This window comes from Xyrauchen texanus, chromosome 49 (genome assembly GCF_025860055.1).
Source record: "Xyrauchen texanus isolate HMW12.3.18 chromosome 49, RBS_HiC_50CHRs, whole genome shotgun sequence".
NCBI lineage: Eukaryota > Metazoa > Chordata > Actinopteri > Cypriniformes > Catostomidae > Xyrauchen > Xyrauchen texanus.
Window position 1 is genome coordinate 21,870,307 of NC_068324.1, and position 62,558 is coordinate 21,932,864.

At 40.9% G+C, this 62,558-nt stretch overlaps 1 protein-coding gene and 1 long non-coding RNA gene across 2 annotated transcripts; one reads left to right on the plus strand and one right to left on the minus strand.

The window, feature by feature from the left end:
• Window positions 1-28,851: 28,851 nt before the first annotated feature.
• LOC127640756 (uncharacterized) lies at window positions 28,852-35,830 on the minus strand. The gene is made up of 4 exons (XR_007970127.1): window positions 35,735-35,830; window positions 34,784-34,857; window positions 32,237-32,443; window positions 28,852-28,928 (listed from the first exon to the last, which is right to left on the minus strand). It is a non-coding gene; the product is annotated as an uncharacterized LOC127640756 (long non-coding RNA).
• A 9,327-nt stretch (window positions 35,831-45,157) lies between these two features.
• Window positions 45,158-48,372, plus strand: urahb (urate (5-hydroxyiso-) hydrolase b). Its single transcript, XM_052123330.1, has 4 exons — window positions 45,158-45,297; window positions 45,575-45,718; window positions 45,967-46,102; window positions 46,229-48,372. Exons 2-4 carry the CDS (start codon window positions 45,582-45,584, stop codon window positions 46,316-46,318), a joined length of 363 nt encoding a protein of 120 aa, XP_051979290.1. The 5' UTR covers window positions 45,158-45,297; window positions 45,575-45,581; the 3' UTR covers window positions 46,319-48,372.
• Window positions 48,373-62,558: the final 14,186 nt, after the last annotated feature.

Here is a 62,558-nt window from a genome sequence, read left to right on the forward strand (position 1 = left end):
AGGACGGAATATGGCGACTGTATGTGACTAAGCAGTACACTATGGCTGCATAACACATGTGTGTGTTTAGTGTGTGTGCTTACTCATGGTTTATGAGGACATGATTTGGTATATGAGGACCGAATATGGTGACTGTATGTGACTAAGCAGTACACTATGGCTGCATAACACTTGTGTGTGTTTAGTGTGTGTGATTACTCATGGTTTATGAGGACATGATTTGGTATATGAGGACCGAATATGGCAACTGAATGTGACTAAGCAGTACACTATGTCTGCATAACACTTGTGTGTGTTTATTGTGTGTGCTTACTCATGGTTTATGAGGACATGATTTGGTATATGAGGACCGAATATGGCTACTGTATGTGGCTAAGCAGTACACTATGTCTGCATAACACTTGTGTGTGTTTAGTGTGTGTGCTTACTCATGGTTTATGAGGACGATTTGGTATATGAGGACTGAATATGGCGACTGTATGTGACTAAACAGTACACTGTCGCTGCATAACACTTGTGTGTGTTTAGTGTGTGTGCTTACTCATGTTCCCTTCCGAGGGAACTCGCACTGCGTCGTTGAAAACGACTCTTTGGGGAACGCTCCTTAGCGTGCGCCTCTGAAGTATGAATGAAACTATTCCAATCTTGATTGGTGTTGCGTCATGACGTAACATGTGACGGCATAACCGGATGCATAAAAGTGACGCCGGCACACATACACATTAGCTTTCGCTCTTCAGCAAGCGCTCTATGTTGAAATTGTTTGTCTTATTTGGTGTTGTTTGTCTGATTTAAAAATATTATGGCCACCGAACAGTTCAAGAAGTGCGTGCACCCCTGCCCTCGTTTCATTACGGGTAGGGACACGCACGCTTTATGTGTGAACTGTTTGGGAGCGCTAGCACGCACTGAGGCAGCTCTCGAGGGATCTGCCTGTGAAAGTTGTGAAGCACTACCCATGAGAGTGCTGCGCTCCGGTTGGCGTGCTTTGATGAGCACGGTCAGGCTCGCGTTCCCCACGGTTTTGGTCCAGCGTCTGTTGAGGCAGCGCGGCGATTGAGATCGCGGGGTTCGCAGCGGATTTTGCAGATGAGAATGAGACTGCTGCGGCACTTTCTCATTCTTCGTTTGAGGATCCCGAGCCTACTGTGTGTGGTGCAGAAGCCAGCGTCGCGGCTTCTTCTGCCCATGATCAGGTCCCGATGCTTGAGCTCACTGCTTCGAGGAAGTGGATATGCTCAGCATCGATCGCGGACTGACCGTGAGCCAAGCACGCCGGTTTTTGGCCAAGCTTATGAGGAGCTGATTGAGGTTATGACGCGTGCCGTGGCCAGACTGAATATCAGCTGGCCACAAAATGAGCAGGGAACGCAAGTTGAAAGCAAATTAGGCGTGCGTTTCCTGCGGCACAGATCACAACCTCAGCGCCCGGGGTTTGCCGTTTTTCCCGATCTCCACAGAACGAGATCGTGGGGTAAACCGCATTCGTCCCGTATCTCCAGCCCCAGTGTTTGATTACAGAACGATGTTTTGGGGGCACGGGATATGGGCTAAAACCCGGCGCTGCCTAGTAAGCCCTGCAGAGATACATCTGCTTTAATAAGTAGGGCTTACATGGCGGCACACAAGCGGTGTAGGTTTCCGCCGTCTCTGGCGCTTGGGCCACATCAATTTCCACCGAACGCACACTGTATGTTAGGTGTCAAAAAAAAAAAAAAAATATATATAAAAAAAAAAAACAACAAGCATCAATTGTGGTCACAAGAACCATATCGACTAAATCCTGCCGGTCTCTCGCTTCAGGAAGTCGAGAACAGTGCTTGAAAAACACCGGGAGGCTGGTTCCCTTAGTTGAAGCTTCGGAAAGAGGTCCTACCGAGGTGGTAGAACCTCGGAGGGCTGCCCCACTGCAGAGCAACCGAGGTTGCTCTGCAGCGGAGTCCTCAGGAAATCGGTGTCGGTTCCCGCCGTCTTTGACGCTTCGGGCCACATCAATTTCCAGCGAGCGCACACCGTGCCGTTAGTGTCAAAAAAAAAAAAACAAGCATTAATGGTGGTCACAAGAACCATATCGACTAAATCCTGCCGGTCTTTCAGCTTCAGGAAGTCGAGAACAGTGCTTGAAAAACACCGAGACCAGCCTCGAGAGGCTGGTTCCCTTAGTAGAAGCTCGGGAAAGAGGTTCTACCGAGGTGGTAGAACCTCGGAGGGCTGTCCCCAGCTGCAGAGCAACCGAGGTTGCTCTCGCAGCGGAGTCCTCAGGAAATCGGTGTCGGTTCCGCCGTCTCTGGCGCCGGGCCACATCAATTTCCAGCGAACGCACACCGTGCCGTTCGCGTCAAAAAATAAAAAACACACATCAATTGTGGTCACAAGAACTGTATCGACTAAACCCTGCCGGTATCTCGCTTCAGGAAGTCGAGAACAGTGCTCGAAAAACACCGAGATCAGCCTCGAGAGGCTGGTTCCCTTAGTAGATTTTGTTGAGGCATGGAATCATCTTCCCAACATATCTGCATGGGTCCTGCATATAATAAAATCAGGGTACAGACTGCAGTTCGGGCACCACCCCCCAAATTCTCTGGGGTGGTGCAGACTACAGTGGTTCGGAGCAGGCTCAGGTGATGGAACAAGAAGTGCAATCTCTGCTGCTGAAGGAGGCCATAGAGCGTGTTCCTCATTCAGACAAGGAGTCCGGTCTTTACAGCCGGTACTTTATAGTTCCAAAAAGGATGGGGGTTGAGGCCGATTTTAGATCTCAGAGTTTTGAACCGGCCTTTGAGGAGGTTCAGGTTCAAAATGCTTACCATTCCTGTCATCGTGAGTCAGATCAGATCCGAGGACTGATTTGTCACGATAGATCTAAAATACGCCTATTTTCATGTACCCATCCTTCCATGTCACAGGAGGTTCCTGAGGTTACGCTTTGGGTGAAGCTTACCAATATCGGGTTCTTCCGTTCGGCCTAGCACTCTCTCCCGCACATTCACCAAATGTATGGATGCAGCTCCTGCTCCTCTGAGACTTCAGGGCATCCGCATACTGAATTATATCGATGACTGGCTCATTCTGGCCCAGTCTCGAGAAATGGCGATTCGGCATCGAGATGTAGATCCTTGGCCATATTCGAAGTTTGGGGTTGAGACTCAACACAAAAAGAGTGTGTTACAACCATCCCAGTGCACAACATTTCTGGGTGTTGTGTGGGACTTCGATTACTGATGCAGGCACGCATGTCTCCTGCGCGTGTCGAGTCCCTTATGGCGATAGTGTCCGGGTTAGAGCTAGGCCAGGCCATCACTGTAAAGCAATTTCAAAGACTGCTGGGCCTCATGGCAGCGGCATCCAACATTGTACCGTTGGGCCTTCTACACATGAGGCCCCTCCAGTGGTGGCCGAAAGCCAAGGGGTTTTCCCCAGCGGGAATCCATTTCAGTATAATCAGAGTAGCAGCGCAGGTGCCTTCGTTCTCTGCTAATATGGAAGAAACCTTGGTTCCTGTCCCAAGGGCCAGTGTTGGGAGCGTCATGTCGCCGGAAAACCGTTTCGACAGGCGCCTCCCTCACTGGCTGAGGCGCTGATCATGGGCGGCAGCTTTGCCAGGGGTCTGTGGCAGGACCATCATCATTCTTGGCACATAAACTGTCTAGAGATGTTGGCTGTGTTCAGGGCTCTGAGGAGCTTCCTTCCAGACATCAAGGGTTACCATGTCCTAGATGCGTTCGGACAATACATCAGTGGTAGCTTATCTGAACCGACAAGGAGGACTCAGATCGCGCCCTCTGTGCAGACTGGCGCATCAGATAATTCTTTGGTCCCAAGGGAAAATACTGTCTATCAGAGCAATGTATATTCCGGGGTTCAGAATCAGGGAGCAGACATCCTGTCGAGGCAGGGGCTGAGGCCGGGGAATGGAGACTTCATCCAGAGGTGGTGAAGTTGATATGGGACAAATTTGGACCATCAGAAGTGGATCTGTTAGCGTCTCGAGAGCGTCCCACTGTCCACTTTGGTTCTCCCTCTCACATCCAGCCCCACTGGGGTTGGGCGCCATGGTACAGGCTTGGCGAGGCTTCGCCTGTACGCATTTCCCCGATCGCTCTGCTCGGGGAGTCCTGGAAAGGGTCCGCCAAGAGGGCATCAGTCTACTTCTGGTTGCCCCCATGTGGCCGGCCAGTATGGTTCTCAGACATAATTTCACTCCTGATAGCTCCGCCATGGCAGATTCCTCTGAGGAGGGATCTGTTGTCTCAGGCGGGGGCACAGTCTTCCACCCTCGTCCAGAGCTGTGGAAACTGTGGGTCTGGCCCCTGAGGGGGTTCAGTACCTAAATGCTGGTCTATCAGTGGGGGTGGTTGAAACCATACTTAGCTCTAGGGCTCCGTCTACTAGGAGATTATATGGCCTCAAGTGGAATGTGTTCTCCACTTGGTGTAGAGAACATGAAGTAGATCCAGTTAACTGCCCGGTGGCTTCAGTTCTGGAGTTTCTTCAAGATCGTTTCTCTGCGGGTCTCTCCCTTCCACACTCAAGGTGTGCGTGGCTGCCATTTCAGTTCCATGCACCACTGAGTGATGGGCCTCTGGGGAGGCACCAGCTGGTCATTCGTTTTCTCCGTGGTACATGGAGGATGAGACCGACAACCAGGTCCAGGGTTCCTGCCTGGGACCTGGTGGTGGTTCTCGAAGGGTTATCCCTGGCCCCTTCGAACCCCTTCAGTCGGCTTCAGCCCAAGGACCTGGCGTTCAAGATGGCTTTTCTCTTAGCTATTACCTCTCTAAAGAGGGTGGGTGATCTTCAAGCCCTGGCAGTGGCGCCAGCTTGCTTGGAGTTTGCCCCTGGCGGAGTTAAAGCCATTTTACACCGAGACCTGGCTATGTGCCTAAGGTGCCGTCTAACACGGCACGGTCTCACGATCCTGCAGGCTTTTCATCCTCCACCTTATGTGTCGGCAGAAGAAGAGAGGCTCCATTTGCTCTGCCCTGTCAGAGCTTTGAGCGTTACCTCGAGAGGTCCTCTTCTTGGAGGAGGTCGGAACCAACTGTTAGTGTGTTTTGGGTCACCTAAGAAGGGGCTCCCTGCCTCAAAACAAACCATTAGTAATTGTATTGTTCAGGCTATTATCTCGGCCTACAAGGTCGCTAATTTGCCTTCACCTTTGGCCGTGAGGGCTCATTCAACTAGAGGCATGGCGTCCTCTAGGGCTCTCTTATCGGGAGTACCCCTCCAGGAGATCTGTGAGGCAGCCGGTTGGGCTACCCCGCACACTTTCATCAGGTTTTTACAGTCTGCACCTCCCTAGTACGCCTGGCGCGCGTGTGCTCTCGTCCTAGCTGAGTGCCTGAGTTCAGTTTCACCCTAGGGCAGGCCTTTTTTAGGTCGCGTGGCCTAGTGGGCATTCGTTCCCCAAAGAGTCGTTTTCAACGGCGCAGTCGCGAGTTCCCTCGGAAGGAGCGTCTCGGGTTATGACTATAACCCTTGTTCCCTGAGAAGGAACGAGACACTGCGTCGTCCTGCCACGCCCCTCAAGGCCTGAGAGCGGCTTGCTTCATCGCTAGGCTAATGTGTATGTGTGCGGCGTCACTTTTATGCATCCGGTTATGCCGTCACATGTTACGTCATGACGCAACACCAATCAAGATTGGAATAGTTTCATTCATACTTCAGAGGCGCACGCTAAGGAGCGTTCCCCAAAGAGTCGTTTTCAACGACGCAGTGTCTCGTTCCCTTCTCAGGGAACAAGGGTTATAGTCATAACCCGAGACGGTTTATGAGGACATGATTTGGTATATGGGGACCGAATATGGCGACTGTATGTGACTAAACAGCACACTATGTCTGCATAACACTTGTGTGTGTTTAGTGTGTGCTTACTCATGGTTTATGAGGACATGATTTGGTATATGAGGACCGAATATGGCGACTGTGTGACTAAACAGCACACTGTCGCAGCATAACACATGTGTGTGTTTAGTGTGTGTGCTTACTCATGGTTTATGAGGACATGATTTGGTATATGAGGACCGAATATGGTGACTGTATGTGACTAAACAGTACACTATGTCTGTATAACACCTGTGTGTGTTTAGTGTGTGTGCTTACTCATGGTTTATGAGGACATGATTTGGTATAAGAGGACCGAATATGGCGACTGTATGTGACTTAACAGTCCACTGTCGCTGCATAACACTTGTGTGTGTTTAGTGTGTGTGCTTACTCATGGTTTATGAGGACATGATTTGGTATATGAGGACCGAATATGGCGACTGTATGTGACTAAGCAGTACACTATGGCTGCATAACACTTGTGTGTGTTTAGTGTGTGATTACTCATGGTTTATGAGGACATGATTTCGTATATGAGGACCGAATATGGCGACTGTATGTGACTAAGCAGTACACTATGGCTGCATAACACATGTGTGTGTTTAGTGTGTGTGCTTACTCATGGTTTATGAGGACATGATTTGGTATATGAGGACCGAATATGGTGACTGTATGTGACTAAGCAGTACACTATGGCTGCATAACACTTGTGTGTGTTTAGTGTGTGTGATTACTCATGGTTTATGAGGACATGATTTGGTATATGAGGACCGAATATGGCAACTGTATGTGACTAAGCAGTACACTATGTCTGCATAACACTTGTGTGTGTTTATTGTGTGTGCTTACTCATGGTTTATGAGGACATGATTTGGTATATGAGGACCGAATATGGCTACTGTATGTGGCTAAGCAGTACACTATGTCTGCATAACACTTGTGTGTGTTTCGTGTGTGTGCTTACTCATGGTTTATGAGGACGATTTGGTATATGAGGACTGAATATGGCAACTGTATGTGACTAAACAGTACACTGTCGCTGCACAACACTTGTGTGTGTTTAGTGTGTGTGCTTACTCATGGTTTATGAGGACATGATTTGGTATATGAGGACTGAATATGGCGACTGTATGTGACTAAACAGTACACTGTCGCTGCATAAAACTTGTGTGTGTTTAGTGTGTGTGCTTACTCATGGTTTATGAGGACATGCTTTGGTATATGAGGACCGAATATGGCGACTGTATGTGAGTAAACAGCACACTATGTCTGCATAACACTTGTGTGTGTTTAGTGTGTGCTTACTCATGGTTTATGAGGACATGATTTGGTATATGAGGACCGAATATGGCGACTGTGTGACTAAACAGCACACTGTCGCAGCATAACACATGTGCGTGTTTAGTGTGTGTGCTTACTCATGGTTTATGAGGACATGATTTGGTATAAGAGGACCGAATATGGCGACTGTATGTGACTAAGCAGTACACTATGTCTGCATAACACCTGTGTGTGTTTAGTGTGTGTGCTTACTCATGGTTTATGAGGACATGATTTGGTATATGAGGACCGAATATGGTGACTGTATGTGACTAAACAGTACACTATATCTGCATAACACCTGTGTGTGTTTAGTGTGTGTGCTTACTCATGGTTTATGAGGACATGATTTGGTATATGAGGACCGAATATTGCGACTGTGTGACTAAGCAGTACACTATGGCTGCATAACACTTGTGTGTGTTTAGTGTGTGATTACTCATGGTTTATGAGGACATGATTTCGTATATGAGGACCGAATATGGCGACTGTATGTGACTAAGCAGTACACTATGGCTGCATAACACTTGTGTGTGTTTAGTGTGTGTGCTTACTCATGGTTTATGAGGACATGATTTGGTATATGAGGACCGAATATGGCGACTGTGTGACTAAGCAGTACACTATGGCTGCATAACACTTGTGTGTGTTTAGTGTGTGATTACTCATGGTTTATGAGGACATGATTTCGTATATGAGGACCGAATATGGCGACTGTATGTGACTAAGCAGTACACTATGGCTGCATAACACTTGTGTGTGTTTAGTGTGTGTGCTTACTCATGGTTTGTGAGGACATGATTTGGTATATGAGGACCGAATATGGTGACTGTATGTGACTAAGCAGTACACTATGGCTGCATAACACTTGTGTGTGTTTAGTGTGTGTGCTTACTCATGGTTTGTGAGGACATGATTTGGTATATGAGGACCGAATATGGCAACTGTATGTGACTAAGCAGTACACTATGTCTGCATAACACTTGTGTGTGTTTAGTGTGTGTGCGCTTACTCGTGGTTTATGAGGACATGATTTGGTATATGAGGACCGAATATGGCTACTTTATGTGGCTAAGCAGTACACTATGTCTGCATAACACTTGTGTGTGTTTAGTGTGTGTGCTTACTCATGGTTTATGAGGACGATTTGGTATATGAGGACTGAATATGGCGAATGTATGTGACTAAACAGTACACTGTCGCTGCATAACACTTGTGTGTGTTTAGTGTGTGTGCTTACTCATGGTTTATGAGGACATGATTTGATATATGAGGACTGAATATGGCTGACTGTATGTGACTAAACAGTACACTGTCGCTGCATAACACTTGTGTGTGTTTAGTGTGTGTGCTTACTCATGGTTTATGAGGACATGATTTGGTATATGAGGACCGAATATGGTGACTGTATGTGACTAAACAGTACACTATGTCTGCATAACACCTGTGTGTGTTTAGTGTGTGTGCTTACTCATGGTTTATGAGGACATGATTTGGTATAAGAGGACCGAATATGGCGACTGTATGTGACTAAGCAGTACACTATGTCTGCATAACACCTGTGTGTGTTTAGTGTGTGTGCTTACTCATGGTTTATGAGGACATGATTTGGTATATGAGGACCGAATATGGTGACTGTATGTGACTAAACTGTACACTATGTCTGCATAACACCTGTGTGTGTTTAGTGTGTGTGCTTACTCATGGTTTATGAGGACATGATTTGGTATATGAGGACCGAATATGGCAACCGTATGTGACTAAGCAGTACACTATGTCTGCATAACACTTGTGTGTGTTTATTGTGTGTGCTTACTCATGGTTTATGAGGACATGATTTGGTATATGAGGACCGAATATGGCTACTGTATGTGGCTAAGCAGTACACTATGTCTGCATAACACTTGTGTGTGTTTAGTGTTTGTGCTTACTCATGGTTTATGAGGACATGATTTGGTATATGAGGACTGAATATGGCGACTGTATGTGACTAAACAGTACACTGTTGCTGCATAACACTTGTGTGTGTTTAGTGTGTGTGCTTACTCATGGTTTATGAGGACATGATTTGGTATATGGGGACCGAATATGGCGACTGTATGTGACTAAACAGCACACTATGTCTGCATAACACTTGTGTGTGTTTAGTGTGTGCTTACTCATGGTTTATGAGGACATGATTTGGTATATGAGGACCGAATATGGCGACTGTGTGACTAAACAGCACACTGTCGCAGCATAACACTTGTGTGTGTTTAGTGTGTGTGCTTACTCATGGTTTATGAGGACATGATTTGGTATATGAGGACCGAATATGGTGACTGTATGTGACTAAACAGTACACTATGTCTGCATAACACCTGTGTGTGTTTAGTGTGTGTGCTTACTCATGGTTTATGAGGACATGATTTGGTATAAGAGGACCGAATATGGCGACTGTATGTGACTTAACAGTCCACTGTCGCTGCATAACACTTGTGTGTGTTTAGTGTGTGTGCTTACTCATGGTTTATGAGGACATGATTTGGTATATGAGGACCGAATATGGCGACTGTGTGACTAAGCAGTACACTATGGCTGCATAACACTTGTGTGTGTTTAGTGTGTGATTACTCATGGTTTATGAGGACATGATTTCGTATATGAGGACGGAATATGGCGACTGTATGTGACTAAGCAGTACACTATGGCTGCATAACACATGTGTGTGTTTAGTGTGTGTGCTTACTCATGGTTTATGAGGACATGATTTGGTATATGAGGACCGAATATGGTGACTGTATGTGACTAAGCAGTACACTATGGCTGCATAACACTTGTGTGTGTTTAGTGTGTGTGATTACTCATGGTTTATGAGGACATGATTTGGTATATGAGGACCGAATATGGCAACTGAATGTGACTAAGCAGTACACTATGTCTGCATAACACTTGTGTGTGTTTATTGTGTGTGCTTACTCATGGTTTATGAGGACATGATTTGGTATATGAGGACCGAATATGGCTACTGTATGTGGCTAAGCAGTACACTATGTCTGCATAACACTTGTGTGTGTTTAGTGTGTGTGCTTACTCATGGTTTATGAGGACGATTTGGTATATGAGGACTGAATATGGCGACTGTATGTGACTAAACAGTACACTGTCGCTGCATAACACTTGTGTGTGTTTAGTGTGTGTGCTTACTCATGGTTTATGAGGACATGATTTGGTATATGGGGACCGAATATGGCTGACTGTATGTGACTAAACAGCACACTATGTCTGCATAACACTTGTGTGTGTTTAGTGTGTGCTTACTCATGGTTTATGAGGACATGATTTGGTATATGAGGACCGAATATGGCGACTGTGTGACTAAACAGCACACTGTCGCAGCATAACACATGTGTGTGTTTAGTGTGTGTGCTTACTCATGGTTTATGAGGACATGATTTGGTATATGAGGACCGAATATGGTGACTGTATGTGACTAAACAGTACACTATGTCTGCATAACACCTGTGTGTGTTTAGTGTGTGTGCTTACTCATGGTTTATGAGGACATGATTTGGTATAAGAGGACCGAATATGGCGACTGTATGTGACTTAACAGTCCACTGTCGCTGCATAACACTTGTGTGTGTTTAGTGTGTGTGCTTACTCATGGTTTATGAGGACATGATTTGGTATATGAGGACCGAATATGGCGACTGTATGTGACTAAGCAGTACACTATGGCTGCATAACACTTGTGTGTGTTTAGTGTGTGATTACTCATGGTTTATGAGGACATGATTTCGTATATGAGGACCGAATATGGCGACTGTATGTGACTAAGCAGTACACTATGGCTGCATAACACATGTGTGTGTTTAGTGTGTGTGCTTACTCATGGTTTATGAGGACATGATTTGGTATATGAGGACCGAATATGGTGACTGTATGTGACTAAGCAGTACACTATGGCTGCATAACACTTGTGTGTGTTTAGTGTGTGTGATTACTCATGGTTTATGAGGACATGATTTGGTATATGAGGACCGAATATGGCAACTGTATGTGACTAAGCAGTACACTATGTCTGCATAACACTTGTGTGTGTTTATTGTGTGTGCTTACTCATGGTTTATGAGGACATGATTTGGTATATGAGGACCGAATATGGCTACTGTATGTGGCTAAGCAGTACACTATGTCTGCATAACACTTGTGTGTGTTTCGTGTGTGTGCTTACTCATGGTTTATGAGGACGATTTGGTATATGAGGACTGAATATGGCGACTGTATGTGACTAAACAGTACACTGTCGCTGCACAACACTTGTGTGTGTTTAGTGTGTGTGCTTACTCATGGTTTATGAGGACATGATTTGGTATATGAGGACTGAATATGGCGACTGTATGTGACTAAACAGTACACTGTCGCTGCATAAAACTTGTGTGTGTTTAGTGTGTGTGCTTACTCATGGTTTATGAGGACATGATTTGGTATATGAGGACCGAATATGGCGACTGTATGTGAGTAAACAGCACACTATGTCTGCATAACACTTGTGTGTGTTTAGTGTGTGCTTACTCATGGTTTATGAGGACATGATTTGGTATATGAGGACCGAATATGGCGACTGTGTGACTAAACAGCACACTGTCGCAGCATAACACTTGTGCGTGTTTAGTGTGTGTGCTTACTCATGGTTTATGAGGACATGATTTGGTATAAGAGGACCGAATATGGCGACTGTATGTGACTAAGCAGTACACTATGTCTGCATAACACCTGTGTGTGTTTAGTGTGTGTGCTTACTCATGGTTTATGAGGACATGATTTGGTATATGAGGACCGAATATGGTGACTGTATGTGACTAAACAGTACACTATATCTGCATAACACCTGTGTGTGTTTAGTGTGTGTGCTTACTCATGGTTTATGAGGACATGATTTGGTATATGAGGACCGAATATTGCGACTGTGTGACTAAGCAGTACACTATGGCTGCATAACACTTGTGTGTGTTTAGTGTGTGATTACTCATGGTTTATGAGGACATGATTTCGTATATGAGGACCGAATATGGCGACTGTATGTGACTAAGCAGTACACTATGGCTGCATAACACTTGTGTGTGTTTATTGTGTGTGCTTACTCATGGTTTATGAGGACATGATTTGGTATATGAGGACCGAATATGGCTACTGTATGTGGCTAAGCAGTAAACTATGTCTGCATAACACTTGTGTGTGTTTAGTGTGTGTGCTTACTCATGGTTTATGAGGACATGATTTGGTATATGAGGACTGAATATGGTGACTGTATGTGACTAAACAGTACACTGTCGCTGCATAACACTTGTGTGTGTTTAGTGTGTGTGCTTACTCATGGTTTATGAGGACATGATTTGGTATATGAGGACCGAATATGGTGACTGTATGTGACTAAACAGTACACTATGTCTGCATAACACCTGTGTGTGTTTAGTGTGTGTGCTTACTCATGGTTTATGAGGACATGATTTGGTATAAGAGGACCGAATATGGCGACTGTATGTGACTTAACAGTCCACTGTCGCTGCATAACACTTGTGTGTGTTTAGTGTGTGTGCTTACTCATGGTTTATGAGGACATGATTTGGTATATGAGGACCGAATATGGCGACTGTGTGACTAAGCAGTACACTATGGCTGCATAACACTTGTATGTGTTTAGTGTGTGATTACTCATGGTTTATGAGGACATGATTTCAGTATATGAGGACGGAATATGGCGACTGTATGTGACTAAGCAGTACACTATGGCTGCATAACACATGTGTGTGTTTAGTGTGTGTGCTTACTCATGGTTTATGAGGACATGATTTGGTATATGAGGACCGAATATGGTGACTGTATGTGACTAAGCAGTACACTATGGCTGCATAACACTTGTGTGTGTTTAGTGTGTGTGATTACTCATGGTTTATGAGGACATGATTTGGTATATGAGGACCGAATATGGCAACTGAATGTGACTAAGCAGTACACTATGTCTGCATAACACTTGTGTGTGTTTATTGTGTGTGCTTACTCATGGTTTATGAGGACATGATTTGGTATATGAGGACCGAATATGGCTACTGTATGTGGCTAAGCAGTACACTATGTCTGCATAACACTTGTGTGTGTTTAGTGTGTGTGCTTACTCATGGTTTATGAGGACGATTTGGTATATGAGGACTGAATATGGCGACTGTATGTGACTAAACAGTACACTGTCGCTGCATAACACTTGTGTGTGTTTAGTGTGTGTGCTTACTCATGGTTTATGAGGACATGATTTGGTATATGAGGACCGAATATGGCGACTGTATGTGAGTAAACAGCACACTATGTCTGCATAACACTTGTGTGTGTTTAGTGTGTGCTTACTCATGGTTTATGAGGACATGATTTGGTATATGAGGACCGAATATGGCGACTGTGTGACTAAACAGCACACTGTCGCAGCATAACACTTGTGCGTGTTTAGTGTGTGTGCTTACTCATGGTTTATGAGGACATGATTTGGTATAAGAGGACCGAATATGGCGACTGTATGTGACTAAGCAGTACACTATGTCTGCATAACACCTGTGTGTGTTTAGTGTGTGTGCTTACTCATGGTTTATGAGGACATGATTTGGTATATGAGGACCGAATATGGTGACTGTATGTGACTAAACAGTACACTATATCTGCATAACACCTGTGTGTGTTTAGTGTGTGTGCTTACTCATGGTTTATGAGGACATGATTTGGTATATGAGGACCGAATATTGCGACTGTGTGACTAAGCAGTACACTATGGCTGCATAACACTTGTGTGTGTTTAGTGTGTGATTACTCATGGTTTATGAGGACATGATTTCGTATATGAGGACCGAATATGGCGACTGTATGTGACTAAGCAGTACACTATGGCTGCATAACACTTGTGTGTGTTTAGTGTGTGTGCTTACTCATGGTTTATGAGGACATGATTTGGTATATGAGGACCGAATATGGTGACTGTATGTGACTAAGCAGTACACTATGGCTGCATAACACTTGTATGTGTTTAGTGTGTGTGATTACTCATGGTTTATGAGGACATGATTTGATATATGAGGACCGAATATGGCAACTGTATGTGACTAAGCAGTACACTATGTCTGCATAACACTTGTGTGTGTTTATTGTGTGTGCTTACTCATGGTTTATGAGGACATGATTTGGTATATGAGGACCGAATATGGCTACTGTATGTGGCTAAGCAGTAAACTATGTCTGCATAACACTTGTGTGTGTTTAGTGTGTGTGCTTACTCATGGTTTATGAGGACATGATTTGGTATATGAGGACTGAATATGGTGACTGTATGTGACTAAACAGTACACTGTCGCTGCATAACACTTGTGTGTGTTTAGTGTGTGTGCTTACTCATGGTTTATGAGGACATGATTTGGTATATGAGGACCGAATATGGTGACTGTATGTGACTAAACAGTACACTATGTCTGCATAACACCTGTGTGTGTTTAGTGTGTGTGCTTACTCATGGTTTATGAGGACATGATTTGGTATAAGAGGACCGAATATGGCTGACTGTATGTGACTTAACAGTCCACTGTCGCTGCATAACACTTGTGTGTGTTTAGTGTGTGTGCTTACTCATGGTTTATGAGGACATGATTTGGTATATGAGGACCGAATATGGCGACTGTGTGACTAAGCAGTACACTATGGCTGCATAACACTTGTATGTGTTTAGTGTGTGATTACTCATGGTTTATGAGGACATGATTTCAGTATATGAGGACCGAATATGGCGACTGTATGTGACTAAGCAGTACACTATGGCTGCATAACACATGTGTGTGTTTAGTGTGTGTGCTTACTCATGGTTTATGAGGACATGATTTGGTATATGAGGACCGAATATGGTGACTGTATGTGACTAAGCAGTACACTATGGCTGCATAACACTTGTGTGTGTTTAGTGTGTGTGATTACTCATGGTTTATGAGGACATGATTTGGTATATGAGGACCGAATATGGCAACTGAATGTGACTAAGCAGTACACTATGTCTGCATAACACTTGTGTGTGTTTATTGTGTGTGCTTACTCATGGTTTATGAGGACATGATTTGGTATATGAGGACCGAATATGGCTACTGTATGTGGCTAAGCAGTACACTATGTCTGCATAACACTTGTGTGTGTTTAGTGTGTGTGCTTACTCATGGTTTATGAGGACGATTTGGTATATGAGGACTGAATATGGCGACTGTATGTGACTAAACAGTACACTGTCGCTGCATAACACTTGTGTGTGTTTAGTGTGTGTGCTTACTCATGGTTTATGAGGACATGATTTGGTATATGGGGACCGAATATGGCGACTGTATGTGACTAAACAGCACACTATGTCTGCATAACACTTGTGTGTGTTTAGTGTGTGCTTACTCATGGTTTATGAGGACATGATTTGGTATATGAGGACCGAATATGGCGACTGTGTGACTAAACAGCACACTGTCGCAGCATAACACTTGTGCGTGTTTAGTGTGTGTGCTTACTCATGGTTTATGAGGACATGATTTGGTATAAGAGGACCGAATATGGCGACTGTATGTGACTAAGCAGTACACTATGTCTGCATAACACCTGTGTGTGTTTAGTGTGTGTGCTTACTCATGGTTTATGAGGACATGATTTGGTATATGAGGACCGAATATGGTGACTGTATGTGACTAAACAGTACACTATGTCTGCATAACACCTGTGTGTGTTTAGTGTGTGTGCTTACTCATGGTTTATGAGGACATGATTTGGTATATGAGGACCGAATATTGCGACTGTGTGACTAAGCAGTACACTATGGCTGCATAACACTTGTGTGTGTTTAGTGTGTGATTACTCATGGTTTATGAGGACATGATTTGGTATATGAGGACCGAATATGGCGACTGTATGTGACTAAGCAGTACACTATGGCTGCATAACACTTGTGTGTGTTTAGTGTGTGTGCTTACTCATGGTTTATGAGGACATGATTTGGTATATGAGGACCGAATATGGTGACTGTATGTGACTAAGCAGTACACTATGGCTGCATAACACTTGTATGTGTTTAGTGTGTGTGATTACTCATGGTTTATGAGGACATGATTTGATATATGAGGACCGAATATGGCAACCGTATGTGACTAAGCAGTACACTATGTCTGCATAACACTTGTGTGTGTTTATTGTGTGTGCTTACTCATGGTTTATGAGGACATGATTTGGTATATGAGGACCGAATATGGCTACTGTATGTGGCTAAGCAGTAAACTATGTCTGCATAACACTTGTGTGTGTTTAGTGTGTGTGCTTACTCATGGTTTATGAGGACATGATTTGGTATATGAGGACTGAATATGGTGACTGTATGTGACTAAACAGTACACTGTCGCTGCATAACACTTGTGTGTGTTTAGTGTGTGTGCTTACTCATGGTTTATGAGGATATGATTTGGTATATGAGGACCGAATATGGTGACTGTATGTGACTAAACAGTACACTATGTCTGCATAACACCTGTGTGTGTTTAGTGTGTGTGCTTACTCATGGTTTATGAGGACATGATTTGGTATAAGAGGACCGAATATGGCGACTGTATGTGACTTAACAGTCCACTGTCGCTGCATAACACTTGTGTGTGTTTAGTGTGTGTGCTTACTCATGGTTTATGAGGACATGATTTGGTATATGAGGACCGAATATGGCGACTGTGTGACTAAGCAGTACACTATGGCTGCATAACACTTGTGTGTGTTTAGTGTGTGATTACTCATGGTTTATGAGGACATGATTTCGTATATGAGGACGGAATATGGCTGACTGTATGTGACTAAGCAGTACACTATGGCTGCATAACACATGTGTGTGTTTAGTGTGTGTGCTTACTCATGGTTTATGAGGACATGATTTGGTATATGAGGACCGAATATGGTGACTGTATGTGACTAAGCAGTACACTATGGCTGCATAACACTTGTGTGTGTTTAGTGTGTGTGATTACTCATGGTTTATGAGGACATGATTTGGTATATGAGGACCGAATATGGCAACTGAATGTGACTAAGCAGTACACTATGTCTGCATAACACTTGTGTGTGTTTATTGTGTGTGCTTACTCATGGTTTATGAGGACATGATTTGGTATATGAGGACCGAATATGGCTACTGTATGTGGCTAAGCAGTACACTATGTCTGCATAACACTTGTGTGTGTTTAGTGTGTGTGCTTACTCATGGTTTATGAGGACGATTTGGTATATGAGGACTGAATATGGCGACTGTATGTGACTAAACAGTACACTGTCGCTGCATAACACTTGTGTGTGTTTAGTGTGTGTGCTTACTCATGGTTTATGAGGACATGATTTGGTATATGGGGACCGAATATGGCGACTGTATGTGACTAAACAGCACACTATGTCTGCATAACACTTGTGTGTGTTTAGTGTGTGCTTACTCATGGTTTATGAGGACATGATTTGGTATATGAGGACCGAATATGGCGACTGTGTGACTAAACAGCACACTGTCGCAGCATAACACATGTGTGTGTTTAGTGTATGTGCTTACTCATGGTTTATGAGGACATGATTTGGTATATGAGGACCGAATATGGTGACTGTATGTGACTAAACAGTACACTATGTCTGCATAACACCTGTGTGTGTTTAGTGTGTGTGCTTACTCATGGTTTATGAGGACATGATTTGGTATAAGAGGACCGAATATGGCGACTGTATGTGACTTAACAGTCCACTGTCGCTGCATAACACTTGTGCGTGTTTAGTGTGTGTGCTTACTCATGGTTTATGAGGACATGATTTGGTATAAGAGGACCGAATATGGCGACTGTATGTGACTAAGCAGTACACTATGTCTGCATAACACCTGTGTGTGTTTAGTGTGTGTGCTTACTCATGGTTTATGAGGACATGATTTGGTATATGAGGACCGAATATGGTGACTGTATGTGACTAAACAGTACACTATATCTGCATAACACCTGTGTGTGTTTAGTGTGTGTGCTTACTCATGGTTTATGAGGACATGATTTGGTATATGAGGACCGAATATTGCGACTGTGTGACTAAGCAGTACACTATGGCTGCATAACACTTGTGTGTGTTTAGTGTGTGATTACTCATGGTTTATGAGGACATGATTTCGTATATGAGGACCGAATATGGCGACTGTATGTGACTAAGCAGTACACTATGGCTGCATAACACTTGTGTGTGTTTAGTGTGTGTGCTTACTCATGGTTTATGAGGACATGATTTGGTATATGAGGACCGAATATGGTGACTGTATGTGACTAAGCAGTACACTATGGCTGCATAACACTTGTATGTGTTTAGTGTGTGTGATTACTCATGGTTTATGAGGACATGATTTGATATATGAGGACCGAATATGGCAACCGTATGTGACTAAGCAGTACACTATGTCTGCATAACACTTGTGTGTGTTTATTGTGTGTGCTTACTCATGGTTTATGAGGACATGATTTGGTATATGAGGACCGAATATGGCTACTGTATGTGGCTAAGCAGTAAACTATGTCTGCATAACACTTGTGTGTGTTTAGTGTGTGTGCTTACTCATGGTTTATGAGGACATGATTTGGTATATGAGGACTGAATATGGTGACTGTATGTGACTAAACAGTACACTGTCGCTGCATAACACTTGTGTGTGTTTAGAGTGTGTGCTTACTCATGGTTTATGAGGACATGATTTGGTACATGAGGACCGAATATGGTGACTGTATGTGACTAAACAGTACACTATATCTGCATAACACCTGTGTGTGTTTAGTGTGTGTGCTTACTCATGGTTTATGAGGACATGATTTGGTATATGAGGACCGAATATGGCTGACTGTGTGACTAAGCAGTACACTATGGCTGCATAACACTTGTGTGTGTTTAGTGTGTGATGACTCATGGTTTATGAGGACATGATTTGGTATATGAGGACCGAATATGGCAACTGAATGTGACTAAGCAGTACACTATGTCTGCATAACACTTGTGTGTGTTTATTGTGTGTGCTTACTCATGGTTTATGAGGACATGATTTGGTATATGAGGACCGAATATGGCTACTGTATGTGGCTAAGCAGTACACTATGTCTGCATAACACTTGTGTGTGTTTAGTGTGTGTGCTTACTCATGGTTTATGAGGACGATTTGGTATATGAGGACTGAATATGGCGACTGTATGTGACTAAACAGTACACTGTCGCTGCATAACACTTGTGTGTGTTTAGTGTGTGTGCTTACTCATGGTTTATGAGGACATGATTTGGTATATGGGGACCGAATATGGCGACTGTATGTGACTAAACAGCACACTATGTCTGCATAACACTTGTGTGTGTTTAGTGTGTGCTTACTCATGGTTTATGAGGACATGATTTGGTATATGAGGACCGAATATGGCGACTGTGTGACTAAACAGCACACTGTCGCAGCATAACACTTGTGTGTGTTTAGTGTGTGTGCTTACTCATGGTTTATGAGGACATGATTTGGTATATGAGGACCGAATATGGTGACTGTATGTGACTAAACAGTACACTATGTCTGCATAACACCTGTGTGTGTTTAGTGTGTGTGCTTACTCATGGTTTATGAGGACATGATTTGGTATAAGAGGACCGAATATGGCGACTGTATGTGACTTAACAGTCCACTGTCGCTGCATAACACTTGTGTGTGTTTAGTGTGTGTGCTTACTCATGGTTTATGAGGACATGATTTGGTATATGAGGACCGAATATGGCGACTGTATGTGACTAAGCAGTACACTATGGCTGCATAACACTTGTGTGTGTTTAGTGTGTGATTACTCATGGTTTATGAGGACATGATTTCGTATATGAGGACCGAATATGGCGACTGTATGTGACTAAGCAGTACACTATGGCTGCATAACACATGTGTGTGTTTAGTGTGTGTGCTTACTCATGGTTTATGAGGACATGATTTGGTATATGAGGACCGAATATGGTGACTGTATGTGACTAAGCAGTACACTATGGCTGCATAACACTTGTGTGTGTTTAGTGTGTGTGATTACTCATGGTTTATGAGGACATGATTTGGTATATGAGGACCGAATATGGCAACTGTATGTGACTAAGCAGTACACTATGTCTGCATAACACTTGTGTGTGTTTATTGTGTGTGCTTACTCATGGTTTATGAGGACATGATTTGGTATATGAGGACCGAATATGGCTACTGTATGTGGCTAAGCAGTACACTATGTCTGCATAACACTTGTGTGTGTTTCGTGTGTGTGCTTACTCATGGTTTATGAGGACGATTTGGTATATGAGGACTGAATATGGCGACTGTATGTGACTAAACAGTACACTGTCGCTGCACAACACTTGTGTGTGTTTAGTGTGTGTGCTTACTCATGGTTTATGAGGACATGATTTGGTATATGAGGACTGAATATGGCGACTGTATGTGACTAAACAGTACACTGTCGCTGCATAAAACTTGTGTGTGTTTAGTGTGTGTGCTTACTCATGGTTTATGAGGACATGATTTGGTATATGAGGACCGAATATGGCGACTGTATGTGAGTAAACAGCACACTATGTCTGCATAACACTTGTGTGTGTTTAGTGTGTGCTTACTCATGGTTTATGAGGACATGATTTGGTATATGAGGACCGAATATGGCGACTGTGTGACTAAACAGCACACTGTCGCAGCATAACACTTGTGCGTGTTTAGTGTGTGTGCTTACTCATGGTTTATGAGGACATGATTTGGTATAAGAGGACCGAATATGGCGACTGTATGTGACTAAGCAGTACACTATGTCTGCATAACACCTGTGTGTGTTTAGTGTGTGTGCTTACTCATGGTTTATGAGGACATGATTTGGTATATGAGGACCGAATATGGTGACTGTATGTGACTAAACAGTACACTATATCTGCATAACACCTGTGTGTGTTTAGTGTGTGTGCTTACTCATGGTTTATGAGGACATGATTTGGTATATGAGGACCGAATATTGCGACTGTGTGACTAAGCAGTACACTATGGCTGCATAACACTTGTGTGTGTTTAGTGTGTGATTACTCATGGTTTATGAGGACATGATTTCGTATATGAGGACCGAATATGGCGACTGTATGTGACTAAGCAGTACACTATGGCTGCATAACACTTGTGTGTGTTTAGTGTGTGTGCTTACTCATGGTTTATGAGGACATGATTTGGTATATGAGGACCGAATATGGTGACTGTATGTGACTAAGCAGTACACTATGGCTGCATAACACTTGTATGTGTTTAGTGTGTGTGATTACTCATGGTTTATGAGGACATGATTTGATATATGAGGACCGAATATGGCAACCGTATGTGACTAAGCAGTACACTATGTCTGCATAACACTTGTGTGTGTTTATTGTGTGTGCTTACTCATGGTTTATGAGGACATGATTTGGTATATGAGGACCGAATATGGCTACTGTATGTGGCTAAGCAGTAAACTATGTCTGCATAACACTTGTGTGTGTTTAGTGTGTGTGCTTACTCATGGTTTATGAGGACATGATTTGGTATATGAGGACTGAATATGGTGACTGTATGTGACTAAACAGTACACTGTCGCTGCATAACACTTGTGTGTGTTTAGTGTGTGTGCTTACTCATGGTTTATGAGGACATGATTTGGTACATGAGGACCGAATATGGTGACTGTATGTGACTAAACAGTACACTATATCTGCATAACACCTGTGTGTGTTTAGTGTGTGTGCTTACTCATGGTTTATGAGGACATGATTTGGTATATGAGGACCGAATATGGCGACTGTGTGACTAAGCAGTACACTATGGCTGCATAACACTTGTGTGTGTTTAGTGTGTGATGACTCATGGTTTATGAGGACATGATTTGGTATATGAGGACCGAATATGGCAACTGAATGTGACTAAGCAGTACACTATGTCTGCATAACACTTGTGTGTGTTTATTGTGTGTGCTTACTCATGGTTTATGAGGACATGATTTGGTATATGAGGACCGAATATGGCTACTGTATGTGGCTAAGCAGTACACTATGTCTGCATAACACTTGTGTGTGTTTAGTGTGTGTGTGCTTACTCATGGTTTATGAGGACGATTTGGTATATGAGGACTGAATATGGCGACTGTATGTGACTAAACAGTACACTGTCGCTGCATAACACTTGTGTGTGTTTAGTGTGTGTGCTTACTCATGGTTTATGAGGACATGATTTGGTATATGGGGACCGAATATGGCGACTGTATGTGACTAAACAGCACACTATGTCTGCATAACACTTGTGTGTGTTTAGTGTGTGCTTACTCATGGTTTATGAGGACATGATTTGGTATATGAGGACCGAATATGGCGACTGTGTGACTAAACAGCACACTGTCGCAGCATAACACTTGTGTGTGTTTAGTGTGTGTGCTTACTCATGGTTTATGAGGACATGATTTGGTATATGAGGACCGAATATGGTGACTGTATGTGACTAAACAGTACACTATGTCTGCATAACACCTGTGTGTGTTTAGTGTGTGTGCTTACTCATGGTTTATGAGGACATGATTTGGTATAAGAGGACCGAATATGGCGACTGTATGTGACTTAACAGTCCACTGTCGCTGCATAACACTTGTGTGTGTTTAGTGTGTGTGCTTACTCATGGTTTATGAGGACATGATTTGGTATATGAGGACCGAATATGGCGACTGTATGTGACTAAGCAGTACACTATGGCTGCATAACACTTGTGTGTGTTTAGTGTGTGATTACTCATGGTTTATGAGGACATGATTTCGTATATGAGGACCGAATATGGCGACTGTATGTGACTAAGCAGTACACTATGGCTGCATAACACATGTGTGTGTTTAGTGTGTGTGCTTACTCATGGTTTATGAGGACATGATTTGGTATATGAGGACCGAATATGGTGACTGTATGTGACTAAGCAGTACACTATGGCTGCATAACACTTGTGTGTGTTTAGTGTGTGTGATTACTCATGGTTTATGAGGACATGATTTGGTATATGAGGACCGAATATGGCAACTGTATGTGACTAAGCAGTACACTATGTCTGCATAACACTTGTGTGTGTTTATTGTGTGTGCTTACTCATGGTTTATGAGGACATGATTTGGTATATGAGGACCGAATATGGCGACTGTGTGACTAAACAGCACACTGTCGCAGCATAACACTTGTGCGTGTTTAGTGTGTGTGCTTACTCATGGTTTATGAGGACATGATTTGGTATAAGAGGACCGAATATGGCGACTGTATGTGACTAAGCAGTACACTATGTCTGCATAACACCTGTGTGTGTTTAGTGTGTGTGCTTACTCATGGTTTATGAGGACATGATTTGGTATATGAGGACCGAATATGGTGACTGTATGTGACTAAACAGTACACTATATCTGCATAACACCTGTGTGTGTTTAGTGTGTGTGCTTACTCATGGTTTATGAGGACATGATTTGGTATATGAGGACCGAATATTGCGACTGTGTGACTAAGCAGTACACTATGGCTGCATAACACTTGTGTGTGTTTAGTGTGTGATTACTCATGGTTTATGAGGACATGATTTCGTATATGAGGACCGAATATGGCGACTGTATGTGACTAAGCAGTACACTATGGCTGCATAACACTTGTGTGTGTTTAGTGTGTGTGCTTACTCATGGTTTATGAGGACATGATTTGGTATATGAGGACCGAATATGGTGACTGTATGTGACTAAGCAGTACACTATGGCTGCATAACACTTGTATGTGTTTAGTGTGTGTGATTACTCATGGTTTATGAGGACATGATTTGATATATGAGGACCGAATATGGCAACCGTATGTGACTAAGCAGTACACTATGTCTGCATAACACTTGTGTGTGTTTATTGTGTGTGCTTACTCATGGTTTATGAGGACATGATTTGGTATATGAGGACCGAATATGGCTACTGTATGTGGCTAAGCAGTAAACTATGTCTGCATAACACTTGTGTGTGTTTAGTGTGTGTGCTTACTCATGGTTTATGAGGACATGATTTGGTATATGAGGACTGAATATGGTGACTGTATGTGACTAAACAGTACACTGTCGCTGCATAACACTTGTGTGTGTTTAGTGTGTGTGCTTACTCATGGTTTATGAGGACATGATTTGGTACATGAGGACCGAATATGGTGACTGTATGTGACTAAACAGTACACTATATCTGCATAACACCTGTGTGTGTTTAGTGTGTGTGCTTACTCATGGTTTATGAGGACATGATTTGGTATATGAGGACCGAATATGGCGACTGTGTGACTAAGCAGTACACTATGGCTGCATAACACTTGTGTGTGTTTAGTGTGTGATGACTCATGGTTTATGAGGACATGATTTGGTATATGAGGACCGAATATGGCAACTGAATGTGACTAAGCAGTACACTATGTCTGCATAACACTTGTGTGTGTTTATTGTGTGTGCTTACTCATGGTTTATGAGGACATGATTTGGTATATGAGGACCGAATATGGCTACTGTATGTGGCTAAGCAGTACACTATGTCTGCATAACACTTGTGTGTGTTTAGTGTGTGTGTGCTTACTCATGGTTTATGAGGACGATTTGGTATATGAGGACTGAATATGGCGACTGTATGTGACTAAACAGTACACTGTCGCTGCATAACACTTGTGTGTGTTTAGTGTGTGTGCTTACTCATGGTTTATGAGGACATGATTTGGTATATGGGGACCGAATATGGCGACTGTATGTGACTAAACAGCACACTATGTCTGCATAACACTTGTGTGTGTTTAGTGTGTGCTTACTCATGGTTTATGAGGACATGATTTGGTATATGAGGACCGAATATGGCGACTGTGTGACTAAACAGCACACTGTCGCAGCATAACACTTGTGTGTGTTTAGTGTGTGTGCTTACTCATGGTTTATGAGGACATGATTTGGTATATGAGGACCGAATATGGTGACTGTATGTGACTAAACAGTACACTATGTCTGCATAACACCTGTGTGTGTTTAGTGTGTGTGCTTACTCATGGTTTATGAGGACATGATTTGGTATAAGAGGACCGAATATGGCGACTGTATGTGACTTAACAGTCCACTGTCGCTGCATAACACTTGTGTGTGTTTAGTGTGTGTGCTTACTCATGGTTTATGAGGACATGATTTGGTATATGAGGACCGAATATGGCTGACTGTATGTGACTAAGCAGTACACTATGGCTGCATAACACTTGTGTGTGTTTAGTGTGTGATTACTCATGGTTTATGAGGACATGATTTCGTATATGAGGACCGAATATGGCGACTGTATGTGACTAAGCAGTACACTATGGCTGCATAACACATGTGTGTGTTTAGTGTGTGTGCTTACTCATGGTTTATGAGGACATGATTTGGTATATGAGGACCGAATATGGTGACTGTATGTGACTAAGCAGTACACTATGGCTGCATAACACTTGTGTGTGTTTAGTGTGTGTGATTACTCATGGTTTATGAGGACATGATTTGGTATATGAGGACCGAATATGGCAACTGTATGTGACTAAGCAGTACACTATGTCTGCATAACACTTGTGTGTGTTTATTGTGTGTGCTTACTCATGGTTTATGAGGACATGATTTGGTATATGAGGACCGAATATGGCTACTGTATGTGGCTAAGCAGTACACTATGTCTGCATAACACTTGTGTGTGTTTCGTGTGTGTGCTTACTCATGGTTTATGAGGACGATTTGGTATATGAGGACTGAATATGGCGACTGTATGTGACTAAACAGTACACTGTCGCTGCACAACACTTTTGTGTGTTTAGTGTGTGTGCTTACTCATGGTTTATGAGGACATGATTTGGTATATGAGGACTGAATATGGCGACTGTATGTGACTAAACAGTACACTGTCGCTGCATAAAACTTGTGTGTGTTTAGTGTGTGCGCTTACTCATGGTTTATGAGGACATGATTTGGTATATGAGGACCGAATATGGCGACTGTATGTGAGTAAACAGCACACTATGTCTGCATAACACTTGTGTGTGTTTAGTGTGTGCTTACTCATGGTTTATGAGGACATGATTTGGTATATGAGGACCGAATATGGCGACTGTGTGACTAAACAGCACACTGTCGCAGCATAACACTTGTGCGTGTTTAGTGTGTGTGCTTACTCATGGTTTATGAGGACATGATTTGGTATAAGAGGACCGAATATGGCGACTGTATGTGACTAAGCAGTACACTATGTCTGCATAACACCTGTGTGTGTTTAGTGTGTGTGCTTACTCATGGTTTATGAGGACATGATTTGGTATATGAGGACCGAATATGGTGACTGTATGTGACTAAACAGTACACTATATCTGCATAACACCTGTGTGTGTTTAGTGTGTGTGCTTACTCATGGTTTATGAGGACATGATTTGGTATATGAGGACCGAATATGGCGACTGTGTGACTAAGCAGTACACTATGGCTGCATAACACTTGTGTGTGTTTAGTGTGTGATTACTCATGGTTTATGAGGACATGATTTCGTATATGAGGACCGAATATGGCGACTGTATGTGACTAAGCAGTACACTATGGCTGCATAACACCTGTGTGTGTTTAGTGTGTGTGCTTACTCATGGTTTATGAGGACATGATTTGGTATATGAGGACCGAATATGGCGACTGTGTGACTAAGCGGTACACTATGGCTGCATAACACTTGTGTGTGTTTAGTGTGTGATGACTCATGGTTTATGAGGACATGATTTCGTATATGAGGACCGAATATGGCGACTGTATGTGACTAAGCAGTACACTATGGCTGCATAACACTTGTGTGTGTTTAGTGTGTGTGCTTACTCATGGTTTATGAGGACATGATTTGGTATATGAGGACCGAATATGGTGACTGTATGTGACTAAGCAGTACACTATGGCTGCATAACACTTGTGTGTGTTTAGTGTGTGTGCTTACTCATGGTTTATGAGGACATGATTTGGTATATGAGGACTGAATATGGCGACTGTATGTGACTAAACAGTACACTGTCGCTGCATAACACTTGTGTGTGTGCTTACTCATGGTTTATGAGGACATGATTTGGTATATGAGGACCGAATATGGCGACTGTATGTGAGTAAACAGCACACTATGTCTGCATAACACTTGTGTGTGTTTAGTGTGTGCTTACTCATGGTTTATGAGGACATGATTTGGTATATGAGGACCGAATATGGCGACTGTGTGACTAAACAGCACACTGTCGCAGCATAACACTTGTGTGTGTTTACTCATGGTTTATGAGGACATGATTTGGTATATGAGGACCGAATATGGTGACTGTATGTGACTAAACAGTACACTATGTCTGCATAACACCTGTGTGTGTTTAGTGTGTGTGCTTACTCATGGTTTATGAGGACATGATTTGGTATATGAGGACCGAATATGGTGACTGTATGTGACTAAACAGTACACTATATCTGCATAACACCTGTGTGTGTTTAGTGTGTGTGCTTACTCATGGTTTATGAGGACATGATTTGGTATATGAGGACCGAATATGGCGACTGTGTGACTAAGCGGTACACTATGGCTGCATAACACTTGTGTGTGTTTAGTGTGTGATGACTCATGGTTTATGAGGACATGATTTCGTATATGAGGACCGAATATGGCGACTGTATGTGACTAAGCAGTACACTATGGCTGCATAACACTTGTGTGTGTTTAGTGTGTGTGCTTACTCATGGTTTATGAGGACATGATTTGGTATATGAGGACCGAATATGGTGACTGTATGTGACTAAGCAGTACACTATGGCTGCATAACACTTGTGTGTGTTTAGTGTGTGTGCTTACTCATGGTTTATGAGGACATGATTTGGTATATGAGGACTGAATATGGCGACTGTATGTGACTAAACAGTACACTGTCGCTGCATAACACTTGTGTGTGTTTAGTGTGTGTGCTTACTCATGGTTTATGAGGACATGATTTGGTATATGAGGACCGAATATGGCGACTGTATGTGAGTAAACAGCACACTATGTCTGCATAACACTTGTGTGTGTTTAGTGTGTGCTTACTCATGGTTTATGAGGACATGATTTGGTATATGAGGACCGAATATGGCGACTGTGTGACTAAACAGCACACTGTCGCAGCATAACACTTGTGTGTGTTTAGTGTGTGTGCTTACTCATGGTTTATGAGGACATGATTTGGTATATGAGGACCGAATATGGTGACTGTATGTGACTAAACAGTACACTATGTCTGCATAACACCTGTGTGTGTTTAGTGTGTGTGCTTACTCATGGTTTATGAGGACATGATTTGGTATAAGAGGACCGAATATGGCGACTGTATGTGACTAAGCAGTACACTATGGCTTCACAATGTTTCATCCCAAATTGGGTCCTCATATACCAAATGTATGGCTTCATTAACCATGAGTAAGCATACACAAACACACACAAGGGTTACAAAACCGCAGCGTACTGCTTAGTCACATACAGTAGCAATAAGATACTCTCATTTCAGATCATGTTAAAGCACTTCATGTGTGTCAAACTAAGTTGACAAATGTATTGCCAAACCTCTTCAGGAGGGGCAGTGGGAGAGACGACTTGGTTCTGGAATGTAGCTGGAGCCATGGTCTGATGGAGAGGCAGAAAGAGAGAAACAAAGAGAGAGGGGAACAAAAGAGAGACAACAAAGTTATCTCAATGGAATTATTTGCTACAGAAATACAGTTTTCTACAAACACAGAATTTGACACATTTGGTAGGAATGAATACAACTTTTAGAATTGATTGTCATTAATTTTGACAGCACCATAGTTTGAAGGGATGGTGTGGTCCTGGACAGTAGCTGGAGCCATGGGAGGCTGGGGGAGTGAGAGAGATTCTATGCATTCAACACTACTCACTAGTGTTATCAAAAATACCGGTACCCCGGTACCAAGTCGGTGCTCAAAGCAAAAATTATTTACGATACCAGAATTTCTGAAGGTACCGGGTCTACCCGGTACCAATGCAGAGGCGGGAACGCTCGCAACAAGCAAAAGATGACGACAAGCAAAGCTGCTGCGGAGTCTCAACTGAATCATGTCGAAATGAAAAGTGGAAAAAGCAGGTTTGGAAATTCTTTGGATTTGAGGCTGATGAAAAAGGGAAACATCATAAATCAGCAAAAACCTTTTTGTAAACACTGCTTTCGCAATTTTCTGACGAAAGGAGGAAACACATCAAACTTAATAAAGCACGTGAAAGACAGACAGACGAATTTATTCAAGCAACTAAAGCAGGTTAGTTTAAAAGCATATTATCATTTGCATTAGGGCTGAAACGTTTAGTCGACATTATCGACATTGTCGAAAATACAAAATTGACGAGAAAAATGTTCGTTGTTGAATAGTCGTTTGATCTCATTTAACGTAACATGAAATCACATTAAACTGTAACGATATCGCGTGAGAGCAACAATTCACGCCTGACGGAGGAAGAATTACACAGATCAGTCCAGATGCACTCGAAACTTTCACAGTTTATTTTATGTAGATCCCAAAATATTAGGGAATTATTAAAGTACATTCAGAAGCATGTACCGTTGTGGAATAAGCAGAGGCGGAACTCTTTAAAGGAAACATCCCGGCGTTACATCTTAAATGCAGTTATATTTAATGTGTTATTGCTTTATTAAAGTTCAAATAATACAGAAGCAGGTCATGTTAATAACCATAAACTCAGAAACTGGCATTTCTCTGTGTGGTCGGTGCCTCTTCTATGAGTTGCGCGAATGTCCCGATCTAAGGACACATATCCCTCGAGCGAGGACGCTTAATGCAGATAGATTAGAACTTATTTAATCATAATATCTATATATGTCACTGTGCATTTCTTATCATGAAGAAAATTGGCAATATGCAGCTTTATTAATAAGAGAGCACTTCTTTGGACATTAGTTTGGAAATTGTTTTTTATTCATTCTATTGTATGTTTGTTTATTTAGGCTTTGTTTTTTAGTACATGGTAAAAACAAATTAAAAGTTGCAAAAGTTGAAGCTTAAGCATACATTGTTCAGTTTTGTTATAATTAAAAAATAATATACAGTGGTACGGAAAGTATTCAGACCCCCTTACATTTTTCACTCTTTGTTATATTGCAGCCATTTGCTAAAATCATTTAAGTTCATTTTTTTCCCTCATTATTGTACACACACAGCACCCCATATTGACAGAAAAACACAGAATTGTTGACATTTTTGCACATTTATTAAAAAAGAAAAACTGAAATATCACATGGTCCTAAGTATCCAGACCCTTTGTTCAGTATTTAGTAGAAGCACCCTTTTGATCTAATACAGCCATGAGTCTTTTTGGGAAAGATGCAACAAGTTTTTCACATCTGGATTTGGGTATCCTCTGCCATTCCTCCTTGCAGATCCTCTCCAGTTCTGTCAGGTTGGATGGTAAACGTTGGTGGACAGCCATTTTCAGGTCTCTCCAGAGATGCTCAATAGGGTTTAAGTCAGGGCTCTGGCTGGGCCATTCAAGAACAGTCACGGAGTTGTTGTGAAGCCACTCCGTTATTGTCTTGTTGGAAGGTGAACCTTCGGCCCAGTCTGAGGTCCAGAGCACTCTGGAGAAGGTTTTCGTCCAGGATATCCCTGTACTTGGCCGCATTCATCTTTCCCTCGATTGCAACCAGTCGTCCTGTCCCTGCAGCTGAAAAACTTCCCCACAGCATGATGCTGCCACCACCATGCTTCACTGTTGAGACTGTATTGGACAGGTGATGAGCAGTGCCTGGTTTTCTCCACACATACCGCTTAGAATTAAGGCCAAAAAGTTCTATCTTGGTCTCATCAGACCAGAGAATCTTATTTATCACCATCTTGGAGTCCTTCAGGTGTTTTTTAGCAAACTCCATGCGGGCTTTCATTTGTCTTGCACTGAGGGGAGGCTTCCGTCGCGCCACTCTGCCATAAAGCCCCGACTGGTGGATGGCTGCAGTGATGGTTGACTTACTACAACTTTCTCCCATCTCCCGACTGCATCTCTGGAGCTCAGCCACAGTGATCTTTGGGTTCTTCTTTACCTCTCTCACCAAGGCTCTTCTCCCCCGATAGCTCAGTTTGGCCGGACGGCCAGCTCTAGGAAGGGTTCTGGTCGTCCCAAACGTCTTCCATTTAAGGATTATGGAGGCCACTGTGCTCTTATGAACCTTAAGGGCAGCAGACATTTTTTTGTAACCTTGGCCAGATCTGTGCCTTGCCACAATTCTGTCTCTGAGCTCCTCAGGCAGTTCCTTTGACCTCATGATTCTCATTTGCTCTGACATGCACTGTGAGCTGTAAGGTCTTATATAGACAGGTGTGTGGCCTTCCTAATCAAGTCCAATCAGTATAATCAAACACAGCTGGACTCAATTGAAGGTGTAGAACCATCTCAAGGATGATCAGAAGAAATGGACAGCACCTGAGTTAAATATATGAGTGTCACAGCAAAGGGTCTGAATACTTAGGACCATGTGATATTTCAGTTTTTCTTTTTTAATAAATGTGCAAAAATGTCAACAATTCTGTGTTTTTCTGTCAATATGGGGTGCTGTGTGTACAATAATGAGGAAAAAAAATGAACTTAAATGATTTTCGCAAATGGCTGCAATATAACAAAGAGTGAAAAATTGAAGGGGGTCTGAATACTTTCCGTACCCACTGTATTTAAATTAAAGTGTTGCTCAATGGCATATTTCTGTTCCTAGTTCTGCTGCTAATGTTTTGTAGACTTTGTTAATAAAAGAGTGTTGTTTATTAACATGTTTTTGTTTGGTACCGAAAATGGTATCAAGTACTGTGAAATTTCACTGGTATTGGTTCTGACTACTGAAATTTTGGTACCGTGACAACACTACTACTCACTATTAAAAATACTTTATTCAATAAAAGTCAGTGGTACTCTACCTTGGACATTTCCTGTGCATGGCAGGAATGTCATGGCAAGTCAACACCTCCATAGTCATAAGTAATCTCTCGAACTTCCCTTCCATCCATAATGGCCAATAAAAAAAGATGAGGCATACCATCCACTTCTTTTTCATCTTTGCATTGGGTTTCTGATCATCATTCACTAGTCTCCCAAGTGATCTGTCAATGCTTGAAGCATCAATGCTAAAGGGGTCATAAAAATCAACTGTTAAAATTGTTAACAAAAATTAAGCTCTAGAACAGAACACATCTTTAGGAAGCATGTCAGCCTGCCCCAGATATCTGCATGTGTTATTTGGCTTCATTTCAAAAGATGCACATGGGCTAACATACAGTACAATACAGGCTACTCACCAGGGCAGGGTTGCACCAGCTGTGCGTAAGTTCTCTCGTAAGTTGGGACGTAAATTTTACACTAAGGGCTTAGTAACTAGTAGGGTTGCAACGGTATGAGATTTTCATGGTATGATAACCTTCTCAGAAAATATCACGGTTTCACAGTATCACGGTATACGCTATTACACAATTACTATTATCAGTGAAAACAGAAGGGTTATTTTATGTATTTATTTATTTTTGAGCAAACACTTTATTATAATTGAAACTTGAAACCATTTATTTTATTGAAGTGTAAAAAAGTCTCCCTTTTAAAAATAAACAAATAGAAAAAATAAGAAAGCTAACAGAACTATAATGAACAGAATTATAAACATGAAAAAAATAGCATGTAACTATAACATGTTAGTTTGCATGTTAAATGAACTACTAAATGAAAAATAACATCAGCTGTGTGAGCTTTTAAAGTAATGTCCTCTGATTATTAACAGTTAATATATACTGTAGGTGCACGACAGTGAGGCCAGACTGCTCGTGTCTGTTCCTTTAACTCAGTGTTTCTCAACTGGTTTTGCTTCAGGACAGATTTTATATTGGAAATCAAGTGTCAACCTGCCATAGATTAAACATAACCTGTATTTAATGTATCTTGGGTTGCATTTCCTTTTATATTGTATAGTTTTGCTCATGGTTCTCCAGTATAAGGACACGCATCAAGTGACATTAATTCTGTTGTTGATGTCAAAATCTACAGGAAGTTTCTCTCCCCTCTCTCCGCAGAGCACAGTGTTACTCTTTTCCTCCTCAGTGCTGTTTGGCATGTCTGGGTTGCTAATGTTGAGAGGTTCAAATTGACAATCTCCATAACACTTTAAACTAGAAAACTCTCGCTAGAATTAAAATTGGTCACATCAGTTTTGATGTCTGTGCTCCGCAATATCGAGGGAAGCCCAGTTGTTGCACGCGCCTGCCAGAGAGAAGAGCAGATCATGATTGCGAGATCGTTACACTGGTGCGAAAGTGCAGATGAGAAGCCTTTAGCTTTTTGCGAGATCATCATTAAATGTGCCTCGGCAGTCTTAAATAGTCGATCACTTGGGAGAACCATGGCATTTTTCTTTCCCTGCTGTCCCAGTCCGAATAGACCAGTTGAGAAACACTGCTTTAACTCACACACTCATGTCAGACCCCTCGCCTCGCTTCTCTCTGACATCCGCTGCATGTGTGTGGCGCAAGTTGACGAGTCTGACAGACAGTCGAGAAGGAAAGAAGATGCGCACGCGCAGGTGAGACTCTCCGTCCGGTTGCATTTTTTTCTCAATACCGTAGATAAGCAAATCACATGGTATGATAACCGTCCATCTTCAAACCGTGGAATACCGTGAAACAGGTATACCGCTGCAACCCTAGTAACTACTAGTTAGTTTGTAACTAAGTCGGTGCTTAATTTGGTTGATCCACCTGTTCTTAAGGCAAGACTTCACTAGTAGGTTGTAAGCGCTCCGTAAAGTGATGCATAGCCGTTAACTTCAATTTGATCTTATTACGGTTGATGTTCACGTAACTGTCAGCTGTAATAAATTATATAACCATTAAAATACAATACATAATAATAGTAGATTTAATAAATAGTATATTTTCCCTGTGTAAATAACAATATATAGGAACTGTATAATAAATAAATACTATTACAACAGGCTGGAAACATTTGAATTTCTTATATATTTTGTATATTTTGAAACTTCACACCGGGTGATGCATCCTGAAAACTACACCGTTAGAATGGTTTCATGCTTAAGAGCTGTTTAAAAATACGATTTTTTCTCTCTCACGTAAATGAGTGTAAACACCATCATATATGTCGAAAGGGCTGATGCCTGTCAATCAAAACATGAGCTCATTGATGTCATTAAATGAGTCTGCTTTTTTATTTCATCCATTACTCCTGGTCAGAGTCTGCCGTAAATATTTAGTTTATATGTAGGGTTACGTCATACCTAAGATTAATGGTGCAATGCTCAAATATTTATTAGTGCATAAATTGTGACTAAGTGCCAATTTACACCACAACTAGGCTAAGTTTGAAGTTACGCACAGCTGGTGCAACCGGCCCCAGTAATCATTTCTCTGTATGAAGATGTTTGTGTATTCATTTAATGCTGTACCAAAATTATTGGATTCTGATACCTTATACAAGATTCCTCTGGATTCAAGAATGAATGAACCTTTCAAAATAAAGTCTTTTGCAAATACACCTCGCCCTATTAAAAAAAAACACAACTTTTAATGGCAGTAATGGTAAACAAGCAGTAAACAAACTCTGAAATTACATTGTGTGCCAAATTAATATGCAAAACTATGTATTTAAAATAAAACACATAAAGCAATGGGAATCGGTTAACCAAAACAGTTTGTCTAATAGTACTTTTTATTATTTGATACAGTTTTTACTTTTTATGATCACTAATTAAGAAATCATAAATGTTAGCATTTGAACTGTACCACTTAAATAATATAAACAACACATAAACATAGAAAAGTACATTTTCTAATGAGATTGGAAAAGTCCAAAAGAAAAATGAAATAACTAATCAAAAACATTAAGATAAAACGTCGAGATGTTTCCACCCATCACTGACACTAATATATCATTCATTTTTTTACATGTTATCAAAAAAATAAAATACATAAATAATCTGTTGTTTTCCATATGAACACGCAGTATGATGCAGTATAATACTAATAACGCATTGCTTTAGCTTTGGCCCAAAATAACACACACAGAAAACAGAGTAACAATATTATCGCTAGTTTCAGATAATTGGGAATCGTTTGGAGTTTTAAACGGAGTGCTTTTTTAACTTATAGTTGGTTTGCCCCTTTCGGCTCCATAACCAACGCCAACAGCAGAAAGTATTCTTGTTGACACGTTTATGATAAACTGATAAATCAACAAGTGTGTACAAGCAGGTGAAGTTAGAAGCTAACTCACTGCAGTGACACTCATGATAGTATTTCATTGGTTACGAGTAATCTTAACTGAGTAATGAAATAAGTCGTAAAGCTATTTAAACTCCACTGAGGCTATCAGACACAGTTTTCATTAAATGTACAAAATATAAAATACAAAGGGCTTACATTTCAGTTTTCGCTAAATTCCATGATGCTGAAGAACTGTTGCAGCTCCGATGTTAATATCCACACCTCTCCAAACGCGGCGAATCTTCTCGAATCATCCGTAAAATGCAATACCAATTCCCACCTACAGAGGCACTGTTCAAAGTTCACGCATACACATCATGGTTTAAAAGGTCCATATTTGTAAAGGTCATAAAAAGCGTGGGGATGTTTATCACATTCAAATAGCAATATGAATTAATAAAACCAGTAATGTAGTAATCATACATCTATTAATAATGCTTTAAATTATTATTATGCAATAATTATAACAATTTAAATTCCCCGAATTACGAGACCATCAAAAGTGGTCTCCTAAACCGAATGGCCTCGTAATGCTGGTGTGTAAACCTGAAAATTGGTCTCATAAACCACACACACACACACACACACACACACACACACACACACACACACACACACACACACACACACACACACACACAATTTTACCTGCATCATTTATTAAATTGTTCTGCAGTGGTCTATAATACAGAAAATAGGTAAAAAGCATGTATTTGCTCCATAGGGTATACATGAGAAAAATGGTGCCATCTGGTGGAAAATATAAAAGATTTACATTTTGAAGCCAGGGCTCAGAATGAAAGTATCATATCATAGAATTCATGATTTTATGCTTTAATGGCACCGGGATCAAATATTGCTGTTTTAATGGGGACATTTTTGTCCTGAAGGTCCTGAGCGTAACTATTTTGTATACACAGTGTGTTATAGATGTATTTTATGAACTGAGGCTGAAATATCAAAATTCCCCCAAAAATACACACCTTTGGCAAAATTTATGCCATTGGCATTAACAAAAAAACCCATTAAAAATACCAAAATGTCCCGAAGGTTGCTCAAGGGTTAAAGTGTCCGTCTGATTCATATGAACATGGAATGCAATACTGTCTACTGTGAAACTGATTGCAACTCCATTGCAAAAAGGATTGCTGTCGACTGTAGGCTTATGTTCAATGATATTTGACAAACACACAAAATAAACTAAAGCCACCTTTTATTTTGTGTAATCAATGCTTCACTCGTCAGCCACAATAATGCAATATATTTCAATCTGAATATCTGAATTATTATTTTTATTATAGGCCCTATATATTGCATTTTTAATTGTTATTTGAATTGTTATGTTTTGTTTATATTACATTACATTTATTTGAGGGCCTTTCCCATCAAATATTGATAAATGTGATTAATTGTAATTCATTTGATTAATTATTTTACATTGTATGTAATTAATATAATAAAAAGTTTTAATTGATTGACAAACCAAGTAATTAAATTGGAATAACTTACATTTTAGACAAAAAATGGCCAGTTAGACATTCCAAAAGAAGCCAAAGCATCAAGCACATCTGCCCACTCTGCACTGTTATCATACTGTCAAACTAGTGTTTGTTTGTAAATGAATCAGTTCTTTCAGTGGCATAACATGGAACTTATGGGCTTCAGTGCAACTTTATTTAGAATAATGTGCACACAACACAATCTGGAATGTGTGCTAATAAAATAAATATGGTAAATTTGGATTTCATGTTGACTTTGACCAAATTATTTTAGCTAAGCAATCTTGACTTCGTGAATCGTGTTCTGATTTGTGTGTTCTGAAATTTAAAGGTAACTCTATCGTCCCCTGAGGTCTGTGACTATGCAAAAATGCACGTAAAGTATATACAATGGCACCATGTATTTGCATTTCGTTGCATACTTGCTAAACGTATGTATTTGGCATTGGACACTCTTGCTATGTCAGTTTATGCATATGTATTTCTAATGATGTTTAGTACTCCACAGATGTGTGTTGGTGTTTATTGTGCTTTTTGCAAGTGCACCTCTGCTGTCAAACTCCAGATGGTTCCATCATTAAAATCCACTCTCTGCAATGGAACAGCTCCTCCGTAATCAAATCTAGTCCATCACCGAAAGCAATTATAGCAAATTAATAGTGCATAACCAATAAGAAGTGTTTATAGTCCTTTATTACAAGCCTTAATAGTTTTTAAAGCGAGCGGATAACAGTGCAACGAGTTTACCTTTTTAGCTGCGAGGTCAAACAGTTTTTTAATGGCTGCTGCAAAGCGGGAATGAGCTTTTTTACCCAGTTGGGATTGGAGGGTATTGTTTGGTTGGTCAAACACACTGTGGAAGAGGGGTTGAATTGAAGTCTCAATCATTAAAGACATTATTTTAGAAAAGCTGTTGGTGTAAGGGCTTACGAAGGGATTGGCCTGTGAAAGATGTCTCTTGAAAAGTGAAAACTTTGGCATTATTTACCTACCCTAATGTCGCTCCAAACCTGTAAGTCCCCTGTATAAACAAAAAAGTAATGTCATGTACTATAGTCCAAGTCTTCTGAAGCCACATGATCTCTCTGTGTGATGAACAGAACAAAATTTAAGTTGTTAATAACTCTGAAATCATATTAACAAAGTGATGAGAACCAATGAGGTTTGATGTTATCGACATTTCAAAGTATATTTGATTACATATCAGCTCCTTAAATTGAGTTAAACTGTAACACAATTGCTTTAGAAGACATAAAATATAGTGCATATAGTGAGTCGATTCAATTACTTATAATTAAAGGGAAAGTTCACTCAAAAATGAAAATTGTCTCATCATTTACTAACCCTCATACCATCCCAGATGTGAATGAATTTCTTTCTTCTGCAGAACACAAATAAAGATTTTTAGAAGAATATTTCAGCTCTATTGGTCCATACAATGCAAGTGAAAGGATGCCAAAATTTTGAAGCTCCAAAAAGGTTTGGGAGAGAAACAGATCAATATTTTAGTCCTTTTTTGCTAGTTATTCTTATCCTTGCCCAGTAGGGGTCGATATGCATGAAGAATGTGAATCACCAAAAACACAAGAAGAAGAATGTGAACGTGATCTGTTTCTCACACATCATATCACTTCTGAAGACATTGATTTAACCACTGGAGTCTTATGGATTACTTTTGTATTGACTTATTTGATTTGTGGAGCTTAAAATTTTGGCACCCATTCACTTGCATTGTATGGACCTACAGAGCTGAAATATTCTTCTAAAAATCTTAATTTGTGTTCAGCAGATGAAAAAAAGTCATACACATCTGGAATGGCATGAGAGTGAGTAAATGATGAGAGAATTTTCATTTTTGGGTGTACTTTCCCTTGGGTGTACTAACAAATCTTTAGTATTGGTAGCTTGTTGATAATGTTAAGTAAATGGTATTTCATTTTCCTTTAACATTTAAACAAGTAAAAATCTAAAGGAACTAAAGCTAGAATTATTGTTCCATAACTGTGACCTGTTCTTTCTCTCTCTACAGTAAGAATGGAGGAGTTGTTGTGCATTAAGAAAGAACTGACAATGATTAAATTACAAATAGATGAACTTCTGGACAGTCTAGAGCAGATGGACCCACAAAGCCAAGAGCCGTCTGGTACTACATTCAATCATTCATCATACTGGAACACAAAGCTTTCTGCCCTTCATCTCATGTCACATGTCATTTAACTGCATGTGTTTGTTTAATATCAGGAGGCTGTGCGGAATCCTCTCCGCTCCATGGCTCTGTTAGCAGTGTGGACGGGTCGTCCCGTAGCCCTCCTCCCCTGAGGACAGACCTAGAGACACATTGTCCACATAGCGCAGAGAGCTGTGATGTAGACAGACAGCATGTAAATACACACACACACAATGACTGATGCTCAACTCTCTTACTCAACAAATGAGGAATAATGTAATTAATCAAGTGATCATGAGCTGGGATTAAATCTATTATACTGTATGTTTAAATCAAATCTGCCCTTTTACAAATTTTACTGAAATATCATATCTAATAAAGTTATTGTTAGGCAAGGCAAGTTTATTTATATAGCACATTTCGGTAACACTTTACATTAATGTTACCTTTGTTAATTGGTTATGAATGGGTTTATTAATGGCTACTAATTCATTGTGGAGAAATGGCAGAGGCCTCCTCTTTGGTGCCCTCCCAGCAGGTGGCACCTTAGATGACCGCCTAGTTCACCTATTCCTAGAAACAGCCTTGATTATGAATACATTTTTGTGGATGCTGAGCCTCCCTTGCCTCCTCTAACGAGCCACTGCTGCATTAAACCATACTCAACTTTATGTATAGGTTTATAATGTTCTCAACTCCTTAATAAATGCTTCATAGGCATCCACCTTACACTAAGATACATTTCCATAGGTTACTAATGTTGAATAAATAATGTTATTTAGAATTTATAACATGTGAGGTTAAACGGCACACTATTTGGCAAGTATTGCCTGAAAGTTGCCCTTTTTATTTATATTGTTAGAACCTCATATCAATGATTTGTAGTGCATTTGTAAAAGACTTATTAGTCATTAATGAACCTCTTTATGAACCTTTAACAATGGGAATATTAATGTGTTACCCACATTTAATATTCAATAATTCAAAGTGCTTTACATGGGCAAAATAAAGCAAAAGAGAAAATAAATAATCATTTAACATCAAATCCATAAGGAAATAAAAAGAAATACATTTGTAATTAAAAACAATATTCAAATGAATAAAAAGAAAAGAAAATTTATAAATAAGTTTTATAAGTTTTGTCAACTAAAGCATATGCAGGTAAACTGATGTGTTTTCAGTTATTACTCTAAAACTTGGCATTAGCAACCAGTCATCCAAAAAAAGAAATTAGAATGATTATGAAATCCCTTATTAATATAGTATTATTTTACAATACAACTGCTGTAACAATTGTATTTTAGAGTGTGGTTACCATACATTTCTGTGTCATATTATATTATATTATATTATATTATATTATATTATATTATATTATATTATATTATATTATATTATATTATATTATATTATATTAAACAACAACAAGTTAGGACAGTATGTCAAATGCTAATAAGAACAAAAAGGAGTGATTTGTAAATTATAACCACCCTTTACAAGGGTGTTATTCACCACAAGAAGATGATTTTTCTTGTGAATTTCATTGGTTTTTTTTATTTTGGTTTTTTTAATGTACAGTAATTTCATATCAGAAGTTTGCAACACACTCCAAAATAGTTGAGACAGGGGCAATTTAAGACTAATAACAATTTGCTGAGTTAAAATAACAAGACGTTGTGAAACAGGAGATGTTAAACTGGTGTGCCAGTGATAAGGAGCCTCCAAAAACAGCCTAGACCTTCAAGAGCAAGGATCATTCAAGACTTGTCAATTTACCAACAGATTCTTTAGCAAATAATCCAGCACATTGAGAACAATGTTCCCCAAAGACAAACTGGAAGGATTTTGGACATTTCACCCTCTACAGTGCACAATATCATTAAAAGATTCAAGGAATATGGTCATATCTCTGTGTGTAAAGGACAAAACGAAAACCACTTCTGAATGTGTGTGTTCTCTGATCCCTCAGACGTTATCTTATAAAAACATCATTCATCTGTAAAGGATTTCATGAACATGGGCTTGGGAAAACTTTAGTAAATCTTTGTTAGTCAACACCACTCGCCGCTTCATCCGCAGATGCAAGTTAAGAATTTACTGTGTAAAGCAGAAGTCATACATCAACACTGTCCAGAAGTGCTGCCGACTTTTCTGGGCTCAGTCTCAACATAGATGGAAAGTAGTACAGTGGAACTGTGTTTCTAGGTCCGATGAGTCCACATTTCAAATAGTTTTTGATAAACAAAATTGTTGTGTTATCCGGGCCAAAGAGGAAAAGGACCATCCAAACTTTTATCAGTATCAGGTCCAAAAGCCAGTGTCTGTATGGTTCAGGGGTGTGCCAGTGTCTATGGCATGGGTAACTTGCACAAGTGTGAGAACGCCATGAATGCAGACAGATATGTAAAAATTTTGGAGCAACATATACTGCCATCCAACACCGTCTTTTCCAAGGACATCCCTGCATTTTCTTCTTCAAACCACATACTGACCGGATTACAAGTGCATGGCTGTGTAGCAGAGAGTGTGGGTGCAGACCTGACCATCTCCAATTGAGAATGTGTGGCGCATTATGAAGCAAACATATGGCAACGAAGTACCCATACAATTTGCAGCTAAAGACTTACATAATGGATGAACGGGGGAAAAATTCCGTAACAAAATTGTGTCTTCGGTGCCTAAATGCTTAATAAGTGTTATTAGAGGAAATGGTGATATTACACTGTGGTAAACGCTCAACTGACCCAACTTTTTTGGAGTGTGTTGCAATCATCTGATTTGAAATGATTGGAAAATCATCATATACTGTGTAGTTGTAGTACTTTCAATATAGTAAATGGTGAATATAATATACAAATCATCCCTTTTTGTTTTTATTAGCATTTGACATACTGTCCCAACTTTTTCGGAATTGGGGTTATACTATATTATATTTTTAATGTTTTATAACAGTTCCTTGTTTGTTATCTGCATATGTTTATATACTGTATGTGTTTGCTAGGTTAGTCAATCAGATTTGTTCTACATGTAAAGACTGATTTTCAGGTAAGCAGGCAAAATCTGGAATCAAAAGTATATGCTTTTATTAATTAAACTGACCTTACTAGTCAGTAAGCTGTAAGTCAGTCATTTGACAAGACAGTAAGTCTTTCATTTTTATTTTTTGGTCTAAATTTTCTTTTGTTCTTTCTAACAGATTGCAATTGCAGATATCACGTTATTTTGGGGAAAGTCACAGGATCTGTATTGATAGTGTAAAGAGATGTTTGGATAATTTCCACCTCAGCTTTGATCTGCTGAAATTGTCATATAAACCGAACATGACCCCAGAGCTGAATGACTTCAATATATCAGCTTGTATCATCGTGTGTTCAGCTGTTAAATGATGGACTGATCATTGAATTTGAATTTGGCTGTCTGAACAGACCAAAACAAACTGAAATTGTCTGTCATCAGGCACTGCTAATGGTTTGTTCATGATGACATTTAATGTTATTCTAGGATGTCGGTCAGTAGAATACTGATAGGATTCTTGATCAGGATAATATGGAAGCAGGTGACCACACAGAGATACACCATGTGATTGCAAATATCCTGCATAAACACACTGACTTCTTGGTTGTGTTTGCCTGGTAGTGGCAGACTGATATGGGTTATTTATGGCTGAAGCCAATAAATGTACTGTACATAAAACTGCTGAAATTAAATAGATATAACATTAAAATTCACTAAACCATATTTGTAAACAGATTTTTTTTAAAATATGAATTAACAGGTATTTATTCAATATTTATTAGAATGTTTATTGTGTTGACAGTATGAAGTGCCAATAATTTACTCAAAATTAAATAAATGTGTAAATATTTTAATAAATCATTAAATATGACATTGTTAAAATAAAACTTTGAAATCACGAAATAAATAAATAAATGTCCCTTTCATTTTTGCACTAGTTTGCATATTTTCATTTTAACATTATTTTTAGGTTGATTTGTCATTTAAGCATGAGCTTCAAGTCTTTTCATTTTCACAAATTAACGCCCACTGTCTTTGAGTGACATGCTGATAGTCGTGACTCGAAACCCTAAAAATGAAAAGACACAAAGCTTGTGCTTCATATTATATATAATGTAATATAACATGAAAAAACAACCAAAGTTTTATTTCAGTATTCCATTATATAATTAATAATTTAATTGAATGTTTAATTAATTATTTAATGATTTAATTTGGACTAATTTGGCCCCCATATGACAGGACCAGGGCCAGGAGGGCCTGACCAATTTTTTATTTTTTATTTGGGGGACTACGTGGTGTCAACCAACCAGGCATGTTTAATGACCAATGTGGATATTCTAAAAATGGCCAATGATCAGGATTACATCTGAAAAAGTGGTTACACTTTACAATAAGGTTCCATTTATTAACATTAGTAAATGCATTAAATATCATTAACCAGTAACTGAACACTATAATATCACAGCATTTATTAATCTTGGTTAATGTTAGTTTCTTAAAAAAAAAACATTTAATTGATGGTTCATGTTAGTTAAGTGCATTAACTAATATTATGACAGGTCTCTCTGTTATACCCCATTCTGATTGGCCAATGGCACCATCTAGCTGTCTGATATTTCTCAGTAACATCCGCACATCCACGTATCAGACCGCTCATCTGGGTTCTGTGAGTCATCTCTACTATATTTTGGATCACTGTGCGATCTCTACAAGTAAGATAGTAAAATAATTTCAACTCAAATCAATGTTTCATGTCCATTTATTTATTTGGCAAGTGTTCTTGTAATAAGATACATAATGTCAGTCAGACATTCATTAATTACAAAATAAACACCAACAGTAATCCAACACAAACGTAGGTGGATTTCTGCTCTTCAGCTATTTATTTCTTCTCACATAATTACATAATTTCAATGCAAATTCATATTTTATGTTCATGTATTTATTTAGTTTGTTAGTAACCATGTCATAAGTGGGATAATGTACAGTCCACTTCCAATCGGGGTCCTGATCACCCTGTCGGGGTTCATTTTGCGATAACAACTGGCTGACTCTATATTATCCCTTACATACATACAACTACAACTTTTCATAAAAATGTTTTTTTATTAGTATATCTTGAAATTAACATGAACCATGATTAGTAAATGCTTTAAAAGTATTTCTCATTGTTTATTTGTTAACTAATATAGTTAACTAATGTAAGCAAACAGAATCTTATTGTAAAGTGTTACAGAAAAAAAGCACATTGCATATATATATAAAAATGTAGAAACATTTATTTTATGTAAATCATAAAATGGTAAAATGGTTTTCTGCTGCATGTTTCTTAACTCTTTTTTAATACAGTACTGTGAAGATATTATTACATGTTTCATTCATTTGGTTGCATCATTTTGTTGCATTTCAATTCTAAATAAAAATACTGAAACAATGACTGTTAACTGTTCTGTGCTTGATTATAACCCAGAATATTAATTAACTACATTTTTTAATTTTACATACTTTATTGTAATAATTTTATTGTTTGACATATGCAATGCCAGCACCTTCCCCATGTTTAAAAATGATTAAATCATGTGGTAGTTTGATGTGATGGTGTTGAGACCGAGTGAAAATGTGTATTGTTTATGTTGACTAGAGTTAACTAGAGTGTAGTGTTGCTCTTGTAGTAACTCTTTGACACAATGAACCAAATCAAACATGTAACTAGAGATCAAAGTCCACTGACTCGCTCTAGCAAGATTTAGCATTCATTTTATCACCTTTATAATTTCTTTTAAAGACCAAAACCTCAAGTTATGTAGATTTAAGTTAATAGTCTTTACTTTTAGTTTTTATATGTTCACCAAATTTCCTTTACATGACACTATACAATATTATTATCAAGTCCCCGCTTAAATATTAACCCTGTGTGTAGACGCTGGCTTGTTTTAGTTGATTAACTCATTGAAACACTAATCAAACAGTGCCAAGTCCAGATCATCCTCATTTAAAAGACAGCACACAGCCAGATGACACTGACTTCAGTGCAGGTAAGAACTTAAATATCTTCTTACAGCTAATTATCAATGTTCACTATTCAATATAATTGCATGAAGGGGCTGTTTCAGTAAGCAGTGAATTGTGTGCATCATATTGAATAAATTATCAGATGTGTGCGTGTTTACGCTGTCATGCACTCTATGTTGCTTTTGATTAGTTTTAATCAATTCATAATAAATCCTCTCTCATTTCTATGAATCAACTTTATCTTGTGGCACATCTATTTTAAATATGAATCTGAATGTTTTTTGTTGTTGTTTTTTTTAGAACAACTATGAGTCTATTGAAAGACAGCGGTCCTCTCACTACTCATGTGTTGAACACAGGGGATGGGGTCCCTGCTGCCAGGATGGCCCTCAGTTTGCACCGCCTGGACCCCCACATGACCATCTGGAACCTCGTAACTGTCGGGTGGGTAGAACAATTGCAATGTATTATCCTGGTATAAATGTAGATTAGATAAATAATCCAACATATGGGAGGGCTGTATAATGGACAATGAATTATCCCATGTAATGGGGACATTTTTAATTTCTTTGCTCACTTAGTACACCCCTTACCTGTGGTAAAATGACTGTTATGCACAATGTCCCAATGGAAATTGCTTTACTACAGACCGGATGTCATTGTGTTTAAAAGTGCATCATTTATCATTTCAGAACCACAAATGCAGATGGCCGCTGTCCAGGACTAATAACCAGCGATGCTTTCACTCCAGGAATGTATAAGATGCGGTTTGAGACGGGCCAGTACTGGGAGAGTTTGGGACAGGCCAGCTTTTACCCATATGTTGAGGTGCGAAAGAGAGACTCATATTGATGGAAGAGACTATAGTGATGCAATCTAAATTGGATTATAATGCATTATTATACAAAACGCACCCAGACATGACACTGAACTGTGGGTTTCTTCTTTGTTTAGATTGTCTTCACAATAACTGATGCTGAACAGAGCTTCCATCTGCCATTGCTCCTCAGCAGATACTCATACAGCACCTACAGGGGGAGCTAGTGAGCAGCTCTTCATTCTAGCAAATCAACTACTATCTGCATACTGTGCAGTGTATGCTGCAAACTGCTTACTATTTTTAAATAGTATGTGAACATTACATATTATTACAAGAATAAATATTACAAACAGCAGTACAAGCAATGCTACATTGTTCTAACATGTTACCATGTTTAAAGGGAAAGTTCACCCAAAAATGGAAATTCTCTCATCATTTACTCACCCTCATGTCATTCCAGATGTGTCTGACTTTCTTTCTTCTGCTGAACACATAATACGATTTTCAGAATAACATTTCAGCTCTGTCGGTCCATACAATGCAAGTGAATTTTGACTAATTCTCTGAAGCTCCAAAAATCACATAAAGTTAGCGTAAAAGTAATCCATAAGACTCCAGTGGTTAAACCCATGTTTTAAGAAGTTATATAATAGAAACAGGGTGAGAAACAGAGATGTAAAATGTAAGTCTTTTTTTATTACTCTAAATCTCCACTTTCATTTTTACTGAAAGTCACATGTGGTGCCTGTTTAGTTTCACATTCACATCTGAAAGTGAAATTTAAAGTGGTAGCATAAAACAAGGATTTAAATTTGTATCTGTTTCTCACCCACACTTATTATATTGCTTCTGACTATATGGATTTTAACACTGGAGTCATATGGTTAACTTTCATGTTTCCTTTATGCGATTTTTAGAGCTACAAAATTCTGGTCACCATTCACTTGCATTGTATGGACCTACAGAGCTGAAATATTCTTCTAAAAATCTTAATTTGTTTTCAGCAGAAGAAAGAAAGTCTTACACATCTGGGATGGCATTAAATTATGAGTATTAAATTGGGTGTACTATCCCTTTAATTCAGCGATCCGTATCAAAATGCAGAATATTTTTGACTGCATTTTTAGTTCAGTTTTTTAAATTCTGTGGAAGTCAAATCACATAATGGGTCAGAAAGATGTAAAATGGAAGGTTAAGTACATACTGCAGCGCAAACTGTAGAAATAGTAAGAGTTTTGTATACTATTCTTGTAAATGGCAACTTACTTTAAAAAGTAAACTCCAAAGCAGGAATACTATGACTTATACTACTTCTACCATATATATATATATAGAAAGTCTATAGAGCAGTATGGTTGTATGCCATTCCAAACAGGACCATCGTGTTTATTTCTAAATATAAGGTCCAGGAAATTACTTCAAGCAGTGTTTTTAAATTATTATTATTATTTAAGCCTAATTTTCGAATGATCTTAATTTGATTAGTAAAAATATTACAGAGAATTATACATATTGCAACTAAATGTATAAACACTAAGATAAATATAATGTATTGTATATTATATTTATTCTGACTGTAAGGTGGACTCAAACACAGCACTAGAAAGAAGGGATAAACAGCTATTTATTTCTTACATTTCATATACTAGTAGAGGTCACTAAAAACTGTTCTTCAACAATATACTGTCAAGCTGTATTAAACATTTCTGGTGCAGTGGAAATGTTTGACTTGCTCTGGTCTAATTCATGTCCTGGTTATTCTAATCTGCTGCTTATCTTTGTTTTCTTTGTTCATTAAACCCAAAGGAAGACAGTCAAGCCACGTATTTGTGACTACACTGAAAACTCTAAAGAGTTGATTCTAATCAATTGGCTGAGTAAACTCATTGCCTCAATTGAATTAAGTATTGATATCTCCAAAACCTTGTGTAATTAAGTTCACTTAACTTTGTGTTCATGTAGAAGGAACTTAACTATTTAAGGTTAGGTAACTAGACACAAGTAGACTTAATTCAGATGTACTATTTAAAATTTGTCATTTCAATTTAATAATTGAAATTGAATCCAGATATATGCATACCCCACTTTTTAATGGCTTGCTTAACTGATGTGTAGATTATTGAAGTGGTTTTTGTATAAAGATACATTTTTGGGGTTTGGGTTGCGGGCAGTCACCTTGGGGGTTGTTTTGCATTATCCATGTACTGTTTTCTATGATAAATACATCTGAATATGTATATTTTCTTTAAAATTGATAACAAATGGATAACAAAAAAACATTTCAATTGAATGGACTTAATTTTAGACCATACAATACAACAGCTTTAATAATGAAGATTATAACTGATTCTTGGTCAGACATTAAATAACTTATTTCTCCACAGTAATGCAAAAACACCTGTATTTCAATTGAACATGGACAAGTAGAACTGAAATTGTGTGAATGTGAACAGGGTCCAACTTGACCAAAGGGGACACAGATTTCCCTAATGGTGACATCATACAAAACAACTATTTGCAACAAAACAACTAAAATAATAACAATAGAGCTAAAAACTATGACATTTTAATAACATCTATTTAAATGTCCCTATTTGTTCCCTTTTACCTTTGAAGGAAACATAATTATTATTATTATTATTTTTTTTTTTTTTTGAGTTATTAACACTTAAAATCTGTATTTATGTATGTATGTATTTTAAGAAAATTAAGATCAAGGAACTTAGTTATGAGCCCAAAACCTGACATAAAAAAAAAGAAAGTCCAGTAATGATAACAGTAGGTTTTACAGTGTACAAAGTGAAGAAAATATGTTAATTCACTTCATCACTTTTATCCATAGAAACAAAGGCTGTAAAAGGACATCTCAGCAATCAACAATGCAACATTTTCAAGGACAAACATTTCAAACAGATTTTTCACAGTGAATCAAGTGATTGCTGAACTGTTATATATTGATGTGGTCTAATATCAAAGTGTTTTGTGTAATAGTTTTTCCAAAAGTACACTGTAAATCACCAGAATCATATTTCTAGGGATTGGTAAGATTTGTGTGCCTAAACAGGATATTTTCATGTAGACTGTGCATCTGGGTTTATGTCTTTAATTCATGCAGTTTGGAGTTTATACAACTATTATATCTTTATAACTTCAATGTTATCAGATAATGTGAAAATAATCTGAAAAGTCATAGATTTGCCAGCACAGATTCTTTGTAAATTGTTCAATTCTACATGAGGTCATGTGAAGATGAATCCAGATATTTTATGGTTGAGAATTATTTTTTTCTAATTCCCATTATTTTCCCTTTATTAAGGTGATTCTCGTTGCTGTTCTTCAAAGTAAATTAATTCTAATAAATGAAGGAAGAGCAACAAATACTGCCATGATGTATAAATACTTTACAATCAAAATTAGGCTTATTTTCTTTGCGCAATAAAAGTAATCTTATAAATATATGATAAATATATAAATATGTTCTTGACAGGTTTCTTGAGACTCACCCTAAAATGCTTATCATACAGTTATAATAAAACAACTTATAGGCTCTAAGTGATTTTTGTTGATGCTCTCCTAATAAATTCATTAACCTGAAAATGCCATCAATGCAGGCACGATAAGACCTGCAATCAATAGACGTCAGATCACAAAATCTTCAATTTAATTTTATAATGTTAAAAAGACAATCTAAAAACCTTGCTGACTTGGAGGATCTTGCCGTGACGTGTAGATCGATCACTGCCATAGAGATGAAATTCACTGAGATGGTTACAAGAGTGCCGGATGTTGAGAGACGGATCTATTGTCTGGAGTCATCGGAAAGGGAATTGGCTGCTGACCACTAGCACTTGAGAACTGATACTAGGAATGGCTGCAAAATATTTACATTCCCACAGTAAGAAATGTCCTTCATAAAGTCAATGGAATGAGTAAGTCATTGTGTGAAGCTCTCTATGCAGCCGGGTGGGCCTAACTAATTGAACATTCACTTGACCGCCCGAGGAGACTGGGTGCCTCCTTCGTTTCTTTTTGTGCTGGTTTCACCTAGTGGCTGGAGTTTGTCTTGTGGAGAAACACTCCTTCAGGACTGTTTGTGGATGAATCTCCATGTTCTTTGTGCTTGTGCCTCCTATTGGTTGTAGTTTGTTCTGTGGGATATTTCTTGCAAAACACTGGAGTGATTAGGGCATTTTTTACACTCATGTAACAGTCGAGTGGGCCTGACTCACTGAACATTCATTTGATTGAGGAAACTGGGCACCTTTTTTATCTCTTTTTGTGTTGGTTACGCCTAGTGGCTGGAGTTTGTTTTGTAGAGCAACACAACTTTGAAACAGTTATATGGATGAATCTACATGCCTTTGTGTTTATCCCGCTTATTGGCTGGAATTTGTTTTATAGATAATTTTCTGTTGTGCAATTCTGTCTCGCAATGTTTGTGTAGAGGCACTGGACTTGAGCAATCCGATGGCAAGGTTGTCGCAGGGCTCTCGTAGGTGTACATGGAACATTTGAGTTTGGATGCCAGTTGGCACAGTCGTGCGCTGGGTTAATGTGTTTTTCTTTTTTCTGTTAGTTTGGTTCGGGGGGAAGTTTGGGTTTTGATTGTTGCACTAATGTTGGAGGTTGGTTTTTGTGGTTTTGTTTTTGACACACAATCTATTTTTTTCTAATATGTCAGGTGTTGGTATGGGCAAAATGTTGGTATGTCTCTCTCCACGTGGAGTGTGGATGGACTGGTTACCCCATGGAAAGGGGGAGGGTTATTTCTTTTCTTAAATGTAGGAAATGTGATGTTGTGTTTATTCAGGAGGTGCATCCTTCCCCACAGGAAGCTGAGGAATTTAGGAAGATATGGGGTGGACATGTTTTCTTTGGTGCTAGCTCGGGAGGAGCAGGGGAGTCAATTAATTTATAGGTGGGCATGTTCAAATGTCTCAAGCAGATTGATGATGGCTTGGGAAGAGTCATTGCTGTTTTGGCAGATATTCAGGGGCAAGGGTTGATTTTGGCTAATATTTACGCACCTAACACTGATGAGCAGGGCTTCTTTGTGGATCTTGAGATGATGTTGCAAGCCACTGGCAACTCTCATGATATAATATCGGGAGCAGACTTTAATCTTTTGATGGACTCAGTCCTTGATCATGGTGAAGCAGAAGTGTGTGAGCCCCCTGGAACAGCATTCGTACTTCACAGGATGTGTGGATGTCTTGGTCTTGCAGATATTTGGAGACTTTTGAGCCCATCTTGGTGGGACTGTAAATTTTTTTCATCAGTCCATAGAATTTATTCTAGAATGGATTGTTTTATGTTTGGGCCCCATATATTGTTGGTGCTTGATTTGATGCATCTTGGTCTCGGATCACACCTTGGTAAGTGTGGCAGAGCGGAGGGCGGGGCCGGGTTGTAATCCTACACACCTGGTCCCGTATTAGGCTAATTATGCCTCCGTGAGGTTTAAAGGCTGACTGCAGATGGCCGTGTGGGAGAGAGAGATTGTTAGCGGACATGTCCGTCATGTGTGTTTATGTTGTCTTCTTTTAAGTTTACTATTAAACTATTATTTATATTGAAAAGCCGGTTCTCGCCTCCTCCTTTCCATTGATCCCTTTACAGTAAGTTTGGAGGTGTTGCCACATGTGGACAGGGGGAGGTCATGTGGTTGGCTCTTTGGTGTATTCCTTTTGCAGAAACCTGAATTCCAACAAATGTTAAAGGCTGAAATTAATGTTTATATTGAAACAAATTGGTCCTTGGTATCCTCTGTGGGCGTGGCTTGGGAGGCACTTGGTGCGGTTCTTGGGTGTCGGATCGTACTGTAAGATTATATATGTAGAAGAATTCCAGCAACATGATTTAAATCTATGGAAAAACCCAGCCTTTCAGTTTGGAATGTTTGAACGTCATAAATTACAGGCCTTCAGCCGGAACCCCCACACAGTTAAACCAGGCTGTTCTGTCTAAGGTTACAAGGACCATCAGATTTGCACAACTCTAAGACATTTCATTCATTAGATTATGCTGAAAATCGCTTTGAACTGTGGTAATGTTTGTACCTTTGTACCTGGACAAATTAATGATTATAGACTGATGGACCTCTTTAAAATATGTGTAGTGATGTGCAATCAAATATAATTTATAAATATAATCTTACATTTTGTATGATTCATCTCATTCTACTAAGAATGGTAACTATAAGGCTTAACTTGATAAAATACAATGATGTGTAAAATCAATATGATTTTGTAACCAGGGATTTTCATGTTTTGTTACCTACACTCATAACATCCATAAAAAAATTTCATGTTTAGTATGTAAGCGTTCGCTGGCATATGCAGAGAAAGCTGATGACAATGAATATCATGTCTCAAGATATAAAAGCTCACGATTAAATATGCACTATTTTTGAGCGGGAGATTTTTAAGACTCTGGAACAAAGAACCATAAATCGACTGTTGGAAAAAACCAACCATGTGACTCTGAAAAGTCACTTCTGATTGGCGCAGGACACCTTTGGGGATGCCCAATTTCAGTTCAAATATTTCCAAACAGGAAGAACACGCTCTCTTGTCTCTTGCCTCCTTCAGCTCTTCACTCTTCTGCCTGCACATGTTTCATCTGGTTGCTTCACTGACTGCCAGGTCCATGCCATTTGAGGCCCAAGGAAGCTCGGGACTCGACGTCCCAAGAAAACTCATCACTCTCTACGGTTCACAATCCCATGAGAAGGCCTCGCTTCAAAGCTAACCTCATAATTCATACAGACAAAATCATCATTCATACAGAGATCCAAAACATAGATGGAACGAACTTTTGACCAAGAACCAAGCAACACAAAGAACGCAAGGAAACACCAAAGACAAGCAAGAACATCTCCAATATTGTGCTCAAAGTGCTGGTGTATTAATTAAATAATTTGAGTAATCCAATAACAAATCGATGTAGACTCAAAGAAAGATAAATGGTTCTTCAGGTATTGTCAACAGACTCCATAAAGTTAATTTTCACCAACCTGTCTCATGTATATATGTGTTAGATTATAATTATGTTTAGAATAGTAATAAAGTTTGTCTGTGTTCAAAGATCACATGACTGTGGTATATTCTGATAAATAATCTCATCCCTGTTTCAAAAATATTTCGCTTCAAAGTTGTACCTAAATACGTGCAATATTATTTTCAATAAGCCATGAGAATAATATCACTCCAATAAGTGAATTAATCATAATTCTCTTATTAAAGCTAATTCCTTACAGAAGAAATTGTGAGCTGATACAACTAGACGTTGTATTACGATTTCAATGGTGGAGAATCTATTAAGACATATAATCTAGATATTTGTCATTTATCTAATTTATAGTGGTTGTTAACTCGAATAATTCCATTATACATTTCATTACCTAATAAGGTACAATAAGGACAGTTTAATTTAGTCCATAGCTCACACACTTCAAGACCCTAAATTCCCCTCTAAATTTAGCATACCAAATATCCTTACATATAATGGTGTGAGAATGAGGGCAATTTAAAGCTTGCTCCTAAATGTCGCATACCAAATATCCTACAGTACAGTGTGCCTCATTGACCAGGAAATCCAAAGCATGAGAACTCGTGGAACTGGAAGTGAATATTAAAGATGCAGAGGCAGAGCTGAAGAGCTGAGTGTCGTCTGATGGCCTCAGAGAATTGACTCGATTGAAATACAGATAAAGTGCTATTTTGTCATGAAGGGTGGAGTTTTGGCTGTTCAGGGCAGGACAGTCATATTTAGATTTTTTCAGGGGAACAAAGCAGGAAAACTTCTGGCTAGATATATAAAACGTCTAGGTTACGTATGTAACCTCCGTTCCCTGAAGGAGGGAACGAGACGTTGTGTCAGAGAAGCGACACTAGGGGTCTCTCTTGAGCGCCGATATTCACCTCTGAACTATGAAATAAGGCCAATGAGAGTTGGCAACCAGTATTTGCATGTCCCGCCCCCGGACATACGGGTATTTAAGCGGCTCAAATACGGGAGTTCATTCAGGATTTTTCTGAGGAGCCGGAAATGGTCCGGCCACAACAGTGGCTCGGCTCAGCGACGTGGCAGGGGAGACACAACGTCTCGTTCCCTCCATCAGGGAACGGAGGTTACATACGTAACCTAGACGTTCCCCTTCTGTCACTCTCTCCACATTGTGTCAGAGAAGCGACACTAGGGGTCCACTTATAAAATCACCACGCGCTGAGCCGTGTACGTGAACTGCTGATACAGGAGCGAGCAGGTATTCTTACGTGCAGGACGACCAACTGTATCAGGCTGCACGCACTCTTCCCCAATGCCCCATTTAAGCCATCAGGATTCCTTATCGTTACCCTGGAGGGGGAACAAGGTGCTGGCCGCCAACCTGGGAATGGGCCAAGCCTGGCCGGGCCTCTTTTCTCTCTATGTTTCTCGCATAGAGCAACTTAGGCCGGGGCCCTTACACGCATTGAGGGAAGGGGGTCTTAGCCCTTATTCAGGGCGGAGAAGACCCTGCGGAGGCCACGCCTACCCGAGAGGGGAGGCAAGTTTAAGTGGCAAAACCATCAGAGGCCTGACTTAGGGCCTATGTGGAAAAATCGGTGCGGTGGTGGATCCAGCCTATAGAGGGGAGAACATACAGCACGGCAACCAAAGCAGCCGTGACTGCCTAAGGGAAGCACGGGAGTCCACTCGCCAGAGGGGACAGAACCGTGGTGTTACACACAGGGGGAGTCCGAAGGAGGCCTTACCTGTGGAGCACCTATACCAGTGCTGGGTAACTTGCGGTACCCGCAGTGGCTTGGGTCGGCGAGTTCCTCCGCTGAACTGCGACCCACGAGGGCTAGGGAGGAATCAAGCGATTCACCCGGTCAGATCGTGGGCGTGCCACCGAGTTCTACGGGCTCGGTAACTGAGAGAACACGGGATGATACTGACTCAACTCGGAGATTGTAGAATCTCGCGAAAGTGTTCGGTGTTGCCCAGCCCGCTGCTCTACAAATGTCTGCTAGGGCAGTGCCCCTAGCCAGTGCCCATGAGGACGCAACACTCCTGGTGGAGTGGGCTCGGACCCGCAAAGGGGGGGGCACGGCCTGGGTGTGATAAGCCAGGGAAATGGCGTCGACAACCCAGTGGGCGAGTCTCTGCTTGGAGACAGCATTCCCTTTCTGCTGTCCCCCAAAGCAGACGAAGAGCTGCTCAGAGTGTCTAGTGCTCTGTGTGCGGTCCAGGTAGATACGTAAGGCACGTACTGGGCACAGCAGTGAAAGGGCTGGATCTGCCTCCTCCCGGGGCAGCGCTTGCAGGTTCACTACCTGATCCCTGAAGGGTGTGGTAGGAACCTTGGGCACATAGCCCGGTCGCGGTCTTAGGATCACGAACGTGTCTGCCGGACCGAACTCCAGGCAAGCGTTGCTAACAGAGAACGCATGCAGGTCCCCGTCCCTCTTGATGGAAGCGAGCGCGATCAGCAGGGCGGTCTTGAGAGAGAGGGCCCTGAGTCCAACTGAGTCAAGCGGCTCGAAGGGGGGTCTCTGGAGTCCCGTAAGGACGACCGAGAGATCCCAGGAGGGGAACAGGTTAGGCCGGGAGGGAGCTATCCTCCGGGCACCTTTTAGGAACCTGACGATTAAGTCGTGCTTACCAAGAGACTTTCCGTCTACCGTGTCGTGGTGGGCTGCGATAGCGGCGACATACACCTTGAGGGTGGAGGGGGACAGCCTCCTCTCCAGCCTCTCCTGAAGAAACACAAGCACTGACCTAACTGCGCACTTCTGCGGGTCTTCGGCTCGGGAAGAACACCAGTCCACGAACAGACGCCACTTTAGGGCGTAAAGATGCCTGGTAGAGGGGCTCTGGCTTGATTGATTATATCTACGACGGCAGATGGTAGACCGGCTAGATCTTCCGCATCCCATCCAGGGGCCAGACGTGGAGGTTCCAGAGGTCTGGGTGCGGGTGCCAGAGCGTGCCCCGTCCCTGAGAAAGAAGGTCCTTCCTCAGGGGAATTCGCCAGGGAGGGGCTGTCGTGAGGAGTGTGAGGTCCAAAAACCAAGTCCGGGTAGGCCAGTAGGGGGCTACCAGAGTGACTTGCTCCTCGTCCTCCCTGACCTTGCATAGCACCTGTGCAAGAAGGCTCACTGGGGGAAGCTGTGAGCGGGTGAGCTGTGACATGTGGAGGGAGCGTACTCCGCCTTGGCGGTTTATGTAGGCTACGACCGTGGTGCTGTCTGTCCTGAGTAAGATGTGTTTGTGCCGAATTAATGGAAGAAACTTCTGCAGGGCCAGAAAAACAGCCAGCAGCTCTAGGCAGTTGATGTGCCAGCGCAGCGGGCCTCGGTTCCACTGGCCTGCGGCTGGGCGCCCGTTGCACACGGCGCCCCAACCCAATTTGGAGGAGTCGGTCGTGACCAGAACGCATCGGGACACCTGCTGCAAGGGTACTCCAGCCCTTAGAAAGCAAAGGTCTGTCCAGGGTTTGAAGGTCTGGCGGCAGGCAGAGGTAACTTTTACGTTGAGCGTGCCGCGGCGCCATGCTCGTCTCGGGACTCGAGTCTGGAGCCAGTGCTGAAGTGGGCTCATATGCATCAACCCCAGCGGCGCGGCCACCGCGGAGGATGCCATATGCCCCAGGAGCTGTTGGAAACGTTTTAGCGGGACCACGGCGCCTGGCTTGATGGAAAAGCGAGGCATTTCAGCACTGACTGAGCACGCTCGTTGGAGAGACGTGCTGTCATTGAGACTGAGTCTAACTCCAGACCGAGAAAAGAGATGCTCTGGACCGGGGAGAGCTTGCTCTTTTCCCAGTTGACCTGAAGCCCCAAACGGCTGAGGTGCCTGAGCACCTGGTCTCTTTGTGCGCATAGTAACTCTCGAGAGTGAGCCAGTATGAGCCAGTCATCGAGGTAATTGAGTATGCGTATGTCGGCTACTCAGAGCGGGGCAAGAGCTGCCTCTGCGACTTTCGTGAAGACGCGAGGGGACAGAGACAGGCCAAAGGGGAGGACTTTGTACTGATACACCTGACCGTCGAACGCGAACCGTAGGAATGGTCGATGTCAAGGGCAAATTGAGACGTGGAAGTACGCGTCCTTCAGGTCTACCGCTGCGAACCAATCTAGATGCTGGACGCCAGATAGAATTTGTTTCTGGGTGAGCATTTTGAACGGGAGTTTGGACAAGGTCCGATTGAAAACTCGCAGGTCCAAGATCGGTCGTAAGCCGCCGCCATTCTTAGGTACAACAAAGTAAGGGCTGTAGAAACCCTTCTTCGTTTCGGTTGGAGGGACAGGCTCTATCGCGTCCTTTAATAGAAGGGAGGCGATTTCTTTGCGCAGGGAATGGGCATGTTGGCCGTGTACTGCGGAAAATGTACGCCCACGAAGGGGGGCGGAGACCTGGCAAACTGAATTGTGTAACCGAGTCGAATGGTCCGGTGCAGCCAGCGTGACGGGTTGGGCAGTGAAAGCCACGCCTCTAAACTCCGTGCTAGGGGCACCAAAGGGACGGGTTTTTTGGACGTACCCGGCAGGGCTTCGCAGCGGTGCGGAACAGGTAACGTGGCGTCGGGAGGCAACGTGGCGTCCCGAGGCTCTGGTGCTGAGAATAAACTCAAAGCACTTACCTTGCTCCGCGCACACGGCAGGGGGCGGGTTCGTGACTGAGGAGGAGGTCTGATGCTGGCGTCCTCTGGACTCGTCTGAACCGGCCGTTCATTCTTCTGAATGAAGAAATTTCTTCATTCAGAAGAAATTTTCTGAATGAACTCCCGTATTTGCGCCGCTTAAATACCCGTATGTCCGGGGACGGGACATGCAAATACTGGTTGCCAACTCTCATTGGCCTTTTTTCATAGTTCAGAGGTGAATATCGGCACTAAAGAGAGACCCCTAGTGTCGCTTCTCTGACACAACGTGGAGAGAGCGACAGAAGGGGAATAGAGAGTGTCTTTTTCTACCATTCCCTCAGTGAAATCTGCTGGTGGTGAAATTTTTACCACGGCCATTGATATCAATAATGCTTTAAAGAATTACATCTTGATCTCTATAGTTCAACGTCTTCGTCTACTGATGAAGATATTAGAAACTTTGTGGAACCATTAGATCTCCGTAAACTGATGAATAATCAAAAAATTATCTTGATTCTGTGATAACCTTGGAGGAGCTTGGCAAGGTAATTATTTAGATTTTATGATACAGAACTGGCTTCGTTTTTGTTAGAAGTTTATACAGAATCATTAAAGAATGGAAAGCTTCCACCAACCATGATGCCAGCCCGGATCAGTCTGATTCTTAAAAAGGACAAAGAGCCAAGTGAGTGTAAGAGTTACCATCCAATTTCCCTGATCCAGATAGATGTTAAAATATTATTAAAAAAATTGGATAACCGATTAAATAATGTTATGACATCACTAGATCAGGTGGGGTTTATTCGGGGCCGCGGCTCTTCTGATAACATCAGGCGTCTCATCGATATAATGTGGTCAGTGGCAAATGATCAGACTCTGGTTGCTACCATCTCACTTGATGCCAAAAAGACATTTGATATGGTAGAATGGGATTATCTTTTTAAGATTCTGTAAATATATGGGTTCTGGAACACTTTTATTGGATGGATTGAGTTACTTTATAGAAACCTGGCGGGTAATGGTGGTACAAACAAGTGGGTTAATTTCAGAAAATTTTACTCTGGACAGGGGCACCTGGCAGGGTTGCCCTCTTTTCCCATTATTGTTCTGTCTTGCCCTGGAACCATTAGCAGCCGTGATAATAAAATAAGATGATTTTCCAGGGGTGGTGTCGGGAGGTATGGCGCATAAGCTTTTGCTTTATGCTGATTATATTTTACTATTCATCTCCAACCCCTCTATGACTTTCCTCCACCTCATTTACTATGTTCTCAGGATACAGAGTTAAATGGTCTAAATCCAAAGCTTTGGCTCTCACAGTGTACTGCTCAGTAACGGATTTTCAGCCAGGCACCTTCCAGTGGCATAAACAGGGCATTAAGTATTTTGGTGTTTTATTCCCAGCAAATTTGTGTTTTTGAGTAAATTTTTACCAATTAATAAAAAGGTTTTTGAACGATGTGGGCAGGTGAGCTTCAATACATTTATCTATGATTGCGAAGGTTAATGTTTTTAAAATTAATTGTATCCCAAAATTGAACTACCTGCTACAATCTCTCCTTATAGATGTCCCCCTCTCTTATATCAAACAATTTGATAGCATAGTGAAGTCCTTCATTTGGAATGGTAAGCGTCCCATATTACATTTCAATAAGTTACATAGGCCGATTGACAAAGTTGGGCTAGGCCTACCGAAGATTTGTTTTATTATTATTCATTCAGTCTAAGGCATTTGGATCATTGGTCACTTCCACCTGAGATAGGATTTAATGGTTATGTATCGAACAGGAAGTTTTTATTCTATTTTGAAGAAATAGCCAACATTTTGCCATTGCAAAGCCTTTTTATTAAACTAACCGGAGAAGTCACTCCACGTTATTTCTCATGCGGTAAGGACAAAGGTGTTCAGAATGTTTAATTCAGACATGTATTTAAATACTGCCTCGAGCATATGGATGAACCCAAAATTATGTATTAATAAGTGCCCTGTCTGCTGGTCAGAGTGGATTGTGAGGGAGGTTACTATATGAGAGTGTAGTGTTGAGATCTTTTGAAAATATGGTTCAATATATTAGAATTCCAAGATCTCAGTTCTTTAGGTATTTACAGCTGCGCCATCTGCTCTGTCCTATTTTTGGGGGTAGCATACACCCCCCTAAAGTGGCAGATACTCTGGAAGTGGTAATTACTGCCTTTGGAAAAGGTCATGAGGTCTCAGTGTATTATTCCTTGTTAATTCAGAGTCTGGGGCACGGAGCTTCAACTTCTCTCAAGAGATTGTGGGAGAAAGATTTAAACTTGGTATTGGAAGAGAAAGGCTGTATATTTGTATTGCGTATATCTGCTAATAGCTCACCAAAACGTAAATGTCATCAAAGCTAACAGACATAGACTAAACGCCACAAAACTCCAGTTTTTGTTTCATGGGCTCTCATAATATGTCAAAGTAGATTTGCATCATTGGATGATGGTACTTTTGACTTGCTGGCTCTCCTGCAGGGGATCAGATCTCATCTCTGATTTATTTTCTGCTGCACTAGAGACATTCATTGGAGTGGATCACGTACCACAGCGAGTCACTGCATAGTTCAGATAACTGATGAAGATAATACATGTTATCTTGAATTTAAACTGGAATTGGCAGAGTGATAATCCTCTTTCTCCACAAAGAGGACTGTTGTTTAAAGGTGCGCACAGTAATTTGTTTAAATATGTCATCTTGGATTTACACTGACACCTAGAGGTGTGGATGCAGCATTATTCAAGTACAATAGTTTTCAGTTCAATTAACTTTTCACAGGGTGTGTCTCAATCAGCTCCATATGTCGTGAATTAGTATGTCGTGATCATGAATTCGGGCACTAGCAAGGGTGTTAATCGACTGAACATTGGGACACTTGTGACACAATCACCTCGGACACGATAACGAGCTCACGCATTCAAGTGCACTAATCAACAATTCAAGTTGTTAATCAATAACATCATTTTATAAATTATATTATAGTCCGAGATCTTTTAGTACTGAGATAACCTTCGAGGTTCCATCATTGGAGAGAGAGTGTAAAGGCTGTAAAGTTCAGCTAGCATTTTATGACTGTTTGGTGATGCTTTACAAATGAATGGAGAGAACCGTAAATTGACACCTTCCAGTCGTAAAATCGTCTGTGACTTCTCTTATAAAACAGCAATTTGATCATAGTAAATTCCACACATAGTTAACTCCAGAATGATAAAACATGTTGAAGATTAGCGGACAGGCTGTTAAATCATTAAATAATGAGCTGTTTCCTCACAAAAGTGGTTTATTCAGCATTGTGAAGAATCTCCTTCATAAACATCCATTCAAAAAGAACGGCCTCTTGTCTCCTTGCCAGTGTACCACCATAGAATGTCTATGGAACGGCCATGTTATGCTAATCTATGTTAACCTTGTAGGCTTCCCTATCAGAAGGGCTTTGTTATAGTTCAATATTGTGGTAGATATTAAAATGTATAGTGTTATATGAAAGATAAATTACATAATTAAAGAAATAAATATTTAAAGGAGTGTATTTTTAACCTTCTAACAATTCTACTGTTAAAAAGATTGTTTCACTTTCATGATCATTATGGATGCAATTACAAATAACATCTCTTTTAAAGAGAAAATAAGGCATTGCCTTCATAGTTTTACACTTGTGCTTATTTTCTAATGACTCGAAAGACTTCAGAAGATATAATGATGCTTCCGTTAAGGGAACATAACAATCCTCCCTAGTTTTTACGGTGCATTTTCAGGATTTTTAGGAAGTTAATTTTTAAGTGCTCCGGAACAATTATGCAGATGAGACAGCCCTAGAAATGGCCGACTCCCAGTTCAGTGCCCTGATTACTGAACTAGGGAGATGATTGAGACACACCCATAGTCAGCCATTATTAATTTAATCCCAGAGTGAAAGTGTCCAATAACAGGGTGCTTACTATGAGTAGTATTAGATTGCATGGTCATGTGATTTTAAAATGGTGCCCATATGAGGGGTCAGTGCTCGTGTTTCTACAGGAGAGGCTGGAGAGGAGGCTGCCCCCTCCACCCTCAAGGTGTATGTCGCCGCCATCGCGGCTCACCACAACACAGTAGACGGCAAGTCTCTTGGTAAGCACTACTTAATTGTCAGGTTCCTAAAAGGTGCCCGGAGGCTGACTCCCTCCCGGCTTAACCTGTTCCCCTCCTGGGATCTCTCGGTCATCCTCATGGGCCTCCAGAGACCCCCCTTCGAGCCGCTAGACTCAGCTGGACTCAGGGCCCTCTCTCTCAAGACCACCCTGCTGATCGCGCTCGCCTCCATCAAGAGGGTTGGGGACCTGCAAGCGTTCTCTGTTAGTGACACTTGCCTGGAGTTCGGTCCGGCAGACACTTTCGTGATCTTAAGACCGCAACCGGGCTATGTGCCCAAGGTTCCTACCACACCCTTCAGGGAACAGGTAGTGAACCTGCAAGCGCTGCCCCAGGAGGAGGCAGACCCAGCCCTTTCATTGCTGTGCCCAGTATGTGCTTAACGTGTCTATCTGGGCCGCACACAGAGCACTAGATGCTCTGAGCAGCTCTTCGTCTGCTTCGGGGGACAGCGGAAAGGGAACACTGTCTCCAAACAGAGACTCGCCCACTGGGTTGTCGACACCATTTCATTGGCTTATCACACCCAGGCCGTGCCCCCCACATTGCGGGTTCGAGCCCACTCCACCAGGAGTGTCGCGTCCTCGTGGGCACTGGCCAGGGGCACCTCCCTAGCAGACATCTGTAGAGCAGCAGGCTGGGCAACACCAAACACTTTTGCGAGATTCTATAATCTCCG

Excerpts from the sequence above, each read along its gene's own strand:
- urahb (XM_052123330.1), top strand. The coding sequence starts at position 45,582 with ATGAGTCTATTGAAAGACAGCGGTCCTCTCACTACTCATGTGTTGAAC. Across the intron at positions 45,719-45,966 it reads TGGAACCTCGTAACTGTCGG|AACCACAAATGCAGATGGCC; the intron begins GTGGGTAGAACA and ends TTATCATTTCAG. Across the intron at positions 46,103-46,228 it reads GCTTTTACCCATATGTTGAG|ATTGTCTTCACAATAACTGA; the intron begins GTGCGAAAGAGA and ends TTCTTTGTTTAG.